The 60948-nt window shown below is 40.8% G+C and overlaps 3 protein-coding genes across 5 annotated transcripts; all 3 read right to left on the bottom strand.

The window, feature by feature from the left end:
• Window positions 1–1362: 1362 nt before the first annotated feature.
• tcf15 (transcription factor 15) lies at window positions 1363–6640 on the bottom strand. Of its 2 annotated transcripts, XM_061258702.1 has the most exons (3): window positions 6422–6640; window positions 2827–3323; window positions 1363–1631 (listed from the first exon to the last, which is right to left on the bottom strand). In XM_061258702.1, exons 2-3 carry the CDS (start codon window positions 3313–3315, stop codon window positions 1566–1568), a joined length of 555 nt encoding a protein of 184 aa, XP_061114686.1. In that variant the 5' UTR covers window positions 3316–3323; window positions 6422–6640; the 3' UTR covers window positions 1363–1565. The 2 variants fall into 2 exon arrangements, with proteins under 2 accessions (XP_061114686.1, XP_061114685.1); XM_061258701.1 differs by lacking the exon at window positions 6422–6640 and having other exon boundaries at window positions 2827–3498.
• A 12926-nt stretch (window positions 6641–19566) lies between these two features.
• srxn1 (sulfiredoxin 1 homolog (S. cerevisiae)) lies at window positions 19567–21343 on the bottom strand. 2 transcript variants are annotated; one of them, XR_009709797.1, is made up of 3 exons: window positions 21057–21343; window positions 20280–20547; window positions 19567–20152 (listed from the first exon to the last, which is right to left on the bottom strand). XR_009709797.1 is itself a non-coding variant. In XM_061258601.1 (2 exons), the coding sequence occupies exons 1-2, from the start codon at window positions 21276–21278 to the stop codon at window positions 20338–20340; spliced, it is 432 nt and encodes a 143-aa protein (XP_061114585.1). In that variant the 5' UTR covers window positions 21279–21343; the 3' UTR covers window positions 19567–20337. The 2 variants fall into 2 exon arrangements, 1 of the variants encoding a protein (XP_061114585.1); XM_061258601.1 differs by having other exon boundaries at window positions 19567–20547.
• Window positions 21344–40182: 18839 nt separating this feature from the next.
• On the bottom strand, window positions 40183–47548 carry scrt2 (scratch family zinc finger 2). Its single transcript, XM_061258938.1, has 2 exons — window positions 47392–47548; window positions 40183–41000 (listed from the first exon to the last, which is right to left on the bottom strand). The coding sequence occupies exons 1-2, from the start codon at window positions 47546–47548 to the stop codon at window positions 40183–40185; spliced, it is 975 nt and encodes a 324-aa protein (XP_061114922.1).
• Window positions 47549–60948: the final 13400 nt, after the last annotated feature.

Below are 60948 nucleotides of genomic sequence, written 5' to 3'. Positions count from 1 at the left end.
AGCTAATGCATCTGAAATGCTACATTAAATTGGTACGGATGCCCTGATGACGAAAAATTCCAAATTAAACAAGAGGGGATACCATAGAGATTGCGTTATTGCGTTTTAATTATTTACTATATTTCTTTACAGAAAAAAGTTGCCATCAGTTTGATTTTAGGATGACATTGCCTTTTAACTGTAGCTATAGCTGTTATTATTATATAACACCGTTTAATTGCAGTTTTGCTGAAGTCAAAATTAGCTGGGCTATTTCTTCCAAGGACAACGGCTATGATCCAACAAGCATTCTGAGCTCTATATTAGACTATAACCGTGATTAAGCAGCTTGCTGGTACCCCACAAAAGAGATATATCAAGCTTTGAATGAGTACACTTGCACAGTTCGAGACATAAGCATCTGCAGTCAGGTCCTAAATTTAATCGAAACCAGACGAGGCGAAGACCCTGAGACGCTCGGGCTTCAAGCTGGGGAAGCTGCACATCTGGATTTAGCCGATTCGATCCAATTATTACACAACACCGAGGATCTTCAACAAGGGTGCCATGGGCCACTCTTTACAGACCGAGCTATAGAGCAAGGGATCGTTAAATAAGTACGCTACGTTTACAGCGCAAGATAATCCTTATGCACGAGCTGGAACTGCTGCCACCCTTCCTACACTTGCATAGGCTATACCGCGACGCAGAAAATCTTCCCTGAGGAAATTAAGTCTAATTTATACATTAAAACCACACGGAACAATTATGTCACCCTGAGCGTGCTGCCCTCCACGGAGGTCTCAACTTTCATCCTTGCACGTGTGTCTATATAAACTGGGTCCTCTTCGTAATGGATTCCCCTGATGAGAGTTCTCTGTCTTTATGCACATATGGTCAGGGTAAATGGCCAATTAATGGGACCATTTAACCCGAGCGCGTTCTCCGCAGGAGGCCCATTCTCCCCGCGTTAGGTCAGACCTCCCCTGGTAACAGTCTCTTCTGACATTCTCTTCACTGTGCCCACTACAGTGGAAATCTAACTGTACACCACATGCGTTGTGGGCTCCTGTGGGAGCCTAGTACCATAAATGCTGATAAGTGCATGAAGCACAGAAGTGGTTAGGTTAACTAAATGAACTTTAATCCTTTGTTTTTTAACTAATTACCATTCCATATTAATGTGATGGGATATTTTTGTATAATTAACGGTGATAATGGTGCATATAAGAAAGGGAAAGAAATAGACCACTATGCAAAAAATAGATTTTATTTAAAATTGGAATACAAATAGGCTACTGTTCACAAAAAAATATTTTTTTTTAAAAATCAATAAACTCTTCAAAATAACTTTATGCTCTGCAATAAAGTTGGGACGCTCCTGCAACAGGTCATTATAAACCTCTTGGGTCTCTTGGTGAAAGAAGTGGTTCTTTCGCGATTGACTTTGCCCAAATTAAATAGTTTCACTATTATTCCACACTGGTTCCATCTTGCTCCACAGGTCTGTTGAGACCGGCATGGCCCACTCCGAATTCTCCCTGAGTTGTGGACATGCGGCTCCGGCTGCTAGTTTTGCGGGACGTCTATCTGCGGGTCATTCTTAAAGAACTGACTCCTCGTATTCTTAAGCAGTCTCGACCATCCTTCACCTGTGAACAAATAACGTCAAATGACGATACATTAAAAAAATATATATATATATACATGACTGCAACAATGTAACCACCCTATACTGTTCCTAAGCCTACTGCTACGAATACATTCGGCAGCAGAATTCCCTTTTTAACCTGGCATGACTGTGGTTAACCAGGCATTACTAAGTGGACTAAAAAAATGTCCACGTTATAAATATATTTATTGATATTCGGCCTACTTTATTGTGTTAGGATTAGCCCATCTTGAAATGTCTATTCTCACAAAAAAAGCGGAAATAGAATAAAACATTTTAAGATTGAAGAGTCCCATTAGATTTGCTCCAATTGGAAGTGATGTGCAGTTTATGGATTGGATAATGTGGAATGGCGATACATTATTTTAGACTGGCCCTATTATGTTTTATTTCTGATCTTAATTCGCCTGCAATCTATATCGTCTCGGTAAACTGCAAGTTCCTATCAGTTAAATAACACTTAACCTATTAATTAGAATAACTTTACCAAGTTAACCTTTATTCAAACACGCGCAGGCGTTCTGAAATATTTGCAGGATTGGTATGCATGAGAGAAAGGATTACAATATTAACTTTGATACATATTAGAGAAGTAAAATTTCGAGACCTTAAAATTAAACTGACATTTTTTTTACATGTTAGTGTCATATATATGTAGTTTATATGGAACTAAATAGCCTACGTGTGAAAATTTACACAAAAACACCGCTCAAAAGTATGAACAAATGCAAAGTTTAAAAGGTTGTATCTGCTTGGAGCGCATTGACTTGGTATCTTTAAAGATCATATATCGCAAAACCACTCAGAACGCAGGTATATCTTTATAATTCCAAGGTCACAATTTATAAATTGACCACTTTGACACGCAAAGCACTACTTTAATAATGGGAGACTAAACTACTGCAGACAATCGACCTCCGCCTATGAACGAATGCTGTTTAAAACGCTTGTAGCAGTGTAAATAAATATACATTTCGTAACAAACCACCGCATAAGCAATATAATAATCTGTATTTATGAGCTGTTTAAACAATATATCTTATAATTTGGCCGACATAACATTTGGATGTTTGCGAAGTGCACAACAAACGTCGCAATGACTGGTCACGCCCGGAATTCTTTTAAGACAGCACTCGGTGACTGGCAGACTGCCTCGGCACTTTTGAAGTTCTTACCCCTTTTCTTTGGTTGCTGAGGCAGAACGTACAGATCGTTCGAGGTTGCTTCGCATCGCCGTCCCCCTGTGCGCTGTACACTGCAGTTAGACAGGGCTGTCCATCCTCGCTCCCGTCTCCCAGCATAAGAACGTTGGCTAGATGCGAGATGTAGCTGGACGCCAGACGAAGCGTTTCAATCTTGGACAGCTTTCTGTCCACTGGCTCTGTGGGTATAAGTGTCCGGAGGGCCGTGAAGGCTGTGTTGACGCTTTGGGTCCTGTCCCGCTCCCTCGCATTGGCTGCATTCCTTTGCTTAACTATAACAACATTGCCGCCTCCTGACTTTCGGGACATCCTCCGTCGTTTGTCGGTACTGGCGCAGCATCCATAGCTTTGATCCGAGCTACCATCGCTTTCACTGCGATTCTCCTCGTCCTCGGACATCATGCCAATGTCAGGATAGGGAAGGTGGGTTGCCATAGGCCTCATCATGGTAAATGTCATCATCGAGACGGCTAAAGTGTTCCGATCAAATAAACAACCAAAAAAGATTCGCAAAAAACAGTTATGCGTGCATTTTGTTTTGAAGATGAAACCCAAAACGGTCACTTGTTCTTGCTTTTATTTTTTTTTGGCCAACGTGTAACTATTTTAGATGTTAAAATGTAACATTTATATATCCCAAGGCACTATAACTGAAACACCAGACAGCATCGCGCGCAGGAATCCACAAGAGTTCTTATAGCCGAATGGGAGGAGCTGTCGTGAGCATGCAAAACATGAACTTCCAATAGACTACAGCTGGTTCCACCTCCAAATCCCAGTATAATGAACCAGTGCCTCTGTATTTTTACAGCTTCTGGATAATTCTACCGTGCTACCGTTTGTAAAAGTTGTGATCAAAGACAAATAGATCAACGCGGGATACCGTGTAAGTCTGTAATAATATCAGAAACGAAAACAGTAGCATTTTCTATAGGCCTATACGCTTAAACAAAAGCACTTAAACTACATTATAACTCGCTTTGCAGTTGATAGGCTATCGCTGTCTTTGCATTTTAAGATGACATGTTGAAACAAACAAATCCGAATTACTCATTTGTTTTTGATCCATAATCCACAGCTAATAGAGGATATTACACAAATGCAGTAGTAGCACACTAAATATTTCAACTCTAGGCCTCGGTGATAATGAGGCCATGGAAGAGAGGAGGGATATGAGTAGAGTAATTATTATTATTATTATTATTATTATTATTATTATTATTATTATTAGTAGTAGTAGTGTAGTAGTAGTAGTAGTAGCAGCAGTTGTAGTAGTAGGCTAGTATTACTTTAACAATATTGCGATCAATAACCACTAAGTTTGTATTGGTTTATGCTCAATTAAATTAAATGTGGGCAGAGCAATTAGCCAAATTTTTGCTCTCTCTTTTCAATTATTATTATTATTATTATTATTATTATTATTATTATTATTATCATCATCATCATCATTTACGTTACAAAAATTAGGGTATCCAACATTAGGTAGCCTATTTCTGTGCCCGGATTGTCTGCTAAATATAAAGGTACTGTTTCTGTACATGCCATCATCATTTAAGGGAATATAGCTACCATTCGTCCTAGTTTCCCGGTTTCCAAATTCAATAAATTACTTTCATTCCGATTCACTGATATATTTTGACAGCAGAGCCGCAGTGTTCAGTATGACGCAGACATCAATGTAAGCTAAAATGGTTTTATGTGCTCCAACAAAGAAGTGAGATTTGAGCCAAAACGAGCAAAATCCATCATCACTGGACTTTTGGTCAATTGATAATGCATTCATCATGGGACACTTGGGCAAACCAAATAATCAATTGACAAAATGTGTGTGTTCAGATGTCTTAAACAGATAATAATTATACCATGTTTTAATATAGGCTATTAACAGTTATATTGTATTTACGTATTCACATTATTCACATTAGGCTATTTTCTGTCTGCTCATTATGTTGATGTCAACTGAAAAAAAAAAAAAAAACTGTTTTACAAACGTGTCATTCGAGGATATTCATTTGAATAAACACAACAAAAGAAACAAACGCGCCCATACAAATGACATTTAAAGCCACAAACGAATGGCTACATGATAACACTGCCATATGAAATAGCCGTTGTAGTACACCATGTCAATGACACTGTAGTTTGTCTGCGAAGAATGTAAATTAATGATGCCCTTATGACCGCAAACAACAGTGCATTTTGTCAATGCGTAGGCTAAGCTTAAAACTTTTTGTTTTAGACATTAAACAATTCACTAGTAAAATACAAACCCACTGCGCAAAACGTCAAATTAGCAGCTCGACAGCTGGAGCCTGCTGTCTGAAACAAATTTAGCACCTGTTTGTGGTCACCTATGTTTACACAAACCTTTCCTTCGTAGTTCATTCGGAGTCCTGGGCTTAAAATGCAAGCCTGGTCCGACTACAGCAAAGCATTTTCCGTATATGTAGGCTTTGCAAAGCCCATCTGCTGTGGCAAACAATAGACATTTCCAACAAAATATGTTTTTACATATTCTGCGTGCATTAATTGTGGCACGTTGGTTACCGTAAAGATTCAATCTTACTGTAATGTGCTTTTAACTTGAGCTATTAAACAAAATTCCCAAATTCATTAAACACCATCAGTGCTTAATAACAAATATACTACTTATAAATTCATTCAACAAAATAATGTCACATACAATGAATGACATTAATTCAAACAAAATATATGTACCAGATGATACAGTGAAATGTTCAGTGTTAACCTGTGATAGAGTAAATTTTACTTGGATATAGTAAACCTGATACCTATATAAACGCTGTTAGAGTTCTATTAACACTGAACTTTTTCCTGTGTATAAATACATTGTCGAATACCTCGAACACACCACACTTCACAATCATTGCTGTTTACATATATGATATGGATGAATCCCAACTGTTGCCAACAACATGCCAATGTCAACAGAACAATAAACAATCAATTAACTCAAACATAGAGTTAACACTCACACAGTTTTAATAATGTTATCTAAATGGGAACGGAAAGTTTGTTAATTCACAGAAAATAAAAATGAGACAGTAGGCTGTGGAAATGCTGAGTCATTTTGTTTCAGTGGGGTGAGAGTTATGGTATAAAATGGCTGCTATGCAACACCCAGGTGGGAGCTACTCATCGAAGCCCATGGAAGCTACCCTCAGGGCAAAACACTTTGAAATCATGAAGTGAAAGGCACAATATAAATGCAACCAATAATTATTGTTCTCACTCTGTATAGATGGCCTGGATAAAATTATTGCTTAAATTTGAATCACAGTTCAATTCAAGTGCTAGTTTTTCACAAACACTCTTTGGTGTGTCTTCATCAATCACCAAAATGAAGTCCCCAGGTTGCAGCTTGGGCAGGAGTGCATGCGTGAGTGCGGTGAGCGAGAGTGGTAAGTGTGAGCGGGTGTGCAAACGTTTGCATTTGTTAGTAAATGAGCAGTTATGGACGCGTTGAGTCCTGGTGAGCGGGATGTGAGAAAGAGCGTTTGTGAGCGTGTGGGTGCAGAGCGTAGGTGTGTGAGCGTGACCGTACCTGAGCGGGTGGCTTGTGACAGGGTTTCCACGCCGTCACCTCTCTGACAGGTGTATTATCGGGGTCTCCCGCTGTGCTGCAGCTCCAGGCAGAAGGTACTGCAGATCACAGGAACGACAGGTGGGTGGCTCCCCGCAGCGTTTAACTTATTCAGCGATAAGTTACTGAGAAGATACAGACCTTATTCCCCTCTATCTCCCGCAAGGTCTCTGTAAGGCATATCCCCGACCCCATGTGTCTTACTGTGGCACGGCACTGCCAGGAAATACGACTTCGGCCAGGCGGCACTTGGTCTGTTACAGCTGTTTCTTCTGTCAGGAAGGACCTTCCACGTCATGCAGGACACAAGAGCGCACACTCACTCATACACGTGCAAGTGAACGCACGCTCATTTCACACACAGTCAAGCACCAGTGTGGACACAGGCATTCCTGAGAAAACACACCAACAGGTCTGGACTCAATCAACATCGGTCCTTAACTTTGGCTCACAATTCATTGCAGTGCAGTCAGTTCTTTCCCTCTGCACCAATGTGGTTAGGCGAGTTCAGTGAACACAAATTTAAATTTAAATCACCAACCTGTGTTTGTGTAGGACATATATCTGAGCCAAAGACAAGACAAATACATGCAGGCCAATTGCACATATACACAGACCCACATGCAAGTGAACACACACCTAGACAGCACATTTTGAGTAAGAGGTAGAGCAAATATACACACAACATAGATTTAATTGCGCAGAAACCACTATAAGGGTTTTCACTGCGAGAGGCTTCTTGTAATTTTCTGTAGTGGAGGTTCATTTTAAGATGAAATTGTTTGAAATCCTTTTTCTGGGGGATCTGGGCATTCTGGGTATTTCTTTGTTACTTTGTTACCTCTCATTTGTGATTGGCTGTGTCCTTAGGATGTTGTCATGACTGAAATAACAATGACAATTTAACAATCGGGTGAAGTTATCGATGTAAATTTAGGACAAAGAACAGAGTGGGTCTGTCCAACCTGGGGGTTTTCATAAACCATCACAGTATGAGTGCTAATCTGGGATCATTTAGGATATGTACAGCACAGGGGAAAGATCAGCACTCCTACTCAGAGACACGTTCAAAATATGGACCCAGCAGGACTAGGAACCAGGAAATGTTTGGGTACTGGGACTAGATCAGGATCACATATTGTTACTCCATAAATGATTGAAATTCATACACACAAGACTTATATTTTTACTTTGTTTGACATTGTGATTGTGAGACATGGATTGGCTGCAGGTGGCATAGAGTTATAAACCATACAAAAAATGACTCATATACACTCACTGGGCACTCTATTAGGAACACCTATTTATTCATGTGATTATCTAATCAGCCAATTGTGTGACAGCATGCATACAATCATGTAGATACGGGTCAGAAATGTGATCTAAATTACTTTGACCGAGGAATGATTGTTGGTGGTAGACAGGGTGGTTTGAGTATCTCGGAGACTGCTGATCTCCTGGGATTTTCCTGCACACCAGTCTCTCGAGTTTGCAAAGAAAAAAAAAAAAATATATATCTAGTCAGCAGCAGTTCTGCAGTCAGAAATGTCTTAATGTGTTAATGAGAGAGTCAGAAGAGAATGGCCAGACTGGTCAAAGCTGACAGGAAGGTGACAGTAAGGCAAATAACCACACATTACAACAGTGATATGCAGAAGAGCATCTCTGCATACACAAAGCATCATAACTAATCTAAGTGGATAGGCTACAGCAGTAGAAGTCTAAAAATTATGTATTTGAAACAGTACTTACACATGCTTAACCCAGTGCTTATGGAAAGCCCTTTCTCAGCCCAAAGTATTGCTTCGCTGAATTTTCCCTTCTGTGAACTGAGAAAGGGAGAGAGAGAAAGAGAGAGGGAATGAGCGAGTTGGCAGGATCTTAACACCCTAGACCATACAGTTTCATTTACATCCAATAAAGAGAGAGGGATATCGTAAACATTCTATAACCGTGACACACAGCGGTGGTCAGCTGGGAGCGCGGTCCTTTGCGTGTAGTGGTTTTAAAAGGGCGAGTACACAGGACCATGGGGGTGAGGGTCTCAGGTGGGTTAAGAGACTGGCTAGGGCCGCCTGGGAACTACAGGGCCATTAAACTCATGCAAAACTCAGCCCCTAAACTCACTGGGTATTTCAGTCAGTTTTACAAGCCTTTTAAAAGCTGCACGTGTGCAGCCTAGATGTCTGAACAGAGAGTTATAGACTGCTCCTACAAATCCTCATAATAATACATTAGATTAGGCATTTACCAGTGGAACATAAGTAGATAATCATTACGTGTTTTCAATCATCATTAAGGGGGCACCCTAGAGCCTAATAGCATAAGTGCTTGACTGGGACCTGAAAGGTTGGTGGTTCAAGCCCCAGTGTAGCCACAATAAGATCAGTGCAGCTGTGGGGCCCTTAACCTCACATTGCTTTAGGAGGGATTGGCTCCCGCTTAGTCTAATCAACTGTAAGTCCCTTTAGATAAAAGTGTCAGCTAAATAACTGTAATGTAATCAGCCCTCAAACAGATTTCTAACGAGAAAAACACAGGAAATACAAGGAGGTATGAAGCCGGTGAGATTTGGACATTTCTGCTGCACTCCGCATCAATCACATCCAGGGTGTGCGTCAGGCTGTCCAGCACGTCTCTGAGGCCGGGAGGGGGAGGAGGAGGAGGAGGAGGCGTCTCTGAGTGATGTCCACATCTGCACCTCAGACCGCGATGATGAGTCTGGCTTTCCTGAGTAAACGACCGGTCGGGGGTCTCCCTCAGTTCGGGGAACCGGCGACAGGCGGGTCAACAATGCGGTTCCGGCCGCAAGCGCATTCTGCACCTATTACAGAGCAGACTGCCGGAGTGACTCACCGGAGAAGCCATGATGCGGGACAGAGTCGGGAATAAAGATGAAGGCGCACCAGGATTACGGTTAGGAGAATATCTCAGGGAGGTAGACTTGACCTCACTGCAATGCTATTCTCCCTGGCCCAGTGGAGGGGTTTGTTGCGCATGTTTCTAGATGCTTCTAATCCATAGTTAGCACAGGACCTTGTGTGCATACATTTACCATGTGCAGTTACCACTTTACCAGTTGAAACCAAGGAGAGACCTGTATAATAAGGGTACAGTATTTTCAATTTTGGTATTTGGCAGAAGCTATTAAATGGATGGGACACAAATGCATACATATAGGTTTGGACAATTAACAGAGCAAATGCCAAGCCTTCAGGCTTGCAACAAATCAAAGTAGTCTGCATAACCCTACAACATGAAGCTAAATGTCATAGTAGGTGCTAGCGGGAACAGAGAGCACAGTGTTAATAGGAAGCAAATTGTTTCAAGGGTATAGTTTTAAATTGAGCATAGGTAGAGCTATTGAGCTGACATTAGCATTTAGCTCCAGCAAGAAAGGAAAATGAGTACGTGCACTGTGCTCTGCCAAAGCACATACATACACAGTGAGAAAGAGGAAGCCATTCTGGCTCAGATTCCATTTTATCTCTGTTCAAGGCTTTACACTAACAGCTGCTAGTGAGCAGTCAGACATGAGTGCAGGACCGTGTTAAGTGTCAGTACACATTAGAATCTGTAACCGCTCTGCACACTCCACTGTTGGCCTCTGAGCACAGAAATCCCAGGGGGGGGCAGCGTCAAAATATCCATCAAAGGAAATAAAAATGATCATTAATAGAGTGCGTATATGTTTTGGATTTAAACTGTGGTAGATAGTGGTGGTGATACTCCTAAAAGGTTGATAACAGACTATATTAAAGGTGGATATAGCTTCTATATTGTGCTCAGAAAAGGTTCACTTACAAATCATAAGGTGTAAGGGTGGAAAAATTGAAAAGGGAAAAATAAGAAAAAAACCACACACTGATTAAGCTCCCATTATTAGAAAGTTAATGTGAAAATGGGCATTTTGACCCAAAAGGGTTTTTTGGCAAGGGGCTTTTGACATTGCTGTGTGTAGTACATCATATCCTATGAGGTCAAATCCTTCAGAATTCAAATGCACCAAGATTTCCAGTGTTATTCAGTACTGCTCCATCTGTGCGTTTCACAGGGTCCTCCAAGAAAATAGCATATCACTCTTGTTTCTGTAGTGTTGAGTTTATTGACTAGATAAAAACTAAAATGAGAAACAAATCTGAACTGGAAACTTGTGCTCCAAAATGGCCACATAGTAAAACGTTTATAAAGCATTTTAAGCATTTATTATCAACATTGGGAACTAGTCTATTAGTCTATTTTTCTGATAAAATTGCTCACTTCCACCAAATACTAATGAATCATACTTTAATAATATTCATTTGTACAGCTCTCTTCTTACATGGGATGTGAAGCGCTATAAAGAATTAAAGTATAGATTAATTGAAACAAAACAGAATAAAGAAAATAAACAAACATGTATAATAATTGATTTAAATAATATTATACTAGTATGTAATGCTATTCTTGTAATAGCATAATTATAATAAGTACAATTATAGATTTTCACTGCGAGGGAGAAAAGGCACAGAGTCTGTCACAGTGGCATGCATGCATGATTAAATGTGTTTTGAACCATTTTAAATATAAACATTTATACAGTATGTTTAGTTTGTATGGTGATACATGTAAAAGGATACCTTTGCGTTTAGCCCTAGTTTGTTTACATTTGTCATTTGAGATGGGTTCTGAAGAAAAAATCCCTTTTCTAAGATTTCCACTGTAAGAAACACTCAAGAACCATGAATTTTGATGAGCTAGCCAACTGGGTGCAGGTGTGTCACTGTGTGTCACAGCAACAATATATTCAGAAGATTGAATCATAAATAAGGAAACAAGCTGAACTAAAGCAATAAACAAATCAAAAAGGGAAGGACTATTGAAAAAAATGAGTTCCCGGCATTTTGTCAAGGGCATAAGTGCCTCTTAGGGAAATGGAATATACTGTAATATATTGAAATAAAATATATTTACTACCAACGCTTCACAATATATGGACAAATATACAAACTATTGCTGATTTCAGATATAGTATGTTTTGTTAAAAATACATTCACCATTATGTTTTCCTAAAAATTACATTTATTATTTTGTGTATTTATTTATGTAGTATATTTAGTATATCTTAAGGGCTGGGTTCATGCTTTACTATTTGTTTTTGCCTAAATTGGCACCTGGTGATCAAAAGTGTCCTAATAAAAAGGAAAGTCTGTTGAAATGTCCCCCCAGTAGCTAGGCTGGTCCAGCCGCATGCTGGTTGGGTTTGTTTGTACGAGAGGGGAAAGTTAAGTGTTGGGTAAATAAACACTGAGCAGATGTTCGGGAGGGGGTGGGGGTGAGGGTGGGGAGTCCCGGGCCCCCGCTCGCACCCCCGGACTTGGAGTTTGAGAAAACAACCGGGGAGGGGGCAAATGGCTTCCAGATCCCATGACTTTAAACAGGGGGTGTCACCAGAGGGCACGTTTTGCAAACACAAGCCTGACACATCAAAACCCCGCTCCGCGCCTCAGCTGCACTAACAATGGCGACCCCCGGGGGCCCCCGTGCCCGCGTATAAACCAGGCCACTGCCGTTTTACAGCGCCGGGACCCGGGGCCCGGACGGCACAGCGACCTGCCGCTCGTTTGTAATCATAAATACCTCGGCCCCCGAACCGATTACAGCAAACCTGTCTACAAAAACAAATGATGCGTTCCTGTTGAAGGCTAAGGCATCCTTCCTGAGCCAAAGCAGGACGAGGCTTCAGAAGTAAAAGTTCTCCAGGTCAGGGTACAGTTACACACTAGGGCACCTATTCAGCCCCCTAACACTGGGGTCAACATGTCGAGAGTTTGGAATTCCAAAGTCCAATCTGCAGATAGAGTGGTTTTGAGATATGATGCCTTTGAATGGTAAAGTGCGATGCTGTAGAATAGTTTTATATAGCAGCTATGGTAGGTGTAACATATATAAAAAATAATTGCAGGTTTTTCATCTCCCCCTCATTTATGTCACCCATGCCGAGAACTGGCCCCGGTGGCGCCCAGTGGAACCTGATTGCCCTTCCTTCTTTTTGCACCGTTTTATGGAGGCCTGTAAAAAGATAATGTATTTATTGTGGAAGCAATGCATGATGGGGGAATATACGAGCGGGAAATAAAGTGAGAGAAGACAGAAGACATGCACCTCCCCTCTCTGGGAACTTACAGAGATCATTTGGACCTGCCACTCCAGGGAACACCTACAGCAATAAAACGAGTGGAAAGGGATAATAATATGACAGCCAGTTGTTGGGTTGGCCACGATATTTTCCCAGGGCTGACAGCGCGGTGCAATTGTGGAGGGAATGAGCGTTCCCAGATTGGACTCCGCATCACGTGTGGTGTGAATAGTGCGATTTAGTTTGAGACAACAAGCGCTTGTGTCACCTACTAGCCAATATCAATGAGTCATCCCTTTTATTTTTACTATAAAAAAATAATAAACAGTTAATCACAAAAAAAGAGTCATCCCTTGGTAATGGCTAATTAATTAATCTATCATTCTAATGAAGCTGTCAATGCGCTGCTTATCACGCGCAGCGAAGCAACCGAGTAAAATTCTTCAATTTCAATTCTGAGTGCACATTGCTTTGAACGGTAAATTACGACACTCGGAAGAAAGTCGTAATAATAATATTAATAAGTAATATTGCAGTGGTGTCTCTCACTACATGTGAATAATTACAAATAAACAAAAAACTATTGTTGAATGCTTTGTGGGTAGGATACAGTAATACAAAAACAAGTGTATACTCATAGGAGCATAGCCTCAAAGCATCTCCATAATCTGAGGTGAATAAAACAGCTATTAGAGATATTCAGGTTTTAAGAGCTATTCTTGTGTCATTTAACAAATATTTGTTGCTAGGGTGTCATGCAACTGATGACAACAATGCCTACAAATGCCTAGCTAGTATAGAAGTAAGGATTAATTCACTTACATTCACAGAAGAAAACAAAATCACAAATATACAGTTCACACAGTAACAGAAATACAACCCTTGGAACCTTGGAGAAATATTGTGATGACATTCACAAAATGGATTTGGAGGAATGGAAGCCTATAATGCAGTGTGTTTCAGATGGGAAGCCATGTAAAAATGATACAGGAATTTTAGGAGGGAGAAGTAAATGAGATCCATTAGGGAGCGTGAGTGAAAAGGACAGGTGTAGGCATCAGTATCACGCCTGATGATCTGACAACCCCCTACCTCTAAAGCCCCCACCCCCAAAACCAACTCTGTGAGAATGTGATTTACGCCACAGTTAAGTGGCATCAGTTAAAAACCGCAGGCTAAGAGGGGATGCATGTGACCAGCACACATCCTTAACTTATCTTCTCCAAGTGACAAAAATAATTGTGATGACTGCATTACTTGTAATATTTACCCCCTCAGATAAACCTTGATTAAGGGCCATCATCTGCATAACATGGGAGCTGAGGAAGGAAAGCAACAGCCATGTCACAGTTTAAATAATGGACGTCATGCTGGCTGGTCCTGAATAAACAATGTCAGGAGTCGATTTATAGAGTTATATATGTCACCTGCAATCAGCAAACAGCCTTCAAATGTCAAGGATAAAACAGCAGTATACAACTTGACAACCATTTGAGCTACCATTAAAATAAAAAAATGGAAAAAAGGAGAACTGCTCAATCAAAGAAAATGCATATGGTTTGTACATACAGTACAGTCTGTGGTACACTCTGTGCTCCAGCACATTGGATTTGAAATGAAACTTCAGCTTTTATTTGGGGGCATGTACATCCATATTGGGTGATCCACATAGGAATTACATCCCTTTTTATACTTCCTTAAAATGTAGGGACCAAAAGTATTCGGACAGTTGACTTCCCATCTGTTTCTGATTAGTCAGGTGTATTCACTTCCTTCCTTAGTGCAGGTATAAGGTAGGCATTCAGTGTCAAGTCTTGATTCTAGGCTTTTGATTGCCTTGGGAGAGTGCAGATGCCGTTTGTCAACATAAGGACCAGAGTTGTGCCAATGACAGTCAAGCAAGCAATTATGAGGCATAAAAAATGACATAAACAGTAAGTGTGGAGATGGGGAAGAGACAGGTCTGAGTGCAGAGTGGGGTATGGGACAGGCCTGAGTGTGGAGTGGGGTATGAGACAGGCCTGAGTGTGGAGTGGGGTATGAGACAGGCCTGAGTGTGGAGTGGGGTATGAGACAGGCCTGAGTGTGGAGTGGGGTATGAGACAGGCCTGAGTGTGGAGTGGGGTATGAGACAGGCCTGAGTGTGGAGTGGGGTATGAGACAGGCCTGAGTGTGGAGTGGGGTATGAGACAGGCCTGAGTGTGGAGTGGGGTATGAGACAGGCCTGAGTGTGGAGTGGGGTATGAGACAGGCCTGAGTGTGGAGTGGGGTATGAGACAGGCCTGAGTGCGGAGAGAAGCGGAGCGTGGTTGGGCGCGGGGCCTGGTGCGCATTACACGCCCGCAGCGGCAGCGGTCTGCTGGAATTCCGGATGGGGAGCCCAGAGGGGCCACGCTAGATTAACGCGGTGAGCTGCAGGGCCTGACAGGCAGTCTGGTCAACAGGCCCGCGGGTAATCCCTCCCAGAGTGGAACCGATGGCCAGCGGCTTCACCGGAGGTCACTTTTCATACTTTTATTGAGGCGGAGCCCAGCAGAGCCATAAAGGAACAGGCGTGCAATTAAAGCCTCCTGTGTACACCAGGCAAGAGGCACAGGGAAGGCCTTCCTCAAATAACAGTAAATAAGAATTTAACGGTTTACGGGCCGGGATGACAGCACTGTGGACGACACTGAGGGCGAGGAGCGGATCCAAATAATATGCAGGCAGGATGCCTACTCTCAATGCCAAAACACCCCGACTCCTTACCGCAAAGACTGAGTGATACTCAAACGCCCATGAAGCACACAGCATTTCAATTCTCAGAGCTACATTCAATTCACAGTGACAGAAGCCCCAGGAACAACTGTGACATGAGAAGACATTTAAAGCCAATGAGTCAGGCCCTTCTTTTGTTCTATTCACTGTGCTGGAAACGTGCTTTCTTTCCTTAGGTTTCAATTTTATCTGCCACAAGCCCCACATAAAGGTTTCAGATTTCCTACGGATATACAGGACATGTGTATTTAAACATAAATTTGTTGCGGACAGGATGGGCCTAAAATAAAACTGGGCAACGAATCAAGTCTGCAATGTATCACTTTTTTCAGTTCAGTTCAGCAACTTTGCCTTAGAACATAAATTACAGAGAATGTTAACATCAATTACCTCATATTTTATGTGTTGTATAGATAATTTATTTCTCACTATAACATTTTACATTTACATTTTTGTCATTTGGCAGACGCTTTTAATCCAAAGTGACTTACAAGTGCATAGGTTCTTCCGCAAGTTAAAGCATCACATCCATAACTAGTCAAATACACAATGTTGTTCTAAACATATAGTCATCATAAGTGCTATTTTTTTTTCTTTCTTTTTTTTTGGGGGGGGGGTTAGACAAGAGGCATAGGGATATCAGGAAGGGGGGCGGGGGAAATCAGGAGGGAGGACTAACTAAACAAACCATATCTTAATATATCAATTTTTATACCATGTTGAAAGTGGAATTGTCAGTCCTGTCTTTCTGTCTTCTTTTTTTTTTAATTCATAGTGTTATGCAGAACAAGTTACCTCCAGGCAAAGGTCTCATTCAATATAAACAAAAGACCTCAAAATGGTTTGCATAAAGGACAAACAGAATCATTTCTATGAATCCCAGGCAATGGTTTCATAATGGTGACAGCTACTCACAACTTAACAGTATATTGAAGTGTACTTAAGATTTAAGGAATCCACCAGAGTTGTTGACAATTCCTTGAAATATAAGAACAGAGTTACTGTTCCTTAAAGTGAGAGTTGATCTTAAACCTCCTTAAGACACTGCTGCCCATATTTGAAATGAACGAACTATGTGAAACTGTGAAACATTACATTGGACCCCTCCCCCAACACCTGGACGTGTCTCTCAGTGAATCAGACACACTCAGAGAGAGATGCTATGTCAGACCACCTGGCAATAAAGCACACTTCTGAAATGAGACCACTGACGTCAGATGCAACCCATGTGATTCTACTGCCTGTTTGGTGAGTTTTCTCTGTTGTACCAAACCACAGTATATGGAGAAGGTGGGGAAAAAGAGGTGCTTCTTTTAAATACAAATGAACCTACATTTGCAGCTGCCTTGTTGGCAGCCACAGCTGCTGCAGGTGCCCCCTGAGGCCAATGGCAATGGGGAACCTCGCTACCACGAGTGGCGCAACAAAAGCGTAGCCCTGAGGCTCACTGTGAACAGACATGTCAAGCAGCGGGCAGGACTTGGCTGAAACTCATCCTCTACATAACAGTCCATTTGAACTGCTTAGATAGATAGATAGATAGATAGATAGATAGATAGATATGTGTAGCACCCACTTGGGTGAAGCACTGCTGCCATTTTGCACCAGAACACTCACTAAACACTAGCTGAGGAGGAGAGGAAGAGATCAATGTTTTTGTCAATTGAATCAGGGGATGATTAGGTGGCAAGTTGAAAGAGCTAGGTTAGAAATTTAGCGAAAACATAGGGGAACCCCCTACCATTTGCAAAGAGTGTCATGGGATCTTTGTCAGTGATTGAGGACCCTGGTGTAATCTGAAACATTAATCCGTCTCATCCGAAAGATGGCATCTCCGACAGCACAGTGTCCCCATCATTCAGGCATAGGGGGTATTTCGACCACAGGGAAGATCACCCCCTGCTGGCCCACCAACACCACTTCTTGCAGCAACTTAGTTTTCCCAGGAGGGCTCCCATCCAAGTCCTAACCAAGACCACACCTGCTTGGATTCATCCAAATTAATAATAGCAGTAAAAAAACCTTTATTTGTTTTGACAAATAAAGATAAAGAAATAAAAAAGAGAATTTATAAAACCTGGCTAATTATTCATAAAAATTGGAGCCCTAGCCACAAATGCATTGTCCACACTTGTTTTAAAATGTTTTAACTTGCGTTAGTTATTTACTTTCTGGTTGAAGACACAGGAGAGAAGCACCCTGAACACGATTTCCCAAAAAATCAGCAGGTGCAGCTCAGGGGACGGGCAAGGCTTCGGGGGCCATACCACAGTCTCGCGTGTCTCGGGCCCTTTGAGGATACTGTTACTTCCAGACAGCAGGAAAGCAACAGGAAGTCTCCTCACACGCGACGATTCTTTGGAACAAAATTTACAGTCCTTCAGGGACCCCCGCTCACACCGAGGACTTAGGCTCCCCCCAGCCCCCAACCCTAACCGCTTCCTCCCAAGGGCCCCTGAGGGGCCGCCAAAACACTGGCCCCTGAGCATACTGGGCCTACAGTCTTGTGGAGCCCCTATTGCTATGGCAATCTGTGAAGAACAAATAATTTTCTTCCCCCCAGAAAACCAACCCTTCCGTCAGAGCTAAGTGTTTGAGGAAAGGGCTAAGGGAAAGTAGCAGGAACCTTTTGTTTTTGACCCCATGTACCCCGCTGTACAGCAAACAGGGCACACCAGCCAGACTCACAATCAACCGCATAGATGGGGTGGTTGTATAGCAGAGAATACGAAAATAGGACATCATGGACATGGACATCTGGATCTTTACCAGGCCAGTATTATAGAGAGAGTAGAATATACTTTAAACTTTAAATTTGAATTATTTCCTATTACAATGGCTCAGTATATCATATATAATTATGAAATGAAAACATTTAAATTTGAAATATCACATTTAAAAAGAAACAATATAAATATAAAAATATTCTTACAATTATTATTCATACAATTATTATTTTTAAATTATTATTTGCAGATCCTCTGGCGTACCTAAACCCCAGTTTGGGAATACCTAGATTAGGGAGCTGAATGTGCACATCATTAAACCAGAGTTGCAATACCGTTTGCACATATACATATGCTAAATTAACAATACTTTTAGGGCCAGTTTCACACACACAGATTAAGTTTAGTTTAGGACTAAATTTATGTATGGAGAATCTATTTAAACTAGGACTAGGCTTAATCTGTGTCTGTTAAAAAACAGCAATTAAACAATTAAAAGTATTGTTAATTTCATTAGATGTTTGTTAACCTGGCCCTAAAAATCTTAAATATATCCACACCACAACTGTCACCATTAGATTCAGATTCACATTCAAATTTTATTTAATTGTATTTTAGACAATAAAAAATGTGTGGCTTGGACAGTTATTGACATAATATGGTAGAAATCTGATGACTAGTCTCACACAGAGCAGAGCTGCACACCAGCTCTGATGAGCCGAGAGAGGCTAACGTGCTCTGACAGCTGCACAGGTTAACAGGCTGCTCATAAGGCCAGTGATTTCTTCCTCTTTAGCCCTTCCGTCCTCACGTCCCCAGAGCAATTAAAGCATCCTTCATTCCTTACTCTAAGTGGCAGGCACACTCAGGGGGGGTTAGCGGGTTAACTTGTTGCATCCTCAGTTCAGACCGCGGTTATGACTGATGCACATTCGGACGGGGGCGTGGTGTGACCAAACTAAGCATTGGTCTTAAAATAACTGGCCTGGCGCGGTGCGAATGCACTCTTTTCAGCATCCCAGAGGGCAGCGGGACCGAGTGTGGAAGCACCCCATTCTCATGACCCCTGACCTTGCACACTTCCTGTACCCCGGGCCCCGTGGAGGGTGGGAGGAGGGGCCTGTGTTCCGCTAGCCATGTTACCCTAGCGACGGTCACACTCTACCGTACTCTGCTGGCTACGCTACCTTAGCCACACTGAACCATGCGTATGCTAGTCACATTCCGCTAGCCGTATTGAGTCACACCCTGCAAGCCATGCTGTAGTAGCCACACTCTGAGCCATGCCATGCTAACTATACTCTGCCAATTACACTTCCCTAGCCACAATTAAGCTAGCCATGCTATGCTAGCAACACTCTACTAGCCATATTCTGAGCAATGATTTGACACTAGCCAAACACTGCAGGCTACTACACAAACTACACTAGCCATGCTCTGAGCCACACTATGCTTGGTAAACTATGCTAATCACACTGCAATTTCAATTGACAATTAGGCCGGAAAACCTTGGGTAAAACTTTTTATTTGCATTTGAAGCATATAATATGAAAGGCACAATGCAGAAATATGATTTCGGAGAGCTTTTTCTTCTTCCCCACTTTGAATAATAAAATATAAAAATTAAACCACATTTTTGTTCAGCAGTCTATGCTTTACTCAATTAGTTTGACTTCAGGTCTTGAAAACAGTTTTCTGGAGAATTAAAAAATGAGCCTCAGAAAATGACTTTGCCTTCAACATTTTGTGGGACTTTATCAGCATGATGGAATGAATTTAAATGTAATTTTACAAAAGAGGGTGTCACAGAAAATACTGTATGTCCATGCTTCAAGTTCACAATCCAAATGCAGTAAAATTTGATGATGAAATATCGCTTTAAAAAATTAGGTGGATCTGTTAGAAAGTTCCATCAGGGCTGAATATAAAGTATCTCTAGTGCAGAAGAATAAAAGTGATATTGTGAAGTGAAAACAATGTCGTTTCAACGGCATATGCACGCAGCTTCATCGCCTGTGATGTTTAATATGAAAAACTGGAGTGAGATCTCCTCCTGCTGGCCAGTCGATGTGCCGCATGCACCAAAAAATCCAACTGCATTCTGCAGGACCTGGCATTTTATAAAAAAATATAAACTTGATTTCTGAGGTGTGGTGAGACTGTGGCCTCACCCTCCGTTGCTATTTGTCCCGGGTCAGCCGTTTACACAAGACTTTTCTCTCCATTGACACGGCTGACTCTGAAAAACACCCGTTCTACGCCCCAAGTGATAAACGTTACTGTAAATCAGGGGTTGAGGCACCCAGATATGTGCGCAGGTCTGAAATGTTTGACTTGATTATTTTTGCAGGGATGGTGTCCAGTTTTATCTTCTGGTAGGCTGCGAAGCGGTGGCAGCCACCGAAAGAGTAGTAGTAATTACCACCTTGCTTCCCTGTGATCCACAGCACGTCGATAGGGGGGACACTGGTGACGTCTGCCGGGTCCTGGAAACGCATAGCCCTGATTAACTATGGTATGCGTCTTTCTGAGTGTCTAAAATAGTTGGATTGCTTGCACGGATAGATTACAACATTATACACATGCACAGACGTACACGTGTATCACCTCCCTGGTAAAAGCTAGGTTTTGAAACAGCTAGTAGCTGGTTGACCCGTTAGACCAGCTCAAGCTATGTTATGAAACATTTCAATTCGTGGTATTTCAAGGTGGTCATAGCTGGATTTAACAAATATACCTAAACTAAATACAAAACGAAATTAATTTTTAAAATGACAACTTGACTGTCAGAGAAGACGGGTCATGGAATCATGTTGTTCCAGGTTCTGTATTCAGCTAGCTACGCACATAGACTAGCTAATGAATCACTTTTAATTTCACCAAAAATAGGTAAGGAGGTATTATTCAAACGTTCCAACCGTATTTTTTACTTCAAGCTAGCAAGAATGCTAACTAATTATACATATTGCATTAGTCAAACTATGTTGACGTGTACCTGTATAGTATTCACCAGGCTTCGAACTTTCTGCTCATCAAGTACTGGAGGAATTGGTCGAATAATAACATCTATTGGGACGTTGTGGATTTCTTCAATGTTATCCGAATGAATAGACCCAGTTTTGTTTTTATCGTTTTCCATTACTGTCTGCTTGTTAGTTGCGAATTTTCTGAAATGCGAACTGTTATGATGTACACGAACTGCAAATATTCTCAGCATTGTCTTCGTTATGGAACCTGGTACAGATTTCAGTTCAATGAGCCGGACAGAGAAGGTCTTCCGGGTAGCTCACTTCCTGCACAATGACGATCTAGGATCAGTTTATCCAACATCTCACTTGATGCAGAAACTCGCGAGTTAAATGTACTATTCAGTCAGAGTCAATGCTGGCAAATATAACGGCTTATTACTGAAACAAATGTATAAACATGTATAAAACATGTATAAACAAATTAATTAAACAAAAACAACAACCTACATGCATGTTGTTGTAATAACCTAGACTTGTCCACCAGGTGGTAGCCTAATGTTTCATAGGCAGTACGAAATAAGGAACATGAAACGCCAGGGCTGCGCATGCTGCATTATATTGCTCGTACAAGTTCAGGTTCTTGCGGTCTTTGCTTGATAGGGGCCTGGCAGCTTCCACAGTGAAGGTATTTTTGTCCACCATCTCGCCATGCCATGACGAGGGTATATGGCGTCCATTGGGGCAGCATCCAATGGTCTCCAGATTTCTGAAAAGCAAAGGCAGTGCCCTTTTCCATCTGGTGTAGTAGCACATTATACGAGGGGTGTTGCCACTTTTTGGGCGCTGCTTAGAGGTGTACCCCTCACTGATATTTGTGCATTTACCAGTTGTCATCATATCGCACCTTTACCAGGCACTATGGGTCAGTAGTGCCCCCACCACGCACATGGGCTCGGTCGTGCTGGGCGTTGTTCCTGTCGGCAGACAGGGGAGGAAGCAGCATAGCAGTGTTTTTCTCCACAGAGTCTTTTCCTGAAATTCATGACTAAGGTTAAGGGACACATTTGGAGGGATTTGGACCATTCCTTTATGCAGATCCTTGCAGGATCCTTTACATTCTTGGGGTTGCACTTATCAACTGCCCTCTTCAGTTTAACCCGCAGGTTTTCTCATTGGATTGTGGTCTGGACCCTGCAATGGCCATCGCAGAACCAGTTCTGTGTTCATTTTGAAGTATGCATTGGGTCAGAATTTTTCTATAATAGTTAACTTAGCATTGAATTTGTAAGGCATGGAATACATATCCCGTCCTAATGTTACATTTATCATATTCTCATGTTCATTAGCATGTAGGAATGTGATTAGATAGGCCACAGTTTAACCCAGACCTTACACACATTAATTTTCATGTTTTGTGCTAACAATCCAGGGCTGGGTAGTTCAAGGCTTGCCGTAATACTGCTGATTTAGTTTCAGCCATTAGTATTCAGGTGTGCTTCTCCACCTGTTTTACTATGTTACCATATGATAAATGGTACATCTCGGCGATTGTGCATTGTAATGAAAACAGCAGTGTATTTTTTTCAGATAGCTAACATAGCAAAGTTCTTTTTCAGACACTGTATTTTTTTTTTTTTAAATTTATTTAGTTATTTGTATAATGTATGTGTATCCTGAATGGGACAATTGTGAAGTACAGTTAATATGTCCAAAGATTTCTGGACAATGTAACAATGTTAACCGGTTGGATGTACAAAACCAGCCACACATTCAGTTGGACTGCTCATCTCCCTATGTCCTTCCTTTGTCATTTCAAGGAGCTGACTACTGATTGGCTAGGTGTGCTGTCTGCCACATTTCTCTCAGCTGTCCATGTTATATAAGTCAGATGAAGGAAGGAAGGACATACTTGGCTTTGGATGAAGCAGCTGGCTCCAGCTGGGCTGGTATAAAATGTATTGATGTTCAGACAACCTCTTTCCCTGGAACATTTATCCTCTTTTCTCATGGAAATGTCCAAGATGCCTTGTAAATAGATCCCAAACCAAAGTCGGCTATTTATGAAACTGTTTAGTCAAGACAAATACCTTTCAGTTTTCTTGCCCCTCTCAGGCCATGTGCCTGAGAAGAAATTTGACAGGTTAGTGCACAGAAACCCCAGAGTAATTGTGTAAAGCTGGGGTTTCCTGAATGGGATACAATTTCTGGGTATTCATATATAATGATAGCTTTGGTTGACATATTGTTTCTATTTTGGGATCATTTTAATTATTATTAAATATTTACTCAATAGCTAAGTGGTCTGACATAGACCCATGACATAAGAATGGTTAGATGCAGCTCCATGCACTAGCATGTTAAATTCTGCACTGGTGTTAAACTAACCACATTGAGGTGTTGTTTTAGGGAGTCTAGAGATTAAAAAGGTACCTATCGCTATGATCATGTAAGAGGGAATGTATGTACAACCAGACATTAAGAAGCTTTCAAGCATGCAGACTGCAATCACTATAATGTCCCAAAATGCATTCATTTGAGTTCACTGCTCTTTACCAAATTCACTGGCTTAAATAACCCTGTATCATGGGAACTTGAGTAAGTTAAATTATATATTTTACAGAGTGGTTTAACATAACTTAATCATTTGCAATTTTGGTCATGATGTTTTTAATTGGAATTCCTCTGGAATTGTTCTGTCAACTTGTCAGACAAGGGAACAAGCTATATTTATTTATTCCTCTGTCTTAGAGTGACAACGTGCTTTTAAAGTGCTAATTATTTCGACTGAGATTTTCCGTCTTTAAGCTAACAGCGGTGTGAGATCAAGGCATTCATATTTCTGACAGCCTTTATTAATGGTACTGGGACAAGCTGTGAGAAGTCATTATGCAGCTGAATCTATTTCTGAAATCTTGCCTTCCAAGGGTAATTTATCACTGTTGGCCTTTCCTGACCAGACCGCAGCAATTATTTGCAATATTGCAAACGTGCACCTAAGCCCTGTACAATAAGACACTTTGCTTTAAAATAAAGGCCACATGGACACACAAATGCACATGCACACAAACACACTCACACACACACACACACACACACACACACAAGTATGCTTACATGCAAGTACAGACATGCAAACAACAGGTAAAACTTTTTGATATTTTCTAGAACATCTGCAAGAGACAGAGGGATGTTATATAACCCATGGCAGAGGCACAATTTGAATTGGCACGATATGTATTTCCCAAAGAAGACATAATGTGGCTCAACTGTCATCTAGTCAGTCCTGGCTTAGATTTTTAAAGCTATTTTTAACATTTGTCAAAGTTATTAAAGAAGTGATCATTTATCTTATAGGCAGTAAGAAATACAAATAAACTACATGAAGCAAAGAAGAGTATAGATTCAATTTCTTGAACTTTCATAAACACTTCAATGTTTGACTGTTGGTATGGCGTTCATCCTGCGCAATGTGGTATTTGCTTTAGGTCAAAATGTGGAAATGGCTTTGGAGTGGCCCATAGTTAAAGTATTTACTCAAACCCAGTGTGGTGGTGCAACTAGTTATTAATTTTAAGGGGGCAAGTATCTTTTCACAGGGGTGATCTGGGTGATAACTTTTTCATTAAATAAATGAAAAAATATTTTAAAAATGTGTTTTGTGTTTACTCAGATTCCCTTTGTCTAAGATTACATTTTGTCTTAAGATCTGAAACCATTCAGTGTGACAAATATGCCACAATAGAGGAAATCAGGAAGGGAGCAAACACTTTTTCATGGTACTGTATTATATGGAAACATAATTCTGTTGGTTTGAAAATGTAAAACATTAAATGTGAGAAGAGGAAAAGCGCATTAGGACTTGATCAAAGAGAGTGCCTAGAATTAGAAAAAAAATGGATAGGAGGGGAAGGCGTTTTGTACTACCCCTGTGAGAATACGTTTTGACGACTACAGAATGCAAACTAAAAATATGGTGAATGAGTCATCCGTGAAGGACGCGACAGATTCCGCGTGTCAGCGTGAGGGTGATAAGAAGCGACGTGCTGTTTCCGAGGCGCTGACTGGAGCCGTGAATGCAGGTGAATTCTGACATTCTGCAAACTCCTAAGAAACATTCTCTTTACCGTACCATGGTATATGCTACCTGTAGCTCTTCAGTTCTTCACCGAACTGTGCTTCTAAATCAGAGGAAGTTGTATCCTATTTTAATGTGTATGTGATAGATTTCATCGGCAAACAGGAGACCAATTAACGCTGACGGGAAAGCGTGATAACGATCTCTTCTGAAGGCCGGAGCCAGCACGCATTGCAGTTTAATGATGCAAGTTCTTGATTAAACATGTGGAAATAATGCAACGAAATAGCTTATTAGCTGTTTATATGTAGCTTTGACTTAGCCCTGTTGTTCAGTCTAACGGGGTTCTCTTTTTAAAACGGGTGCTTTCCCTGAACCCTCAGATGTTTATGTGGCTAAAAAATGACCAGGTTACATGATTTATTTAAAAATATCTCTCAAAATAAAATAAATAAAATTATTTCATTGTTAAAAACAGTAGTTTTTGTTTCAACTTTCTTACAGTTTCAGTAGAAATTGGGTTTTCATTCCTGCCCTAAGTTTACATAGTCTGGGTCTTTTTTGACCATGATGGAATTCCAGTGGAATATGATGCATCTTTCTCAGTATAGCTAAGTGTTGTTAATCACAAATGAAACAAATATTAGGTTAAAGTGCAGACATCTGTATTGGGTGGGTGATGTGTGTAGGAATCACAAAGGAGGTCAGGGGAGAATGGGCAGACTTGTTCAAGCTAACAAAAATGTCACAAATACTCAACTAACAGGTTGTTACAACAGTGGTGTGCAGAAGGGCATCTCTGAAATGTTGAATCTTGAAACGGATGGGCTACAGCAGCAGAAGACCATGCCAAGTTCCACTCCCATCAACTAAGAACAGGAAGATGAGGCTACAGTCATGCCTCAAATATTGATCAATATTTTGTGTTAAATATTCATTATTAGTTGTTCCAAAAGTGACACATTTTAATCATACATAGCCTGTAGTATAATATGATATAATTTGATGTCCAAAAAGTTCAAATAAAACATTAAACACTTTTATTTAAAGCTCAAATATATTTTAACTGACACTCGGCATGTAGAAATGTCAAAATGATTGAATTAATACATTTAAAATATAAAGAAATTTCTATATAATGAAAGCATAAAGTTATTTATTTTGTAGACTTAAGTGTTAAAACAACATCAAAGTATTCATAACACTAAAGAAGTGATGTTAATATATACACATCCTATTAAGAAATGTAATTTTAATAATGCTGATTATTTTTGACCTGACTATACATTAAAGGAGTACAAAGGAGCATATGCATCTAAGGGTTAAAAAAAGACCATATTTGTCTGCTGGTTGACTGGGCTTGGGTAGCCTACATCAGCAAAAGAATGTATACAGGCTATCATTGTCAGACTGCTGCTGGACTCTTATCTGAATTTGAGCATTAATGCAAAGTTAAGCACGGAAGCTTTTTAAGAGAAGTATCTGTGTTTGACAGTAGCCTACTTCAAACGGAATACATACGGGGGGACCTTCTGCCAAGCACGTGTGTTGGAAACAGATGGGTTTTGCATAAACGACAGAAACATCAAAAAACAGTGAGTTAAATAGCTTGGCAGTCACAGTTGATTAAACAGGGAAGAATTGAGGTGCCTTAATGAGCTGGGTTTCTGAAAAAAATAATGTGGTAAAGTTTTCCAATGTATGCCGAAACTGTCAGCCTTTATCACATTGCTCTTCAGTTATAATGCCCTTGTCAATTCATTCGACAAGAACACATTCCTCAGTTCCTTTCAGGAAAAAAGGAAACCCAGCCCAAGTAGTTTATATCAGACAAACAGTGGGCTCCAGAATTATTGGCACCCTTAATAAAAATGGAAAAAAAGGCTGCATATAATAAACAACATGGATAATGATCTATATTTTATGTTAAAACATTCAGGTAAACTATATACTTACATTTACTCTCATATTTCACTGTTTTTTATTCTGAAAATCACAGGGCCATCCCTAACAATTCTTGTAAATAAAATCAACCAAAGTGAAATTGGCATTACAATTTTATTTTAATTTAGTTAATCTCAGTCTAAAGGAACGATAATGAAAGTGAGGTAATGAGCATGCAAAATCCATTTGTCAACCATCAGCATGGGAAAAGCCAAAGAACTGACAATTCAGAAGATGGTAATTGACCATCACAATAATGGGTACAAAAAATATGTAAATGGTTAAACATACTGCTTAGCACTGTAAGGGCAATAATAAAAAGGCATAAAACATATGGAATGGTTGTAGACTTGGCAGGAAGAGGGTACAAGAGCATATTATCTGCACGGATGGTAAGGAAGATGGTGAGGGAGGCCATAAGTAACCCAAGGAACGCAGTTTAAGAACTGCAGAGATTGGTTGTGTCTTGAAGTCACCCCCAAAAAAAACATAAAATGCCACTTCCATACCAACAAACCCTTTTGAAGGGTAGCACGAAGACAGCCCTTACTGAGCACAAGAAACAAAACCAAGCATCTTGAGTTTGCCAAATCTCATTGGAATTATGACTGGAAGAGAGTGCAATGGTGAGATGAGACCAAAATTGAACGATTTGGTCATACACATGATCGTCATGCTTGGCAGCAAAATGGCCTGCATACAAGGAGAAGCACCTCATGCCCACAGTCATACCAATGCCCACAGTCATGGACCAATGGTCATCTCAGGCTCCTGACTTAAATCCTATAATAAACCTGTGGTCTGAACTGAAGAGGGGAATATTCCGAAGATATCAATGATTCTGAAAAGTTATGCATGGAGGAATAGTAAAAAATCTCTCGAAATCTGTTCTTTAGCCTAATCACAAATTATAGGTAAAGACTCAAGGCTGCCATCTTTGCCAGGGGTGTTTGCAGAAATAATTCATAATTGTGGGGCCTTTTTTAAATGTAAGACTTTGGTTGATTCCATTGAATCAGTAATAAAGCACACTACTTTACACACATGTTGGAAAATAAAGCTGATATCAGTAACTATTATTTTTTAGTTTACAGCATTTCTTGTGCATATTCATCGAGGGTGCCAATAATTCTGGAGCCCACTACATATATAGTGTTTTCAGTTTTTAATGAGCCGGCTGTAGGGTTTTGGTGGCCTGAAATAAGGATGCTGTTGTGATTCCACACTGCTCAAACATAAATCACACTCACCAGCTAAACCTGAATTGTGTGGCCCAGGGATGGTTTTGGCCCTAAACGACTGCTCAGAGTATTTATCTCAGTTCTGCTGCTGCGCTTTACTGTTACAACCCCAGGAACGTCTGAGGCACAAACCTTTCAAAATCAGGATCCATCTTTACTGCTTACTGGCAAGCATGCCTAGAATAGTCTGTTCAGCTTTGTGTTCAGTGACCCACAGAACCATTGCTGCCCTTACCCAGGTCCACAGCAAGTTATGGAACCCTACCCCTAACCCTAACTCAGGATGAGAGCTCAACCCCAGTGTGTATATTTCTGATCAGGGATCTAGTAGCAATACAGCATGACCTGCTACGTGCTTCTATTTTTCTGCCTAAGTGAACAAAAGGTGAATATACTGCACAAAATATATTTTGTTGCACACGCTGCATTACTATCTTTGGTCATTGATGCATGCAGAGGTCGTGTTAATAATTCATCAGAGTTTAGATAAATATAGGGCTAGACAATACCGCAAATAGGTGCACTCAGGAATATAAAGAATAAAAAGTGTCAGATTTAGCTGTGACTGCATTTCTAGTGTCCTTGTGATGTCCTGAGACAGAAGCCATTCAGCCAACAGAGGGCGCCCCAATCAAATAGTCAAACTTATTTCAAATGCCATGTGAGGGAAAACATTGCTTACCCAGTAGCAAATTAATATGATGATATGAGTGATAGTGACTGATAAAAATGATGATATGTGATTGAAAATGAGAAAAAGAGCTTGACCTGTCAAGGTCAGAGTTTTTTCTTGAGTTTGGCAGTAATTTATTGCCCTTTATCCAGTGCTCTACAGCATGATAATTGAAATTATGAAATTGATAAGAACTCACAATTTGTCATAAGTGACTGTGCGACTGGGCATGACCCTATGGACAGTACTGGCAACTGATGAAGTGAAATCTTCACTGCACTGGTTTAAATATCATACATTGATTTTGCTGTAGCCCTCTTGTCCATCAACCAATTAACAAAATTAAAATGTTTAATCATCAGCTAATTAGTGCAATAATATAATTCATATTAGGCAGATAAATAAATACAATAAATATATAAAAAATTAAGGAAGTGTTTCCAACAGGAAGCAATATAAAAACTCACAAAATGGCATTTCACTTCATTTCACTGGGAGGTTTGGAATGGAAAATATTCACACACACACACACCCGCATGCACGCACGCATGCACGCACGCACACACACACACACACATACACACACACACACACACACACACACACACACACAGGTGCTTGATGGTAAAGTCCTCAAATATCACTCCGATGTGCTAATGTGCACTGTTAGCTGCAGAAAAGGACAGAACAGGTCATTGGGCATACTGGCAGTACTTTCAGAGTTCAGAGCTACTGAAATGAGCTAACTGTGTCCACTATACAAAGACAGGAGTGTTATTGGAGACCAAGCAAGTTTTAGGAAATATATTTGGATCTTTCTGTTGCTTTCAGTATGTTGATTAATTGCCACCAAAGTGTACAACTGTTCATGAATCAGACACAGACAGTGATGTGACTGCACCATCTTATGGATTGTCATAACAAACATCTATGAGAATCGAGAGAGGGATGAAAGAGTAGAGGCTGATGTTTGAAGGAGAAATGGGAACATTTACCAATTTAAAGAGCTATTTCTGTACAGACTCAACTGTATCAGTCTGCTGGATCCAACGAGCAAATGCGTTTTTCATGTTATTTTCAAACGCCCATCATGTTGGAGCAAAGTGGCTGAAGCTTACTCCACAGCCAGCAGTGCAGTTCTCAACGCTGCCATCTCAAAATGAAACACTCCTTAAACAATAATGCAAATTGTGATTTTCACAGTTTGAAAAAGTGTCCCAGCTGTGTGCCGCAACTACAATAACTGAATGTGAATTTCTGAACAAATGTTTGAGCACCGCTGAATGGGTCAATGTGCACCAGGTTAGCACTGATCTAACGAATAAGAGAGTGATAAAAGGGGAGAGAGAGAGGGAGAGAAAGAAAGAGAGGTAAGGCCTGAGAGAGAGAGTAATAATGATTGATTAAACTGTTCCATATTGAATATTTGTACATTGGGAGCCCTGGGTATGCACAGCCCAGTTCGAGTTCAAGTCAAATGTTGACTGAGCAGATCAAGAGTCAACAGATCGCATACATATCAATTGAACTCTCCCAGACGCAGGCCTGCAAATGCTTCGGATCAATACGGAAGCGTCGCAGGCAGAACCTGCTCAGGCGCCGCGGTGACCTGATGCGGATCATTATGGGATGGATCGGAGGGCACAGCATCCCTGCTCGCCAAATCACATTTTTAAAATGTAATGTTTTGTTGAATGTTGTGAAAAGGCTTCACACAGTTTGTCACAAGCCCACCCTTAAAACATTTTCCCACAGATCAGAAAAGTCACCTATTTTCAATGAAACCACAAAGGCTGTGTGTTGGGTGCGAAACATTGTAAAATTATTGGAAAAAAAAAACATTAAAATAAAAAGAGCAGCTAGCCGTTGTGTCGCAGTAGTGTTTTGTGCTGGGTAAGATTGAGCCTGGCTCAGTCTGTGGTGACTGCCAGTGTGAGATGGCACCCGGCTTCCTGTGAAAGATCTGGATGGCGAGTGCTGGAGAACTGCAGACGGTTTCTCTCACGCTCGCATTTTCCAAGCGCATCGTTCATCACAATGTGTTGTCACTAAACACATTCACCAAGTGGCATAAACTGAATTATGGGTGTTTGTGTGAAAACGGCCTTGTGTAACCTCACCTAAGCAAGTTGCGAGGCAAAAAAAGCCCATGCATTTTTTAGCTGTGATATTCTTGTTTTTTGTTTGAATGACAACTTTTTGTTGTGATATTGTCTGTCATGAGATTACATTTTCTCCCAAATAATTCCAAATAGAGTTGCCAAAATCATGGTTTTGGTCTTCAGACAAAATATTAGACAAAGGGAAACTGAGTAAACCAAGACACATTTTTAAATTAGTGACAACTGGAGACAAAGGACTGGATTCTGAGTATTCAATGTAACTTTCTCCAAACTGTGAACCACAAGTATCCAACTGACTTTAGTTTGAGTGAGACCCTACTGTGAACTACCTCTTGTGATGATTAGCATTCTGTCAGTGCACTCCTTTGATTTCCTGACTTCAGAAGGTTGCAAAACATTCTCAGCATAAAAAACGTGCAATGAGAAACTCGTGTTTTTTGGCGTCATAAGTCTGACAGAAGTTTTCTAACTTTCCAGTGCAGTAAGAAAGCTCAACATACTGTATACTATATGGAGATTATAAAATGAATCAAGAGTGAAAATTATGCTTTTTATTTCGTTATTTCAATGTGACCATACTAAAATGAAACAACAAACGGCTATCATAATTCTCAAAAATTAGCTGAGGCCAGGCCGCAGACATATTGTCCTAGACAAATGGCTTGACTAGGCTTCACCCTATTGATATTGTGCCTGTCCTTGGCAAACCATGTCTGGACATAATCAATTCTTGTGTTCTCATTGGCCATTGCTTTTATGGAGTGTGTTGACTGGCTGGACGTATTGCTTTCTGGTGAAATTTTGTTGTTGTTGATATTTTCTGACTAAGTGATATCTACAATATATCTTAAATCTAGTAAAATTTTGATGTAGGGTCAAAACATGCATCCAGATTTTCTCTCTAGATTGCACCCCTTGCCCTTGATACTATAGCCCAGCATATTCCTCTCCTCAGGTTGAAATAATCACATAGTCTAACTGGAAAAGCCCTTTTATGCTTCAAATCTTATCTCTCTGATAGATTTCAGTTTGTGATGGTAAACAATGAGTCATGTGAACACTCAAGGGTAAACTTTGGAGTACCGCAAGGATCTGTCCTTTGCTATATGCTTTATATATGCTCCCGCTTGGGGGAATTATAGGCAGACAGCATTAACTACTGCTGATATGCAGATGACATGCAACTTACTCAAACCCAGTGAGCTTGCTAGAGGCATGTCTGAAAGACATAAAGGATAACCAAATTCAAAATCCTTTTTTCATCTGGGGAACATATCTAAATTATGTGTATAAAATGGAAGATGTTGTCCTGGAAAGATGCTGAAATAATGGTTTATGCCTTTGTAACCTTGAGGTTGGCTTACTATAATGCTTTATTTTCTGGTTGCACTAATTCATCCTCAAAATGTGGCTACTTGTACATAAAGTATCTTATATTTGCAAGAATTAAGAAATATGCGCATATTGGGCAGTGCGCAACCTAAGAACCTATTGGTTCAAGCCCCTGTGGAGGCATCTCTTACAGGGTTCCTGTCTTCTGGAATAATCTCCCTTTAAATGTGCAAGCTTCAGACACACTCTGTTTTTTAAGTGTAGGCTCAGAACTCTTCAGTCAATGCTTTAAAGATGTCTGGGAGGTGTAAATCTGAACCATAGAGCTTCTCTATGAGCACAACTGACTTTATGCTGCCCTGACACTGCGTGTGAACCCTTAGCTGTACTGTTCTGTGCCCTTTTGGGACTGTTGTTGTCTATACAATAAGTCCCTTTGTTGTGTATATCCCCTTTCTTCACATCTTTTATACATACAGCCATTTTTCCATGTTACACTGAGGCTTCTACATATGCAACAGTTACAGTAATATCGTAATTATATCGCGCCTAATCCTTCCTTTTCCCAGGGGCTTCTGCCCCTTCCTTCATCCCGAATTTGCAGACCACTGCAGCCTTGTCCCTCTCCATGCCCACAAAATAATGCAACCAGGAGGCCTAAATGGCTCACCATGCCTCTCTTAACTGTATATTACTACACATCTCTCTGCTCAGACTGCCTATTTTAGCAGATAATTTTTGACTGTAGCCTGCCCAACACTGAGCCGTGCAGTGGAGGATGGGCTCCCTCTCTTTAGCCAGGCTGTTCGCATAAGGGATTCTTCTCCCCACCAAGTTTTTCTTTTCTTCAAGAGCTTTTTGGGGGTTCAGGCCTGATTTTGCCAAAATGTATTTGTTATTTCCACTGTGAAGCTTCTTTGTGAGAGTGTTTCTGTAAAATACAAGTGCACTATCCAAGTAAAATGGAATTGAATTGTCACAAATCTTTGCCATTCTAAGGACATGTGCATCATACAGTTATTATTGTTTAGTTTCCTTACGATAAATAACAATGTTGGAAGTGTCACATTCATTTATCATGCATCATGTTTTTGTGGCAAAATCTCAGTGTTGAAGGCGCTTAATGAACGACTGGTGAAACGGACAGTTGCTGCTGTAGTTTACGCTCATGTTTCCACTGGTCTCCCCATTAGCTGTAAATTATTCTGATGAATGCATATTCTACAAAGCCAAACCTGCTCCTCCCCAGTATCTCATTATGCAGTTATATACAGGCTGGAGGACGGTGAAGGACACCATCAATTCAATTCAGGTCTTGTATATTCCCAGGAAACTAATCTAGAGAAACCCAGAGTAAAAATCCCCCACCCACTCCCATGATTAATTTTTATTTTCTCCCATATTTTTTCCACTCATTTTTTTGAGTCATGGTGAAAAGACTTTAAGATGAGTTCCAGCATAAAATCAATGTTCCATTAAAATTTAATGTCAAAGTATGGCTTAATAGCATTTTAGCAGATGCTCCTGTCGTAGAGTCTCTCTCTCTCTCTCTCTCTCTCTCTCTCTCTCTCTCTCTCTCTCTCTCTCTCTCTCTCTCTCTCTCTCTCTCTCTCTCTCTCTCTCTCTCTCTCTCTCTCTCAGTAACTTTTGCACAACAACATATTTCTCTTTCGTCTAATTTTCACAGCATCCTTTTTTGTTTGTTTGATAGTGGTGGTGTCATCATAAACTGCATTTGATGGATTGGGAGAACATTACCTGTTCGAAGCTATATACTTTGAAAGTGGAATAGCAACTCACATCATATATGCAGTATACTGTGCTGTCCTCTTTACAGACTTGGTAATCCTGTAACGGTTGGGTCCGGTACCCTGATACAGTGGCAGTGTCCTGTCAGGTTATCTGAAATGAAAACCTTTGGGTCACAAAACCCTGTTTACTGTAGACATTACTTCAGGCTAATCTCCTAAACCAAATGCCAGCCAATCAGATGACTCATTCTGTGATATTGTTATTTGTTTCTTTTAGGTATTGTTTATCATATCTTTGGTGTATACTACTACACGGTATAGAGGCAGAAGACTACGCTTAACAGTAGAAAAGGTAATAATAAAAGGGACTCTGTAAGCCTAAACTTGCTCAGTAAAAGTACATTCAATTATAATAAGAACTCATAAGTACCTCTCATCCCAAACAATCATTTAACAATATGAAGGTAAATAATGATTAATCACCTGAAATCTTTACTATCAGATATGAACCACAAGAGCCATGTTTTACTTGTGCTATTGTTTTATTATTATTGTTATATTATTGTCATCATTATTAGTTGTAGCAGAATAACAGAAATGAAAACACCCTTCTGCAATCATGGCTTAGGTTTCTTCACACTTGGCGGAAATTTGGAAAGAGAGAGAGAGAGGGGGGAGACAGAGAGAGGGGGAGAGGGGGAGAGAGAGAGGGAAAGAAAGAGAGAGAGAGGGGGAGACTGAGAGAGGGGGAGAGAGAGGGAGAGAAAGAGAGAGAGAATCTGAATCTATACTTTGAGAAGCATATGGAGGGTCTCGTGTAGCCCACCATATGCTGAAGGCTTTTGTTATGGAAATTGTACTTTTTTGGCACTTATCGTTGCACAGCCGAGCTGGGCAGATAAACTAAAGAGAGGAAAGAAAAGAGAACATGAAGAGAGCGCTCAGAAAACACTGAGTCACACCGCTCGATGTGGACTGTTGGTGGTAACCTACAGATGCATTTTAATTACTTGTCCCTGATTTGCATTATCACCCAGACTGCAACTGGTACCTGTATTTATCTGCATTGCAAAAAAAAAAGCAATATAACAAAACAAAAAAAAGAATAGAAGTTTAACCACATTTTTTACATGCATCATATTATTGCTGTGGTAATATATACATTTATTTACAAGGGAGATTTAAAGAGGAACAATGTTTTCTTTCTTTTTTTTATTTACCAGACCCAATCTCTGTGTGATGAGCGTGTGTAATAGAGCATTTGCTTACGTTTTATTCCATCCTCCATTTATGTTGTCCACACGTAATAAGAATGAGGGTAATGACTTAACAAGCACTCATGAAAACACAGAGGGACCGTAGCAAGAGATCTAGAGGGAGTATAAAAGACCACAGAACTGCATTAGAACAGTGACTAGAACAGTTACTCCTAATCTGTGAGACGACTATGCTATAGCTGTTCCAGTTCTATTGCAGTTCAAAGGTTTTGTGGTTCAAACCCCTCCTAATTTATCTGCTTCAGACCCATCGTGTTGGACAAAATGTATGGCTGTTTGAAGAGCCCTGTTTGGTTAAAATATCACTCTTTCAACAAAGGAAGAATATATTTTTTTCCTGTTACTCTTGACAAGAAGGGAGATTAAGCTAATTCAGAGTCAGGCAACAGCACAATTCCCTCCCTCCAATTCCACACTGTGATTGTTTAATCAAAAGGTGTAGAATCACTTTATCAGAATTTATTTCAGGTTGCTTCCATTCTGTGTTGAGAGAAATAAGTGAAATTAAACAATTAGCAGCCTTTGCAACAGATGGCTTTGCCTGGATCTGAACCTAAAACACAAACCTGCTGGTTTAACAGACCGCATCGACATATGTATGAAAACACCATCTTGGAATCAGAACAGGTTTACGGGGCCTGGTGCTCCACTGCTTATTGGCTGTGGTGTGTTGACACTGACGGCCTGTCTGAAACAACCTCCCTGTGACAGTGAAATCCAGCTAAATGTGTTAAACGAGGGGGTTAGGGATGGGGGGCCAGGGGCTTAGGGCAGCCCGGGGGGTGAAACTGTAACAACCCCTGGTCATTCTGAGCCGAGCCACACCGGCTAGCCATTAGCGGGATTGCGCCCCTCCCATTTGAATATGCAGAGGAGCTGATGATGTGTTTGCCTGCTGCTGCGTGACCTTCCCCCAGAGGTCGTTCCGTGACGCAGTCGCCCGTTCCCCCCACCTACAGTCTGTTCCAAACGCAAACACCTGTTCCCTTCCTGCGCTGTCCCTCATCAATCCCTGTCCTTCTCAGGAGTCTAATCATCACGATTTTCACACTTGCGTCAGAGAGCACACACACTGCGATGATTACGGGTATCGCTTGGTTCCGTTCACAAAATGCCAATAGTAAAAATGTTGATTGTCAGGTTTTTTTTACAGAATTGTTTTCATTGCCAAAGTTTTACCACTCTTGAGGATAATTGTTGATGATTCACAATTAGTAATGTGCTCAAAATCTAATTAAAAATGTCAAGTTATAATTACTCTGCTTTTTTATGGCAATACGATAGCCATACAAAAGTTTGTTGTCTGAAACAGCATCTCAGGCCATTCTGATTGACTAAAAGCAGATTAGTCATAAACAACGAATGCATGAGAAAAGTCCTGTGGTCTATTTTATAGCTTTGTGTATTTACAGTGTGGGCCAGTATCCTGGGATTGAACTGAGTGCTTGGAAGAAAACAGTTTTCCAACAGTAAATTGTACTCAGTCAAGATCAAACAATGCAAATCAGTTATTGCACTCTGCAGTTCGCAGAAGCATTTGTAATATAATGAAATTACTCCAGATAATTAGTGAGGATTATTAAAAAGATGACATGATATTTTCAGCAGTGGGATGTGTCACTGGCACACTGGCTATACATTTCCATTTACTTTCCTACCACACTTGTATGAGGAAGGAGCAAACAGATTTGACAGTTGTGGTGTTATAATAAAATGAATCATATTTTGTTCAGGCACAAGCCATGACCTTTTCCTACTTTTCTGTTAAAAGCAAATACTGTTAGTTGCTACTGTTATCCACTCAAAGGCCAAGTCTCAATGCAGTGAGTTACAGAAGCTCCCTCTGCCCCATATGCTGTGGGCAACACCTGCTATTGCAGGCTTTGGGGCACCAAGATGTTGTCCATATTCAGCTTTCCTTCAGTGGAAGTCTTCCTGTTGTCTCAATGTTGGCTGGTGGTACAACTGAAGACCTTCTGACCTGAAGTAACAGCCCACGTGTATTATCGCCTTTCCACAATAAGTAGAAATCACTGCCTCCCTTTGCCAAGAGGACTATTTTTGCTGTCTTTCCTGACCGTGGAGACAGTGGAGGCTCAGGTATGTGTTTTTAGCAGGTTTTCCTTGACAGCATAAATCCTACCTGGGTGCCTTCACATTTTGATATGTTTTCTTTTTTTTTTTCTTCCTATTTTTTAGTTTTAACCCAGTGTGCTGCCACAATCTTTCACTGTCTGATTCACCACATGCATCAGAATTGTGGAAAGCCTGTTGTTACCCCAGCAGTTCTTTGATTACGGCTCTGTGCCCTCGTACCGCCTGTCATCCAAAACCTCCTTGAGCGTGTTGTGAGTGAGCACCAGGGACTTAACTGCAGGCCTGCTGTAAGAATGTTCTGGAAGGACAGAGTCAATAACGCTAATGCACTGGCATTGTTATATGTATGTCGTTACATTCATTCCCTGGTTGATGGTGTGTGCTTTTACTCTATTCAATGAAAACAAAACCTCAATATTTGTATTTGCACGGCTTCTAAACCTATTCATGTCCGTAGGCTACTACTGTTTTAAGACATTTTTGAACAGATCTATAAGTCATGATAAAGGGGTGGCGAGCCAGTCAGAAGGTGTCATGTTGCTAATGATGCCGTATAAGCAAAGAAAAAAGGAATACATTACCCAAGGAAAAGGTTATGAACAGGAAGAGAAATGGTTATTGCATATGATACCATTGCAATACATTGACAGGATACACTTATTTGCCAATAACCTGCAGAGGAGCTGGTCAGATTTAGGAAGCAACAAGATGGAGGATTCCTTTGTTTTTCATGTCCATTTGAATTTATTGCCTGCTAACGCCTGAAAGACAGGACAAATCAGGATTACACAAAGCGGACGCTTCATGAACTTATTGCCAATGAAACCGACGTGAATTTGGTCTACTTGCTCTGAATGCTGAAATGTTGCACATTGTTCCTCTTTAAGACCGAAGTCCTATGGACCTTCTACAGTTTGTCATGCATATAAACATTATCTTTGAGGATCAGCAGCATCATACAAGGTCATTTTATTCTGATAATAAATATGAAACATAGAAATATATAAACAAACACAGAAATAAATATGCAAATATAAATAAATAAATAAATAAATAAATAAATAAATAAATAAATAAATAAATAAATAAAATAAAATAAAAATCGCTGCATAAAAGTATGCCATTCATCCGCGGTTGCGAAAGCTCTTTCAGCAACATGACAAAGGTCGGGTCCTTTGTAACTGAGGGTCTGTTAGTCTGTACCTTCTTCTCGTTGAGGTAATCGTGGGGGGAGATGTGCGATTGATGAACTTGGCGTGTTTATTGTCCTCTGTGGCACAGACCCGGGGAGCCATGAGGGGCGAGGAGTTCAAGCAGGCCACCGCCTCGAAAGGAAGAACAGAGCGTGGGTCACCGTGACGACGGCGGCGGCGGGGTCGCACACGCGGACGTTTTTGGTTTGGCGCTTACCGCTATTGCTCCGGGTTGACCATTACGGCGCTGAACACATCTCTGTCTCGCACCGCTGTTTTCCTGCGCAAGTCTCTATGCGACAGCAGCACCAACAGGCATCGGGCGAAACTTGGAACAAGCGTGAACTTCGATGCTAAGGCTTTCGGAAGTCAAAATATGCTTTGAAACTGATGCTGAAATGATTTGAGCTACATCAGCTTTAGGGTACAGCAGTGTGTACCAAGGCATTCCAGAATGTGAAACGCATTGTCAAAATGAAACCTTGAAGACTTCTGCGATTGTTAGCCTTGGATTATTTTTCTGTTTGGTTGTTATTGTACTGTGTGTCGGTTATGCATTCATATCACAAAGTAATATTTCGTTTTTCCTGATTCTTTTGGGGCACATTTTTATGTAATACCTATTTCACGTTTGTTAAAGCCTTTGCCTTGCTGTCTTGATTGCTTGTTTTCATCAACACTACAGCTTAAAATACAGCCACAAATACCCACAGTTACAAAGAAATTCTGCAATTTGGGAATGATTGGCACATAAATGATACTTATATAATTAATTATACCTACAATAGAAAAAAATAATACTCATTGAATTGAATTAAATATTTAAGTGTGACGCTTAAAAAAGGTTTAGTTTTTAACTTTAAGTGGCCTTTTTTGCAAATACTGTTAGTTCATTTTTCACATTTTCATAAAAAGTTCTTGTTGGCTGTTGCAAAAGAATTCAATTCTTAGCAAAAAAAAGCAGCATAAAAATACAAGAGGTCTTTTTTTGTTTCTAGAAAAGAAAAACGGTCACTGTCCCTTTCATATTTTTTTCACATTTTCCTCTCATTATTTGCTATAAAATATCAGGAATCTAAATATTATTACTATTATTATTAATATTATAGTCATTGATAAAAATTCACATGCCAGGCCTCATAAATAATTGTGTGTGCATGTAAATGTGTGTGTGTGCATGTGGTGTGTGTGTGTCTGTCTGTCTTTGTGTGTTGGTGTGCAGCAAATGTTCCAAAAAAAATCCAGCATCTTTTTTGTTTTTCTTCATTGTCTTTTTGTCATTATTACTGTTTCTCTTGACATAATCTCAGTGAAAATATTGCTTTTCTAAAAAAGGGAAGATAAAAGGTATGGAGGGTTGGGTTGGGGGTGGTGGCGGGGGTGAGGGCGGGACCGGAGGGAGAGAGGGGGGTTCTGGGCCGTGGCGGGCGTGACTCCGGGCCCGGGCTAGTCCTCGGACCCGGAGTCGTCCTCGTCGGCGGAGCCCTTGAAGCAGGCCGACTCGTAGTGCTTGTTCAGGTAGGACTTGAGGGCGAAGGTCTTGTTGCAGCGCTTGCAGCGGTAGTGCTTGAAGGCCGAGTGCGTCTGCATGTGGGCGCGCAGGTTGGACCGGTCGGCGAAGGCCTTGCCGCAGTGGGCGCAGGCGAAGGGCTTCTCGCCCGTGTGCGAGCGCATGTGGCCCTGCAGCAGCCAGGGCCGGCTGAAGGCCTTGCTGCACACGCCGCACTTGTGCTTGAGGTCGTGCGTCAGCACGTGCATGGCCAGCGCCGGCATGGACACGTACACCTTGTCGCAGGTGGGGCACTTGCGCGCCATCTTGCTGTCCAGGCTGCGGTGCGTCTGCTTGTGCCGGCTGAGGTTGGAGGAGGTGGCGTAGGTCTTGCCGCACTCGTTGCAGGTGTGGCGCGCCGCCCCGCCCGCCTGGCCCGTCTCGGGCGCCTCCCCGTCGCCCGGGCTGCGACCTTTGACCTCGCCCGCGCGGGCTCCGCCCTCGCCTTTCCGCCGGGAGCGGCCGTCGGAGATGAAGAAGGCGTCCATGGTGTAGCCCTCCGTCAGGGCCTCAGCCTCGCCGCTGTAGAAGCCCGTGGCGGTCATGCCGGACTGGGGGCTGTCCGGACGCTCCATGTCGGGGTCGCAGTACTCCTCCTCCCCCCCGGGGGCGCTCACCTGAGAGTACAGCGGCTCGGACACCGCCGACGCCAGCTTCAGCTCCATCTTACTCTCGCCCTGGTACACCGACGGCGTGATGTAGTCCTGGATGTAGCCTGGAGACAAAGACAATACTTTTTATCATTTGTCATTTAGCTGACACTTTCATCCAAAGGGACTTACAGTTGATTAGAATAAGCAGGGGACAATCCTCCCCTGGAGCAATGCAGGGTTAAGAGCCTTGCTTGAGGGCCCATCAGATCTTATTGTGGCTACAACAAGGCTTGAACCACCGACCTTCTGGCTACCAGTTATGTACCTTAGCCATTGGCTACAGGCAGCTATATCAACCTGCTGCAGCGTGTTTACAGATTAGCCATTTAGCAGGTGCAAAATGATTTGGATGTTTTAACATGGCTAGAAAACCACCGCTAGTCCAGAAGTCCAGTCAGATGGTTATATTGGTAAATATTGGAAAACATGTGTGATTTGTTCAGATTAAACTGGTAAAATATTTATGGTGTACAATATTCACTTTTTTTATTTGAATTTGTTTCATATTTTCAGTTACAGTTACTTATTCCAAACAACGCTCAATAAGGTAGAATCATTATTTTTTTTACACTGCCTAAGTGTAAACAAAAGCCTGATATATTTATTTATGTTAACACAAATACACACCTTCACTCACCTACACAAATGTACAGACACATGCACACAGACAGGCCTGCAAGCAGACACAATCACAAGCACATACCCTCACACAAACGTAAACACACACTCATACACACAGGTATGCGAGCATGAATGCGCACACACGCACACACACTTGCGCACACATACACACACAGCGTGCTCTAGCCGCAGCTAAGAGGGTGATAATGGAACCCAAATTTGCAGACCTGCCCTGACAGAGACGCAGCACTCCTTCAGTGGAGTAGCTGCCCGGCGCTTGATTAGATTTTCACAGTACAAGGATTGAGCGGCACAGGAATACAGGGTCTCCGTGTTTGCACAATCAGGTTACGATGCCTGCCCACCAGCAGTCTGGGGACGCACACGGTGTCGGCTGTGTGTTTCCCAAAATGAGGGTATTAAAGGAGCGGGGCGAAGATCCTCTTACATTCTCCCATCCCTATCTTCTGACATCATAAAAAGCTGTCAACGTGAAGGGGGGGAATGATCAAGCATTCTTTAAAGTGGATTCTGGAATGTTCAGCTTGATCCTAGACCATATGGGCATTGATAATTACCTCACTGCTCTTTTCTGACTGAGCGACGCGTCTTTGATGTCACAGTTTTTACAGCGCCCTTGATAAGGAAACATTGACAGGCTTACAGATGCTTTTTTTTTTTTGGAGGCGTTATCAAGTAGCTAATTGCAAGAGGAAAGACTGCAAATAGCAAAGACGTTAGCTGTGAAGGCTCGCACAGAAATAGAATGTTTCCATTTTGTTTAATCAGGCTGCCCCGAGTGCTTTTAAAACTGACACATTTCGGGGAGAAGGCTTCTTCCTGAAGCTCTAAGATGAAGCTCCCAGTGACATGTTCAATACTGGAGACAGTTCCACATTTCCATGTGATATACAACATATAAAGTAGCTGGGCTGTGTAAAATAACGTCTAAAATAAGACAGAGTGAACCTAAATTAAACTTGGAAGGTCTTCATAAGTCAAATTGGTACAAGTCTCAAGTGGTCTGGCTGCTGTGAATTTATTTTATTTTCTGAAACGGTGTTTCTCTCACAGATTTGTTCTAAATGTGTCAATTCTCCTGACAATCATGTTAAACTAACAGGAAACATGGTAGGTTTTATAAGAATTACTGCTAAAAATGTGTCATTTTAATGGTTAACAACTGTTGAGGCTGGGATGCAGAGTGGAATGCAGGGGTAACCACTGAAAGATATTTTAAGCTGCAAACCCTCAGACACACCATACAGTAAAATACTCTTTTTCAAACATTTAAAAAGGGTTAATGCATTACGCTGTAAATGCGGGCTTCGGGGGATGCTTGTTGTGTTTATCACTGCACAATCTGCCCAGTTTCCCTTCACTCATCTCCCCTCTTATCTCTTTCCGTGGATACTAGAGTGGATTCAAAGAAAACTCAAGGGATGTCAATATGTTTAAGATTTACTAGGGATGTCTGAATTTAACCAAAATGGCTGGCTTCCTTGCAGGGAAAAAAAGATTGAGAACCCCTGAGATAATCATGTAGGTGTGAGATGTCAGTATTAAAACCAGCCATCTGTAAAAACAAATGCTGTTTTTATTGAAAATGAAATGTTCCTTTGCCATAAGGTTTATTCAGTTTAAATACAGCGTGCCTCATAACTTTGTCAAAAGAGAATGTTCGTTTCATCGTTCTCACATTGCAGCCTGAATTCATCAATTGTTCTTAATCACAATGAAATGTATATCTTCATATTTTCAATGCAAACCCACATTTAGCATCTGACCAGGTCTTCCCTATATTAACTGCAGTATAAGCTTTGCATATTTTTAAAATGTAAATAAAACTACATGGGTTGCATGGATAAACTTTGCATATTTTAAAACTGTAAATAAAACTACATATAAAATTAGGATTTGCAATAGTAAGAGGTAAAAGTTGACATAGCTAGTGAAATCATTATAACTGTAAAGAGTTTATGTCAATTTACACGCAGATATGAACACATTTGTGCTTAAACTTCATTAATAGATTACAATAATGCACATTTCAGATCTGTTCTCGCAGGTTTCCTACTCTAGAATGTTACAACAGCCATTAAAAATGATTAAGAAAACGCATAATTATATATCTACCTACGTCGGTTTATTGTTTCTCTCGTATGAGAGAAGTCACTTGTTGGTGGCGAGCATTTGTCTGAATGCTTTTAATTTAATTTGGCGGCGCAGACAAAGAAATCCAATAACCATTTTAGTTGGTGGCGCAGTGCATTTCGATGGAGAAATGAGTGTGTAACTGCGGGAAAAACCCATTTCGAAACGCTGTGTGCAGCAAGCAGTGGAAATTAAGTATTGACTGCCTTTTAATGAAATTCAAAGTTTTGCGCTGATCAATAGGCCATTGGCTATAAAATAGCGCTACTGTTCCCGCTGGCTGGGACGGAAAAGATTTTGAGGGGGACAGGCAGAGGAGATGACACCCCAGTAGACGCAAGGCAAGAGCGAGGCTGAGGTGTCGTTCAGGGATTAAGGCAGGGGGGGAAAGAAACGAGGATCATTAAGAGGGCTAACGTCACCTGGGTGCAGCCCAAAGCCTGCTGAAGTGGCTTTAAGGAGCGGGTCATTAGACGAGCAATTAAAACTTCCTAACGTGCCCTCATCTCAGGGGGTTGCAAACCAACACCATTCATTCCTAAAGTAGCCTATATAGGCTACACAAACTGCAAAGGAATGCAGAATCAGACAAAGGTAGACGATTCCTGGACCATTTTATCGTTTTCGTCTGACTGATAGTAATTTAAACGTGCATAGTTTGTAGCCTACTAAGAATTGGTGTCAGATGCTTATTTCCTTGGCGTCTTGTCTAAACGCTTTGGTCAATGACAATAGGGAGCCCTTGTGGACTATTTTCAGCATCACCCAAAATCATTTAACTGCTTGAAATTATTTCAATTTCTAACGGGCTTTGTTAATAGGCCTACTGTTTTCTGAAAAGGTATTCGTATTGTAGCGTTGAATTATGATATGACATGGAGCTATCGCCCTATTACTTTGGAGACTGGGACGGTTTTGAAGTTTTCTGAGAAATGTCAAGATGTACTTTAAAATCAACCGCCCTGGAACGCGGTATTTACAAACCACACTCCAACGCATTGCAGAGATAATTTACAAATACATTCCATTCGCAATCCAAGTATTTCCAGGGCAGTTCCCGCTCATCCGTTCCAAGTAGCTACCTTCCATCGGCTCTAATCCAGCACACTGCTCTGACTTGACAGACGTTTATTTTTCAATTCACATTATAAGGTAAGATTTAGGTTGGCCTATTCATAAATCATTTCATTTCAAGTTTTTTCACTGACTGGTAAAGCAAGACAGCTACCGTAACAGAACGAGATTAGGGCTATTGTTTGATTATGTTTTGCAACATAGGCAGATAATTATAGTGACATATCTGTGGTAGGGCAATGATTGCGTATGAAATTAAAAATAATAACTGGGATTGCTCATATCCGTACAGACGTACGATAAACCATCTGTGTAACCGATATCTTGAAACCACGTTCACTCCTCAATTGGGCCCAGATTAGATGTGTAACCTACGTAAGTGCGGTGCGCGTGTAACAAGTGTCAATCAATATCACACAAGGTCAGACAAAGAGCCTATTGTTACCGTCGCTGCCGTCCTGTGAGCGGGGCTTTTGAACGTCCACGCCTGACCATTTAGAACATACCGCCGATTATATATTAAGCCAAATGCGTAATTTTGCGAAACTAAACCACACTATTTGCCATCCTTCGTTAATTGGACAGACATCTCGAGAATGGAATGTCTCCACGCAAAATTATGTTTACACAGCAATAATGCTGATGCAGCGCAATCCGTTGTCTGCTCAGTAGGCTGCTACAGAAACCATCCCCTGCCAGCCTCCACTAAAGGCACAATGCTTACATATGTTTAATCGAACGTGATAGGCTTGTAAATTCGTAAGATATTCTCCCCCAAAATGATTGAATATAGCTTCTAATTCTTTGAGTGAGGCAGTTGGATTCAGTATGAATTTATGTAACTGCGTACAGAATTGAACATCAAACATATATTACGTTGTTGTTTATGTTATATTTGGAGTCTTTAAAACTACCTGGCAAGAACAATAAAGGAGAATCATAACAGGAGTAAAACCCTGCTTTAGGTAGGTATATAGGTTCCACTGAAAGGATTCATGTTAGATTTATAAGATTGCCCCTTTATTTTCTTTATTAATCCCAAAAGGGTTTAAAAATACATGGTTTAGCTTCAAAACACTGTCAGCTTATATTTAAAACAATCCCCTTGTTATTGTTATATAAAAGGCCATGTTATCTAGGACTGAATTATTGTGGGCAATTATATCAGATGTTTTTTAATAAGAGTAAACTTATTTACTCTTTTTTTGAAAAATCAGTTTTGATGATTCATCAACAGTCACAGCACCATTGAACTAGTCACGGTTAGGAAAAAAACAATGCATTTTTTAAGAAACAGCCTAAATAATACAAACATAACCTCCAAAAAACACAGCTTTGTGATTCCAGCTGGTAGATGTAGCTTGGGAATGCAATGGAGCGTGGCATTAATGCGATTGTATAACAGGTGGAGTGTCACAGAGCCAGCACTGTGCAGCAATGTTTTCTATCTGCTTAATACAAAAAAGGCGATAAAGAACAAAGGGACCGGACATCTGGCATCCTAAATCTGGGGACAAAATGGGTGAGATGGCTGAGGTTTGAAGGACATCCAAACCAAATGCCTTCTCCCTGTACAACGGCTTTGTGTGCTTTCCGTACATTGGCTAGACGTACAGAAAAGCGCAGGGCCATATACATTTTTCATTTGTACCGACTAAAATAAAAACAAAAAACACATTCAAAATAAATGTCAATTTTTTTTACTCCGTGAAGTTATTCGGAGCAACAAGCGGGCGCTTTCTTCGCTCGCGCATTGTGTAATCCCGTGTGAAGTGATGTGCAGCCCTGTTTACTGTATCTGCGAAGTCACGTGACGCATTCGAATGCTGCCACAAGCGTTTTTCTTTCTTTTTTTCTCCCCCTTTCTCCTTCCCCTTCTTTCGTCCCCGGGTTGTACAGTATAGCGATGTCTCTTGTGGCAGCATAGTCTTGCATGACTGAAATTCTAACCCTGCTGGGCTTCTAAGACCCGGAAGGATGTAAGGATGGGATGGGGGTGGGGGAGGGGGTACCACTGCGATAGAAACTCAAGGGCAATAAAAGCTAAGGACAAATGTATTATTCCCGTGCTGATCATTCATCTTTGAGTTTTTTTTAGATCACACAAAGGCTCGCTGGACCGAGGCGATGGTGATGCTGAGGCACGCGCGTATGACTGTGCGGACGCAAACCGCCCAAAACCAAAAGGCAGCCTCATGTCACATCTGCATAAACCGAGTGCTCTGTTGTGACCTGGATTGTGTTTGCGCATCAGTGGAGTCAAAAACACTGAAGTCTGCCCGTGTACAGAGAGGGAGGGTGGGGGATGAGGGTGGGGATTATTTAGGATGCCCATGCAACAACACCCGGCTTTATATAACATCTGTTTTTAATTCCTTGACTACTGCCGTAAATAAGGTTATGCCCTCCTAATTTCGCCACAGGAAAGTAAAAATACAACTGCTGAGGGCGGCTTTAATTGTTTCACTATTTTTCTTTTTTTCAAATCAACACTTCAGTTTCTGGTGTCAGCTGTGACAAAATGTTGTACAACAGTGCCATATTTTAATTATAACTCTAATAACAACAACACTTTAATTGGAGTAAGAATCCACATACGCTTACCATTTTCACTTAGTCGGACACCCAAGCTGGTCACAGAGTCTGTGATGGAGCGCGCAAAAGTGTACGAGTCGTCCAGGTGGTGGTGATTGGAGGCGGCCACGGCAGACGATGAGAAATCATCAAGCTTGATTTTCTTCACCAAAAAAGAACGGGGCATGTTTCTCAGCAGATGAAAACACAAGCCTTAAAGACGCACATGAAAAAAGAACCACCGGACAAAAAAACAACAAGAAAACAGGTTGATGGTAATCCTTATGCAACTTAAGACAACCCCCCCTCCCAAAAAATAACCGTAAAAATGATGACACCAATGGTACGTGCTACGGTCCCGTTGTCTTTCGAAAAATCTTGTTCAGCACTGGATAGCTCCTGTGATGCAGCGGGAGAGAGGGACAGGAAGAAAGAAAGAGAGAGAGAGAAGAGAAAGAGGAAAGAGAGAGAGGAGAGAGACTGTCAGACTAGCTGAGATCAGCAATCACGCTTGGCTTTATATGGGGCGCGAGCTCTGAGATCAGGTGGTGCTTCGAAATGGAGCTGCTTAGCTTTAATCCATCAAATGTCCCCAGGGACACACATCAAATTACTACTGAACCGTCTGTGCATCTACACACAGAGACAGGAGGAGAGTCTACGGCCAGACCGCCCCCCTCCCCTCACCCCCGCTTTTCACCATAAGGAAAGAAAGGAGAACGCAGACAATGGAGGCATGCGGACGAAACCACATTCAGGATCCTGCTCTCTATTGTTTTCCAATGAAGTAGCACAGTATATGTTGGCTTGTAACCGCGCTGCCTTTTCCCAACTTGGGTACCACCCCCCCAACCCCCCCTCCCCCGCATCCACCCTCCCCCGTCATCCACAGTCGTATTTTCAAAACAGAAGCTGCGATAGTCTGCACATTGTCCTTACAGTGAGAGCTGGCCTCCGCAACTTGAGCTAAAACTGTGTTATGCTGACATGCATCTTATTTTGCGACCTGATCACAAGCGACATATGTGTGTCGTATCACTATACAGGGCTAATTAACATAATCAGTGTGACCGATGCTAAATATATAATTGAAAGTACACGTATTAATTAGAAGGGGGGGTTGGATCCCACGTTAATTCGGGCTCAATTACGTCTGAGCAAATCTACTGTTTTCATTTTCAGGGTGTAGTTTTCAGATTTTTTTTCTTGCCTAATTAAGTTTTTAATTAAGTAGACCTACATTTTCACACAGGCATATTAACTGCATTATTGTTACGTATGCACATGTTTTATGTTTTTTTTAATTGCTTTGTTTTCCTTTTTGTCTTACCAGTTATGTATTAAATAACACCAAGGTAGTAGAACACCACCATCTGTGTTGATGGCTACAGTAATGTCCTCCACCAAGACCCGCCCCCCCCTTTCCCAAACACACACATGCTTACACAAAGGTATGCTCTTACATTGTATTGCAACTGATTTCATGCATAGGACGCAGTAGATGTCTGCTGCAGTGCCCTAGGCCACTGTAGATGTCTGCTGCAGTGCCCTAGGCCACTGTAGTTGTGTGCCCCAGTGCCCTAGGCCACTGTAGATGTGTGCCCCAGTGCACTAAGCCACTGTAGATGTCTGCTGCAGTGCCCTAGGCCACTGTAGATGTGTGCCCCAGTGCCCTAGGCCACTGTAGATGTGTGCCCCAGTGCCCTAGGCCACTGTAGATGTCTGCTGCAGTGCCCTTTTTATGTACCCATTTGGATAATGGTTACAACAGCATCAATGCATTTTCCGTCATTTGCCGCTGCTTACCTGTACTTTATATTTTAGGTTTGGGTCAGAAAACCTCACGACAGTTTCAGATTTTGACTTGCTGTTTTGTGCCTTCGTCAGTGATTTAAGGACAAAGGCCTGGATTAGATCAAGATTTATTTGATTACTTGCGAGGGCAAATGCAAGTGCTCCTGTTTTTCATCCACAAACCGTTTGGCAAGTTTATATCAGTGATCACTGAATTCAACTAGTCTGTTTTCATGTGGAAAACCAAAGTTAAGGACAATTGGAAATCCAGATTATAGTTTCTGAACATAATGGTTGAAAATAGTATTTCCACTGGTTTGTGATATTTTACAGTAGGTTGCAAGTGTTTTTTTAATTTAAGCCCACATGTTGTTCCACTTTTCACTCTGTCTGTGTGTGATACATGGGGGCGTAGTGGTTAAGGTACATGACTGGGAGCCGCAAGGTCGGTGGTTCGATCCCCGGTGTAACCACAATAAGATCCGCACAGTCGTTGAAAAATCTTAAAAAATATGTTGAAATCTTCAAATTGCACAAATTCTTAAAATAATCCCAACTGCCATCCTTGCCAATCTACATTATTCAAAAGAGAGAGTGATTTTTGACTGGTGCCTTTGAAATGAATCAGCTCATGAGTTACATTAAGAGGTTAAATTCAGTCCAAACCACTTTACAGCGCTATCTCTCAACACCCCCCCCCCAACAAACCCAATCCTTCTGAGAAGATGTTGTTTCTCTGTGTTGAAAACCACACTCGTACACACGCACACAGCTAAAGCTAATCAGCTACCCAACTATGGTAGCTACTGCTAAGACTATCAGAGATACAATATATTAAGTGGTACTTTGATAGTGGTGGTAATAAAAAAATCACATGCTGTGATGTACTGAAAACTGTCTTTAGCTGAGGTACATCATGACAATGCGGTCAGTTAAAGCACTTACAGGCCAGTCTGCAAGCAGATACAGGACAATGAAATGTCTATATCGATAAAAATTAATTCAAGAGTTTGTCATCAACATGGAGACAATTGTCCACAAACACTTGTATGAGCTGTAGCCACTGTTCAGTAGTAATACTGAAGCCATCAGCACACGAGTGCTCATCTACAAGAGTCCTCCAGGGTGTGTTGGACTTAAGGCCTCTGAGCGGTGTCAAGACTTTTGGCAAGGCGTGACTCCATTTGCAGTTCTTCACCCAAATGTTTTTGTGACAGCCATTAGCTTGTCCACATCTAACTGAAACACAGTGCCCCACACAAATGTTGTGCTGTTGAGAGGGGATGGTGTAGATATGGCTAATGAGGTTAATCAGCCACAGAAGACAAGGAGAAGGGGTCCCTTATTGCCATCTGCTTGACCATTAAGGGCCCAAGTCACCCCTGTCAATATAAAAATCCTTTCCAGAGCCACAGAGGGGATGTTATGATCAAGTATGCAGCTGTATACAGAGTATGCACAGTGTGTAACTTATTTATTTATTAAAAAACAAATACAGATTTTGAAGTTTCACAAGTTTTACATTTTACATTTACATTGTTTTCACAAGTTTTGCATTGAATCAACATCTGTAACCCAGTCTCAACAAAAACTCAACAAATTTGGTATTTGTAGTGGGGCCGTCATTCAAGGCAAATGCACAAAGACTGATGACTTTCTATGGAACAAAAAACCTGGACTACTGAGCAATAGGGAAAAATAACGTTGTTTACTCTTTTTACTACATCTGGATGGGTTTACATTTTGGAAAAATACTAAGGAAGCCTTCAACCCTCAATATCTGTTCCCAAGTGTTAAACATAGTGGACAGATGCCTAAACATTGTCCTTGAGAATATTCTGGTACGGAGCAGAATTCATGGTTCCTTCAATAATGACAAGTTGTCCAGGTCCTGAGGCAGCAAAGCATCCACACAGCATCATGCTAACACATGTTTGCCTTGGTATGATGTTCTTACCGTGAAATGCTGCATTTGCTATATGCTTGACATAATGGCACCCATATTGTACAAAAAGTTCCACATTTGACTCATTTGCCCATAGAACATTATTGCAAAAGTCTTGGTGCTCATCCAGGTGCTTTTTTTGCAATTGTCAGATGATAGATGATAGATGTTTCTCTTGGTTAGCAGTGGTTTTGACCTTGCTACTCTCTCATGAATACGTTCTTTGCGCATTCATGAGAAAGTAGCTCATTCTCTTTCTTATTGTCATGAACACTGATATAGCTGAGGCTGAAGAGGCCCTCAGGTCTTTGGATGTGTGACTTCCTGGATTAGTTGTTACAGTGCCCTTGGAGGAATCTTGGCAAGCTAGCCACTCCTGGGAATATTCACCACTGTTGCAATTGTACTACATTTGGAGATAAATGGATCTCGCAGTCCCAGAACCTAAGAAATGGCTTTGTAACCCTTTCCAGACTGATATATTTCAACTTTCTTTCTCAGCTCTTCTGGAGTTTCCTTTGAACCTATGAATTTGTCTAAATTAAAGCAGTTCTGTAAAGAAAAGTAGGGTAAAATATCTCCAGAGTGATGTGAAAGGAAAATATAAAATTATAGGAAGTATTTGATTGCAGTTATTGCTGCTAAAGGTAGTGCAACCAGTTTAAGATTAAGGGGGCAATTACTTTTTCACAGGGGTGATTTGATAACATTTTTTAACTTTTTTGAAACGAATTAAATCGTAATTTAAAAAATGTGTTTACTCAGGTTCCCATTTGCCAATATAAAATTTTGTCCAGAGAACCAATTGCTACAGGTGGTCCTTTAACATCCAGCCCAACACATGAAATCAAACAAAAGGTCTAGAGTTGATTCTAGGTGTGGAATTTACATTCGGGATGTGTTACTGTTATCTCTCGACTCAAGGACCAAACAAGTGTCAATGCCAGTAAAGCAGGCCATCATGAGGCTGAAAAGAATTAGAAGAAATGAGATGCAACAAGTCCTTGAGGCAAGTCGCTCGAGTTGAGTAATCTGGTTCAAACACAGAAGCAATGTGACAGTGAAAGACACAGAGAGAGAACAATTTGTCATTGCATTTAGGACAGCAAAGACCATGTATTTGAAACAGTACAGTGTTTCTCCACAACACAATAGCTCAAATGTTTTGTAATGGTTCAAGCATCCATAAGGGTATATGTTGTGTCCCTTGCCCATTCAGGCCTTGTAGCAAGCTATCAGGTCTATTTTGTGGTGTAGAACAGAACTATTAATCTCTGCATATTACGATTTCTCACGAAGAGCCAGAAATTAATAAGTTGTTGTTGACAGGTCACAGTGACCCTTTTGCCTCTTTTTTCCTGAGTGAATATACAACCTCCATTTAATGGGACGATGTAAGCATCTGTTCTGTCCATAATTCATTTTAAGTGCAAGAGTACTGTCTCTGTGTTTTCATATGCAAAGCAAGTATTTGAATTGAATTTTCTCCCCATTCTTGACTTAATTAAATGGATTCCCTGATTCTCAGGACAGAGTGCATAGACTTGGTCTCTCTCCCCTCATGGGTGTTAATTGGAGTGTGTGGTACACCCCCTCATTTGATATATGTTTTTCAGTTTTATGAGTAATTGATTATAATTGACTGAATCTAGGCCTTCATGTGAAAGACTATTAAGATGATGATGATGTTGATGATGATGAGAATTATTATTATTATTATTATTATTATTATTGTTATTATTATTATTATTATTATTATTATTATTAAAGGGGTAATAAACACTACATACATCCTCATGTTTTTTTAGTTCTAAAGCCACATATCCTGCCTCTATTTGATACATCACATTAGTCCGATTGTAAAAATAAATAAATAATTGAGCTGTGCCACCACAGTTTGTGCAAAAAAAAGCCAGGCACTGTGCCACCCAAAGGTGAAAAGTTTCATTTTGTTTCACTTGGAACACAGCACATCTGTGACGTACATGTTCGTAAAAAACCTACTTCTGTACTCTGGACAGTAGCCTGGACAGTGTTTTTTTCTCTTTACATTAGCTTAGCTAGAAATTATTTTTTGTCTTTCCTTGCTCTATTCTAGTTGTATTTTCTATTTGGTTTTTTGCCTCTATATTTGGCACAGTAGTAGTTCATCAGTAGAAAGGACTACATGCATCAGGACTACATGCATCTGTGCTGTCAATCTCGACTCTTATTCACGTCTTTTAAAAAAGTGGGCGGAGACAGGCCAAAAGCTAATGCTGCTGTCCACTTGAAAAAAATAAAAATAATCATATGTCCTTAAAGATGGATGGTAAATTAATAATGATCTCAATCCAAAAGCAAAAATGAAGGGACACCATAAGTAAAGAGCAAAGGTATTATTACAACCAGTATAAATAAAGCAATCATGAAAACATTTCTGTAAAAACAGAACAGTACAGGAGCAGAATTAATTGTCAGTTGTGTGTAGCTTTTCACAAAGCATTTAGCCTGAGCAACAAAAGAAAGAAAATGTGTCACTGATTATTTTCCTCCAAAAAGAATATTTTTCACCTGAATCAAATTATAAATTATATATGGTTAATTGGAATTACTTTTCCACATGGGTGGTATGGCTGTTTGAGATTTCTTTCATTAAATAAATGAAATAATAATTTGAATATTATTCAGTATGCTTACAAATAAGAAGCAAGCCTGCTTCTGAATAATAAATAGTATGTGAATTTGTGGAATGTATTTAACTTGTTGATGGGGGTTGGATATTTGACAAAAAATTCAATCAATAGAACACAATGAATATAGTATACAATATGTTATTATTGTGATTATTGTGCTTATTGTTTTTACAAACATCTTAACCTGTTGCTGTCTGAGGAGGGTGACAGGCAGGCGGGGGAATAAAAAGTTTTGGATATTTTAGTAAGCAAAATACAGTATTTTACACAACACCCATATTATCATTTAGTTTCCATGTGTCCTGTTGGAGTCTCCAAATGGGCTTTTTGACATATAACAATACAGAATGCTCATCTTTGGTGATCAAATATGAAAGCAGATTTGTCCAGCATTATGGCTCCATTGTGTTTTAAGTGCAATAGGCACAGCCACAATAATCTGTATCTGATCAAAAACGAAATCTTTAGAGTGAGAAAACAAATCTCCCACTTCCACTGTGTTTGAGCTTCTGTAACTTTGTTTTTAGTAATACTGAGAGTAATTCTGTAACTTTGTTTTTAGTAATACTGAGAGTAATTCTGTAACTTTATTTTTAGTACTGAGAGTAATTCTGTAACTTTATTTTTAGTACTGAGAGTAATTCTGTAACTTTGTTTTTAGTACTGAGAGTAATTCTGACTCAAGGAAAACAAACCCGAAATGGTTACCTTTCAGAATAATGCTTAGAAAGAAAAGTAACCATTTTATTTTGAGTATGTAATTTTCAAGCTTGTGTTAAGAAAGGGGGTGATACTTAAGGGGTTAATATTTCAAAGTTAGGACAGAAAAAAAACTTCTCCTGGCCCTGGAATTCACAGGTAGATTTGTGTGGATGTCCAGCTTGTTAACAGGAAACCTTGGGCACGACATTACTTCTGCTTCTCAACTTCTAAGCAATAGATTTCTAGAACACTGACTGTTCTAGAATTGTGAAAAAAGCATTCCAGAAAACCAACTCTTCAAAGGCTTAACACTAATCTTCCCCAATATCATTATCTTTGCAGTGTAGATTGCTCAGGAGAGTTGATTGGTAGACGCTAAGAGGTGGGTTCATCCAGCAATTAATTCATTTGCAAGGAGAAAGAGGCTCAATGTAAACTGCTATCAACTAGTGGTTCAATTGCGAGGTTCAATTATCATCTCGACAACGTGGTCACGGCAACAAGGGTGATTCCATCACTTTGTTCTGTTGCACAAACGGCGATGGACAGACGACCCCGTGAAGGCGTAATACTTTAATCCATGTTGCATAAATGGCACACTGGTGGGGGTTTGTGCCCCACCCCATCCCTCCCCCAGACATGCGCGTGCACGTCTGGGGGAGGTTAGCAGTCCAGTGGTCTGCGCGCGTTGCCATGGTGACTCACGACCCTCCGGCCCCATTGGTGGATTGATCTCGCCTGTCCGCCGGCCGCGGGTGTCATTCTGAGTCTGGCCGGGGCCGGGGCGGCTTAAACAGTATGCCGGCATCCGAGATGCGCCCGCCAGCCGCCCAACTGCCGGCACCACACAGGCTTTTCTGCTTTCCACGAGAGAGGCTGGGAGAAGCAGCCAGGCTGAGATTAAACCCGCATGTCCCCCGTGACAATCCCCAGTCCCCTGCCACCGGGCTGATAAGACCGCCATTTCCATTTAAAGAGAGTAAAAACTCGCAATTCAAGCCCTTGATGAAATGTTCTGAAAAAAGATCCTACAGGCCTACTCTAAGCAGGCCTATTAAATCTTAATAAATATATCATCATCTCAAATTAATAATACTATTTCCTTGGAGCCCATTTACTGTGTGTTTTATGTTAGCTTGAGGGGGTCACGCATACTATGTTATGCACTAACCATTTTCCGAGCTCCTGAACTTAAACGTGAACTTCCCACAACCCTCACGTTTTCGGCTTTCCAACCCCTAATCCTTTTTTTTCACCACAACCCTAATTATAGGCCTGGAGAGTCCTCTAAAATATGTTTTTTTTTTTAATTAAAATGGATTGAAATGAACTCATTACTATGTATTCAATCAGACAAATGGAAGCCAAATAGTTTGAAGTAATTTATTTAGAAAAATATATTTAATGATTCACAAAATACAAAGAACTATCATGTTAAGCCCCAACAGACATAACCCTGGTCTGAAAGGTGTACTCTAAGTATCACTGAAACAATGTAACAGAAGTGGGAGTTATTTCTCAGCTAAAAGATTGTTTTTGAGTGGATACAGATGCTTCTGGCTGTATCTCATCAGATTAGAAACACAATGGAGCCACAAAGCCGGACAAATCCTGCTTCAAATTTGATGACAGTACCATCAAAAATGAGTATTCTGCATTGTTTTGTTTTTTTAAATGCTATGTCTAGGCAGGTTTCCTAGAAGGCCATTTGGAGACTCCAAAAGGACACTAGGTAATCAAATGATATGGGTCTTCTGTAAAGCACAGATTGTATACTATTTGGTCAGGGAAGAAGTATGCTGAAATTAGTGCCATTTCCCCCTGCCTGCTTTGCCTCCCCATGTTACAAAATAAGGAACCGTTGTTGCTAAAATATTGCCGTTGCACAATAGTTTATAGAGATAGAGCCCTGAGTTTTAACATTTTTAAACATTATATTGTGTTTAACCAGAAAAAAAGCAACAAATGCAAATAAACCCACACCTGTCCAAATACAGACCAGTGCGACTAAAGGGGTTAGTAATACATTTCACAAATATGTAATTAGAATGCTTAGCTGAGAATATTCGAATGCTGATGTAACAGTCAATAATGGTAATTGAAAGCAATTGAGTGCTATAACATTGAATTGGAATTTAGGAAAGTTGTAAACCTACTCTTCAAAGGATTAAAGGTTTTTCCTCAGTAAACTACAATTTCACCACAGGATGCCAGCTACAAAATCAAGTACTTGCAGGCACTCACAAAATATATGCATAATAGTTCCTAAAAATGTGATTTCATGAAGAGGATTAAAAAACACACACAGTAATCCCTGTTTACATTAGATTTATCTTGCGGCATAAAACCTGACATGTGCATTTTCAAGGCCGTACATAAATAAATATGGTCCAATGTATTACTTTTAAAATCCATATGTAGTTTAGTGTAAGCAGTAAAATATTTAGTGTCAAATCATCTCTGACAATAGAGTACATTTAATATATATATTTCTTTACTAATACACACTGTTGGAGGTGGATTTATGATGACAATTTTCATGATAACTTTTTGCTAATGGTGTGGTGATGTGAAATTTGTCAGCAGAATTTAGTTCATAATCACAATATACTGTAATACAATGAGACAGATGAAGGTGTGTAACACTCAGAGTTTAAGTGATGTGAGTTGCTTAATCTGAAGAGGAGGATACATTACGTGTCATGTTTGTCAGTGTAAATTTTATTCAAAAGAGGAAAGTTGTTCTCAGAAATAATTAAATATACAAGAGGTGTGATGATGAATGGTATTACATTTCAGATGCATTCATCCCACACATGGTTTCAATCAGAATTGCTGCTCTGATACACTTCCATCTGAACACAAACCCTAAAGACATTTTCTCAGTCTGGCCACATTTACTTTTTTCTTAATAACACATTTATTAAGGTGGACTTACCATGAACAGTGTATATTTAACTGCGCATAATGCAGTTATTAACTATTATTAAGCATGTATGTATGCCTTGTGCACACCGATGTACACCAGTTTGATAGGTTCCTCTGGATAAGAGTCTCTACTAAGCAGCCCCGTAGCTGGCTATGTAGTCACCGAGGTCTGGACCTTTGTCATTTTCTCCCTCTTAGGCTGGCATTTTGCATTGTGTGTGTGTGTTTGTGAATGAACATGACTTTATTTTGTGAACGAAAGTGTTTTGACATCATAAGAAATTCCTCTACCGACGCATCAATTAGGCTAATGTTAGAGCATAGCCTAGGCAGAACAGTCAACAAATCTGACCGAATTCTCTGTAGGTCCTATGGTCGTATCGATACGCCAAATAAGACTTATTTCAGCAAATTGGAATTGTATTCCTCAGTGATAAGCGACTGTGGTTCTGTCACATCTGATAGACAGCCTACCAGCAGTGAGTCACATTTTAGTGTCTACTAACTAGTGTCCTCTTTTTTGAAAACTGAAATGTGGTCACCCGAGGCAAATATGACATTTTTTTCATTTACCATGTAACAGGTCCGTTCACTACCTGTGGGACAGCAGCACTTCCAAATCGCATTTTGTATCATTTTGTATCAGCTAAACGTGAACTAATTAGCTAGCATTAACTAATGGAATCTAATGTTAGCTAGCTTTTTTGCTAGCTAATGCTCACTGTTATCATCACATTATTGGCATTTGGTAGACGCTCTTATCCAGAGTGACGTACAGTTGATTAGACTAAGCAGGAGACAATCCTCCCTTGGAGCAATGCAGGGTTAAAGGCCTTACTCAAGGGTCAAACGGCTGTGCGGATCTTATTGTGGCTACACCGGGATTAGAACCACCAACTTTGCATGTCCCAGTCATTTACCTTAACCACTACGCTACAGGCCGCCAAATGCTAAATATAATAATGCATTGTATGGTTTACTAATTGACAAAAAATTATTCAGAAAGAGTCTGCCTAAAAGTTTTAGAAAAACTGTGTTTGCTGTGGAAAGAGTGGGAGAGAGAGTGGTAGCAGGCAGCACGTAGCTCTGTTGCCAAGCAACAGTGAGGCAATTGTCAAATGTCTCTGAAACGGCTAGCTAGCTTGTAATGTTAACCAAACTATAACAACCTCATCAATAATCACAAGCACAGCACTGGCTGGTACTCTGCTTCTTGTCAATGTGATTTCATTTTACAGCATTGGCTAGCCTCATAATCTGACAGCTTTGAAAATGAACGATACCTGTGCAAATGTGGTCCAACACAGTTACTATATGCTGCTATATCAACTAACTTACACTCAAGGTTAGCTAGCTAAGATTGGCTAGCTAACATCATTCACCTCGGGCCACTGTCTTATTTAACCCATTCATAACAGAAACATCTTTGCTCACAAGAAGGGATTAGACTGTTGATTTACAGGAATGGTTCAAAATGCATTAAACGTGTGTTGGTGATAAGAAAGAAGGGATATTTGTTTAGCCTACATTTTGGTACACAATAACCTATTAGAATACATTGTTTGCTGTCAAGCAGATTTCCATTGGATCAGTTGATTTCAATGCATTATCAATTCTCAGTGTCAATGATGACAGAACAATGTCTGTGCAACATTAATTTTAAGAACTCACTGTAAGGGACTTGCAAACGATGATAAAAATATGAACAATATTATTTTGCTTGTATTATACCTATACTGCAATATGATAATATAAAAAATAATTAGGCCTTTTTCTATTGGCCTACTTATTGTTACTTACTGTTGTAGTTACTTGTTTTCGTTACTTATTTATTTGAGAAAATTCCAGAATATTTTTATATATCACCAGAACTATTTGTCTGAAAACTGGATTTGCTGTTCATAGATTACATTGTGATTCACATGCATTAAGAAATCACCAGAATGTGATCACATGTCTGAAACTCAATTGTCCCTGGGAAAAAAGTAAAAAGAAAAAGTACATTTAATGTACAGCTATAAAATAAGCCCTACTTATGCTTCTGGACCTCAGTTAAAGTCCTGGCTACGGCCCTGCTGCTGAGTGACTATAATTTAATTGGATGTTTAGAATTCAGGGCTGACCATCTGGATAGCACAATGGCCACCTTGAGCATGCCCACCATACATTCACTGAGCACTTTATTAGGAACACTATACTAATACTGAGTAGGACCTCCCTTTGCTCTCAAAACATTCTGGTGTTGTGCATCATGAGATGCTATTCTGTTCACCACAATTGTACAGAGTGGTTACCTGAGTTACCGTAACCAACCAGTCATGGCCATTCTCCATTGACCTCTCTCGTCTACAAGGCGTTTCTGTCCACAGAACTGCCGCTCACTGGATATTTTTCGGTTTTTGCACCATTCTGAGTATTCTCTCCATGTGCAGTGTGTAAGCTGACTGGCATTCCTATGGCTGGTCTAACCTCCAGACTGCTAGGCGAGATCTGAGGCCCCCTGTGATCCGAGTCTGCCTTTGTAGACTGCTCTGTCCCAAGGCCGTCTGCTGTACCCAAGTCTACAGCAGTTATCTTCACTCCCGGTCCTGGAGAGCTGCAGGGTGTGCTGGTTTTTGTTGTTACACTGCACTGAACGGATCAATTAAAGCAGTCGATTACACCGTTGAATCAACTCACCTTGTTTCTTGGTTCTGAATCAGTTGCTGATTTTAAAGTAAAAACAAAAGGCACCCTGTGGCTCTCCAGGACCAGGAATGAGGACCGCCAGTCTACAGAATACCACTCCGGTGATGACCTGCCAGAACCACCCCTCCTCATCTATGGTGTGGCCCCCTAAGTCATAACAATGTGGGGGGGGGAGGGCACACACAGAGAGAACACAGAGAGAGCATGTTAATATTTAACGCCTGCTGGAAGCTCAGGCGGATGAACACGGGGCTGGAGTGCATAGTGCTCTGTTCTGAATCAGTGGGAGTGCACATGAATTATTAAACTGGTCCCCTGCCCCTTTGATCGGAGAACACACACAGACTTTGTGCGATTGCTCCTACGGACAGCCCAGGGATTCCCCCGTCAGTGACAATGCATAGCTCCTCCAAGCGTTATTACATCACTGTTATTAATACTGCCTCGCGCCACTGTAATGAGGCCAAGGAGAAACACATCTCATGCTGCAGCACTGCATCTGATGCTGCATATATCACTGTAGTCTACGGGCCTACAAGTGTGTCTCAATTCCAGTCCTCAGGACCCACTTGCCATAAGGTTTTTGGTGTAACCAGGAACTCACACACCTGATTTAATGTCTGAACCAATCAAACCACCAAAAATGCCCTTCTGTAAACAGGTGTGTGAGTTCCTGGTTACAACAAAAACTTCTGGCAAGTGGATCCCAAGGACTGGAGTTGAGAAACACTGGTCTATAGAATCACTGTTTTTTACTTTTTCATTCATCTCTAATATCCATCTGTGTGGGAGCCCATTCCTCAGCATTGCTCAACTAATTTGCAGATTTAATTTGCTGAGTGTGTCTTATCAACA

This window comes from Conger conger, chromosome 10, assembly GCF_963514075.1.
Source record: "Conger conger chromosome 10, fConCon1.1, whole genome shotgun sequence".
Lineage (NCBI taxonomy): Eukaryota > Metazoa > Chordata > Actinopteri > Anguilliformes > Congridae > Conger > Conger conger.
The sequence above is the reverse complement of the archived record's forward strand: the minus strand, read 5'-3'. Positions and strand labels throughout refer to the sequence as shown.

Bases quoted from the DNA above. Each gene is read 5' to 3' on its own strand.
- tcf15 (XM_061258702.1), bottom strand. From the start codon at position 3,315: ATGATGACATTTACCATGATGAGGCCTATGGCAACCCACCTTCCCTAT. The intron at 1,632-2,826 runs GTAAGAACTTCA...ATTTGTTCACAG, and splicing joins TCAGCAACCAAAGAAAAGGG to GTGAAGGATGGTCGAGACTG.
- srxn1 (XM_061258601.1), bottom strand. From the start codon at position 21,278: ATGCTGAGAATATTTGCAGTTCGTGTACATCATAACAGTTCGCATTTC. The intron at 20,548-21,056 runs GTACACGTCAAC...ATGCGTTTCCAG, and splicing joins GCCTGGTGAATACTATACAG to GACCCGGCAGACGTCACCAG.
- scrt2 (XM_061258938.1), bottom strand. From the start codon at position 47,548: ATGCCCCGTTCTTTTTTGGTGAAGAAAATCAAGCTTGATGATTTCTCA. The intron at 41,001-47,391 runs GTAAGCGTATGT...CTTTGTCTCCAG, and splicing joins TGTCCGACTAAGTGAAAATG to GCTACATCCAGGACTACATC.